Here is a 70,961-nt window from a genome sequence, read left to right as displayed (position 1 = left end):
ATGTGGGAGTAGGGGTCTCTATGTTTGGGAGGATGTGGGTCCCAAGGGTGTTTGCCTGCAGAAGAGCCAGTGTAATCACCTCACCAGAGAGAACATGAATAATGGGCTGCAGAAAATACTGCAGCTGGCTTTCTCTTTGCTGGCAGTACCAGTGCCAGAGCAAAAGATTGTTTCAGTTGGGGTTTGCTGATTGTCTCTCTGTGACAGTGAGGACACAGCTCAGACTGTGAGAGCCACCCAAGGAAGGTGGTGGAAGTTTGTGTAGCTGTCCAGCAGTGAGCCACTGTGGCTGGTCCCTACTGGCACGAGCCTGTTGCAAATAGTCCATGTACCTTCGAGCACCTAACCATGACCAGGGACTGGGTAGGTGAATCCTCCTGCCCCTCACTTGCTCTTCCTTCCAAGTTACAAAAATAAATGGAGAATTTTAGGGAGTGGCAAGGGATTGGGTATGAAAAATGGCATTCCTCTGTGCTTGGCAGGACTTCCAGGCTTACAGCTGTACAGCAGGGGAGGCCAAATGTGTGCCCTCCATGTGCGTGTGCCTCAGCACAGCTGTGGGGAAGCATCACACAGACTGCCAGCCACATGCTGTGCTTTGTTTATGCACACATCTCAGCCAGCACCTCTTATGTGCACACTGCAAACCTGCCTTTGTCAGGAGCCCCAAAACTCCACAACTCTGTCTGCTCCCCTACATGGGCTGGATGCCACTTTCTCACCAGGAGCATGGCTTGAAGGTCTCAGCCTGCCCATGAAGTGATGGAACAGCCTCCTTCCTCTTTGGCAGATGCACCTCCTTCTTCTCCTTTGCCTCCAGGTTTGCCAGGTTGTGTTGCTGATGGGAGTGGACTCCCTGAGTTCATCCTGTAGGCAGTGTTTTATCAGGGGCAGAGCAGCCCTTGGAGGTTTTTTTTTTTACCTCTTGGTGTGTTAATTTTCTGCCAGATCAGCAGATTGAACAAACTCACTCCACCTGTCTGCCAGTTGCTGTCTCTGCAAGGGAAGCACCAAGCAGTGGTGGCAGAGCTGGATCCCTCCTCCACACTGTGTATGGTCACACCAGATTGTGTTTAACACCCAACTGCTGCCTTACCTACTTACTGCCTTCCTTCAGTGTGCCTGCAGATAGAAACTGCTGAGCTTTTCTATGATTATCATTGAGTTCTGAGTGTCATAACACAGCCACAAACAGCAGCTTGGCCTTGAAAAGCTAAACAGTTGTGCACATGAAGTTGTGAATTCGTCGTCAGAGTCTGATCAAGGTCAGCAAGAAGCAGATTAAGGGATCCTAACTCTTCCACACTTGAAGGGGTTTCAGCTCCCAAGTGAGAGATTAGGTCCAGGTGTTTGTGATGATCCTTCCCAAAATGCCTCCTCCCAAAGGGTGGTGTAACAACCTCCTGCCCATCTTTGGGCACTTGGCTCACTCAAGTTCTTGAACTTAATTCCACTCCCTGATCATCCACTGCTGTCATTCTAAGGTAAGGGCATCTGGAACTCAAGGTAATTTGAATTGCCAAAGTCTTCTGTGTTTTGTATACTTGAAATCTAGCTGAGGAGAAGGGTTTGTTCTGCTCCCTGCTGCTGTTGTTTTAAGGTATTGGGTTTGGGGTTTGGAGGATTTTCTTGCTTTGTTTTTAATCCTCACAATAATCTGTTTCTGTGATACAGAAAACCTAGTCCAGAACTCCTGCTGCTCAGAAAAACTAAAGGGATATTTGGGGGGGGGGCAGGGAGGGGGGCACAGGGAAGTGTAGCTGGGTCCAGTTTGTGAAGTTCAGTTCAGAATCCCCAGTCAGGAAGCCCAAATTAGGTAGGAGAAAGCCAAGGTGCACAAGTGACTGATGTCTGCAGGACACCAAGTCTGTCTCAGAGCAGATCTCTGACACTGTTTTTTGCCTCAATTTTTCAAGAATCAGTGTGTTAACACTAGGGGATTTGCAGGTTTAGGCACCTATTCTGCAAAACACAGAGCCATGTGAGCAACTCCACCTCTCCTGGATGGGAGATGTGTGTGTTTACATCATTCTGAGCACAAGAGTAGCCTTGTTAGCTGCTGTGTTTTGAAGCACACATTTAAATGATTTACCAACCCGGGGCCTGCATGCAGATTTGAGCATTAAAAATGAACATTGAGGCATTCAATGCAGATTGTGAAGCTGAAATGCTGCTTTTTCAAGACAGTCTTGGGGATTTAAACAAACACTTTCCATTAAGATTAATGGAAGTTCCATGCCTCAACTCCTGTAGACTGCTTTGGAAAGCATTGATCAGGTGTTAGAGTGTGAAGCCCTAAGTGCCTAGTGTCTTTGCATTGCTGTCTGCAGGCTTTTCAACGTCTCCTGGTCACTGTGTTGCATCTGTCCTTATTACACTGTGTTGCCAACCCCTGCAGTTTTATTTTTAGTTTCATGGTAGGTGGCTTTATCTTAAGAGCACCTTTCCTGGTCCTGATTCACAATGGTACTGTCACAGATTCTGTTCTTATTTCTACCTGGTGTCAGTTGTGAGGGGAGATGGACGTTTGCAGCCTTTAAATTTGTGAAAGAAACACTTCAAATGCTTGTCAGCACTAACCAGAAACACTCAGAATCCCAGAGGGAATATAAAGTTGATAGACTTGTGTGTGTGTGTGTGTGTGTGTTTACACCTCAGTTTTACTGTTGACTGATCAGAGGGATGCCTGTTTCACTGCTGCAGAGCGCTCGATGCCAGCCTCAGCCAGACACGTGTGGATCAGTCCTGCCATGGTTTAGCATGCACCACAGTTGAACAACTCTCCTCCCACCTTTCTGGAAAATACTGACAGCAGTTCCCAGCTCCTCACTGTTCTTGAAGCTCTACTTTCTGTTTAGTGGTGCTTCAGGGATCCCAGAGAGCTGTAGCAAGAGTAATTTCCATGTGCCCTCTGTAGAGCTGCTCTGGTTTTTTTTGCAGGTAAAACCATGTTTTCCTTCAACTCTGCCTTTTGTTCATAGGCATTGGTGCTTGAGGCAGAGCAGTTCATTAAAGATTTATGTAAAGCAGGGGCTGGTCTCTCAGGCAGGAGGATAAGGCTTGCTCCAGAATGCTAATGCAGAGCTGGAGCAGTTGGAGATGTGCATAATGCAGCTCCGGCTGGCGTGACCCAGCACTTCAGCCAGGAGAGGGAAACTTGCACCATCTTTACCACCCCGTAACTCTGAGGTTGTGAGGTTCATTTGTGTTTCAGTTTAGGTGAGAACAGAAACAGCCTGCAGGCCTTGCCAGGCACCCTGAGCGTGCACAGGCTGGGAGGAGAAAGAGGGTTTGGCTCTTGGAGCTGGGGTGGCAGTCAGCAGCCCAGCCTGGAGCCTGCCGGTGTGCTGAGCTGAAGTCGTTGGGAGAAAGCCACAAGCATGTGATTTTTGTTTGCTCTCTCTGTCCTGTCCTTTTTCCAGCTGGCACGAGCAGGATGTGGAGGTGAAGCTCAGCTTGTTTCCTTCACTGAGATCTCCCTGATAACTTCTGCAGTTTCTGAAATGTTGGGAGAATGTGCCTTTTCTCTGTCCCTGTTTCTCCAGTGCTGTCCTGGTAGGATGTTTGGGAATCCAGAGAGTGTGAAACATGCAAACACTTGGGAAAATCCACAAGTGCATCTGGAAGCATTGAAGTAGGTAGTTTCAATGCATACCTGGCTGCAATGCTGCTGGAAACCTCACCTGTGGAAGCGCACTTGTGTTCATACAGAGCTGTGAGCAGGGACTGTCCCAGCCCCTTCCACAGCAGCTTTTCAGAGCTCAGGCAACTTCTGTTAGACAGCAGCTAGGGGAAATCCAGCAGCATATGGAGCTTCCCCTGGGCTTCACAGCTGCATGCAGAAACTTACATGTACCTTCTCAAAGCAGTGGTGGTTGCTTTCTCTGGCAGGTGCAGCTCCTGTTGCCCATGCTGTGGGCAAAGCTCCTTCCTGTAAGGATGCACCCAAGGCTCTCAGGGACTTGCTACCCCTCAGCCATGCATTTCTGTATCACTGAGCTGTTTATTGGAATGTAAAGGCAGGACAGGAAACGGGGCTTGTATTCATGGCAATGTAATTATCTATGTTGTGTAAACTCACTAGTGAAAGTAATTCTGGAGCTCAAAACAGAACAGGATTGGAATGCTTATTAACCGAAACAATGGTGGTTGCTGTTTATTCCTTGGAATAAACAGCTCTCTGTCATATAGGAGAGGCTGTAAGTGCTGTCCCATCCTCTCTATAGCTCTAGCAGCTGGAGGTGACCATCCTGCTGACCCAGCGTAGGAGGCTCTGGCAACCATGGTCTTGAATTGTCTCTGCATTGTGGAGATCCAGGAAGTTAGAGGATAAAAGACTGGAACAGGCTTGCCTACACAGGCGGTACACTTCCAGCTAATCTCCTGAAGATAGGATCTGTGTCCTCCCTTGAAGCCATTCATGGAGAGCCAGGATAATGTGGAAATCTCTTGGACCAACTCCTTCTGCCCAGCAGCTCCAGCTGGGATCAGAGGCCAAGCTGCTGCCCTAAATTTGTGTTTGGGGAATGCTGCTGTAGGACTCCAGGCATGCAGAGGGTGGTGGGTGGCTAACAGCTTCATCAGGGGATGAACAGGATAGGGTTTGATTTGCAAGCTGAAATATCAGCCAGAGCATGTAGCAGCATGAGTGCAGAACAGCTTTCAGTTGGAGGACCCACAGATAGGTGTGCACTGCACATGCTGGTTCTGGTGTGAGCTCCCAGCTTACATCAGCTGTACAAAGCAATTGCACTGCTTACAACTAAGGCATCAGATCCCAGGATTGAATTAGTTTCACTGATTGTGTACCTGAACTAGTAGAGCAGACTGTGACTGACTCTGTCTCATCTTGCAGCATGAAATAAGGCTCTCCAAAAACTGGAACATCCCAGAGTCCTCTTAGCACCAGTCATCTGCTGGAGGATGCCACCCATACATGTGTGTTTTAACAAGCACACACCTGGAGAAACATTTCCAGCTGATTTTTTTTTTCCCCAGTTTGCCAGAGGCAGGTAATGCCAAGCTTGATGGCTTTGTGACAAAGTTCTGAGCAACCTCCAGTTTTTCTGATGCAAGTCAACGTGGTTGCTATAGGAGTAGAGCTATAGAAAAAGATTGGCCAATGCTGTTATCCGAAGCAAGGAGTAGTTCTCTAGTTCTCCTAAACTATGAGTTGAAAAAAATCCAAATCTATTTCTGCACTGGTGTGGTCTCTATTTGTCACAGTGCAAGTGATATATATGTCACTGGGCTTATCTGCTGTGTCTTCAGCAATGAGTGCAGGCAACCATCAGCTTCCAGTTCCTTTCACCAGCCCTGCAAACAAGCACTGGAAATGGCTTTGCTGATGCTGCAGACCATGTCAGATCTAGAAATAACAAGTTGGCAGTGATAAGTGGTTGTTTCCCAGCAGCTTTGGAGGACAGGGTATACTTGAAATAAATCTATCAGGTGGAGTTTCAAACTGACCAGGGCCTGTAACTGAGAGTTTATTGAGCTTATTTATGATGTTGTACCTAGGAAATGAAATGGAGAAATGTCAAATGCTTTCAACACCAGCCAGTACTATTTAATGCCCTTTTCCCCATTGCTTGGAAGCTCTGTCCTGGCTTCATGCCAGAGGCATATTATTGTAATAAAACACATTCATGTTCTAGGTGGTAAATGGAATCTACCCAATAATTAAAACTCCAAATAAATCCATTCATCATCATCATCTTCATTCTCAGAGTGTATGGTATAAAAATGTGCACCTTGAGCTTTTAGCTGTTGATGGCTTAATGACCAGATTCATCTAGGGGAGAGTCCTGGGGAATCTAAGCTGAAGTGAAACCACACAGAAGCCAAATCCCAGCAGTTCCCTTCAGGTCCCTTTCTGGTCTCTTCTGTATTTGGACTTCAGCCTGCTTTGAAGGCCATCTTTCCAGACTGCTGGCTGTTACCATTACCCAAAGACAGAAGAGCCTGGAGTTCCTCAGCTGAGTAACCATCTGTCTGCCTTCCCACACAGACACCTGAAGATGAGGTAATGGTGAGAAGGAAACAAATACTTTAGAGGATTTTAAAGCCCCAAATGCATCTTTCTGCAATCTCAAAAGCTTCCAGGGCATCTTTTTTTCATGTGGATAGACATATTCTTAGGGATGAAGTTTGCTTGGTACATTAAAGTCATGGCTTTCAGTTGGGTAGAGTTCACAGAATCAATAAGGGTGGAAAAGACCTCAGGGATCATCGAGTCCAACCTGTCACCTGAGACCTCATGAGTACTAAACCATGTCAACAAGTGCCACATCCAATCCCCTCTTGAACACCTCCAGGGATGGTGACAGGGATGATGCCCACCTCCTTGGGCAGCACATTCCAATGTCTAACAACTCTCTCCGTGAAGAACTTTCTCCTCACCTTGAGCCTAAACTTCTCCTGGTGCAGCTTGAGACTGTGTCCTCTTGTTCTGGTGCTGCTTGCCTGGGAGAAGAGACCAACCCCCTCCTGGCTACAACCTCCCTTCAGGTAGCTGTAGACAGCAATGAGGTCTCTCCTGAGCCTCCTCTTCTCCAGGCTAAACAGTCCCAGCTCCCTCAGCCTCTCCTCCTAGGGCTTGTGTTTGAGGCCTCTCCCCAGCCTCGTTGCCCTTCTCTGGACACGTTCATCCTGGTGCAAAGAATATTCTTGATGCCTCTGTTACAGCACCTGGCTTGGTGAACCTGGACACACACAAGTGACTATTAGTTGGGTTCTGTCCTGAGGGCCAGCAGCCCTTCTGCAGACCTGGGGCCAAGGATGGGTGACGTGAGGCCTGCAGCCTGTTTTGCAAATCATGGCTCTTGGTGCAGTCTTCCCCAGGAAAGCCTTAGCAAGCAGCCCCCTAATCTGCTGTGAGGCGCACAATTGAACACGGCAGTTGCTTTTCAGAGGAGCCCCTGTGAATGTGAGGATGAACTTACAGAAAACAGACAAATTAAAGACAACTCTGAAGTAAATCCTGAAATGCAGCTAGAGGGATCATGGATTAAAAACTTCTTGCGTGCTGCTTTCTGAACAAACAACTTTCATCCGTGCTGGATTGTGTGCCCCGAGCGTACATAACAAGGCAATTAAGGGACTGCACAGTCAATGGAATAATATTGTATTATCTTTTTTGTTTCACATTAAGTCCTGTATCTCCTTTTCCACTGCCAGTTTGCTGTAAATTGCACCTTGTCATTAATAGGATTACTGATCACACTGCCAAACAGAGCTGCTGCAGAATTTATTGTTTGCTGAAATGCCTCCGTCGTTAAAAACTGTTACTGAGATGCTTTAAACATAAGTCTCCTGCAGTGTTAAGTGCTCTAAGTTGCAGCAAGCAGAGCTCTGTAGATAGCTGAGGCTGGAAAGTCAGGGATACCTGCCTGCTTTGGGCTGCAGTTCCTTGCTCTGTTGGAATTCTTTTCGAGTCTCTAAACTCTTAAAAGTGAATTTGCCTCCTTCCCCACTGGGGCAAATTCAGGGGTAAATTCCACCCTGGACAAATAATTTTCTGCCATGATCTAACATTCTCCAGCTAACTCATACTTAGGCTTTCTCCCTCTCATTCTGCTTGTTTGGAGGCAGCAGCTGTGGTGCAGGTGGCCCCAGGTTGCGCTGCTGGTGATGGCTCTCAGGGGCCCTGCACCTTGGGAGGTGGCTCTCTGGGTGGTTTGCACTGGCCTTGGCCTGAGGAACATGGTGAGACACAGGTTCAAAGTCTGTTGGCTTCTGGGAAGTCAGCTGAAGGACATGGGTTCTCATCCAGCAACAAAAAAGCTGTTCATTGCCTGCCAGCAAGGCTGTCAGTGCTGCAGCTAGCACATCATGCTGTCCCTCAACCTGCACCCAGGAGGAATGCCTGCAGGGCACAGGCTCATTCTGGGCTGGAAGACACCATTGTGGCTGGAACTTTCTCCAAACCACTGTTCTTTGCTGAGTAGCATCACATCACTGAAGTTCAGGTTCATCTGCAGCCAGCTGCTTCCTGGCCCTCTGCTCTCCTGTCCTGTGCAGTGCATCATCTTGGTACCTGCAGTATGACTGTGTGGAGTGAAGGGCAGGTTGTGCTCTGTCTTCTCTGCCCTTTGACAACTTCTCAAATCCTCCCTCCATGTTGTGGTCCTGGAGGTGCTAAGTGGGATTCCCAAGAGGGGCTTGATAGTGAAGGTGCTGTTGCTCATCACTCCTATTTATTAGGACGAGCTTTGCCACAGGGCTGTTCTGGACTTCTTTGTTCCTTGTGGGCTGTGCTGTATTGTTGAAAAGCCTGAAAGACGTGGATGGGTCCAGGGGAATTAAAATCCATGATTCTCTTATCTCTGGTGAGATGCAGAGTTCATCTGTCACTGCTTTTCCAGTCCTGTTTCCAGCTTGAATCCACGTTGTTGTCTACGGCATCAGACTCATTCACAGGCCTGTGGTCATAGGACAAGGGGCAGTGGCTTTAAATTAGAGAAGACTTGGACTTGATGAACTCAAAGGTCTTTTCCAACCTGGGTAATTCTGTAAGAGTGGATTTAGATTGGACATTAGGAGGAAGCTCTTTATCACAGGTTTCCCAAGGTCAGGCTCACCAGGGCTCTGGACAACCTGATGGAGGATGTCTCTGCTCGCTGCAGGGGGACTGAAGTAGATAACCTTTGGAAGTCGCTTCCAACCCAAACTATTCTATGATTCTGCTTCTTGTATGCTCAGTCTCTGTATAGTATTCTCCAGTGCTCAGTCCATCTTGGGCTTAAATAACACAAAGGAGTTTAATTATCTTTTATATTTTTTTAAAAGCTAGAGATAAGTATGTTCTCCTTGCACTATTGAAGCTGGGTTCAGTGACTTTTCTTAACACAGATGTTCAAAGGAAAAATACCAGTGTAAACACATTTGGATGGCACAACCTTGCATGTGTAGGCTCCTAAATATTCATGCAGAATACCCTTGTAGAATTTTTAATTTTTTAAAAAAAAAAAGCCTGTCACTTAGTGGTGTCCCCCAGGGATCAGTGCTGGGCCCCATCCTGTTCAATATCTTTATTGATGATCTGGATGAGGGGATTGAGTCCATCATCAGTAAATTTGCAGATGACACCAAGCTGGGAGCAGGTGTTGATCTGTTAGAAGGTAGAAGGGCTCTGCAGAGGGACCTTGCCAGGCTGGACAGATGGGCAGAGTCCAACAGGATGGCATTCAACAAATCCAAGTGCCGGGTGCTGCACTTCGGCCACAACAACCCCATGCAGAGCTACAGGCTGGGGTCAGAGTGGCTGGAGAGCAGCCAGGCAGAAAGGGACCTGGGGGTACTGGTTGACAGCAGCTGAACATGAGCCAGCAGTGTGCCCAGGTGGCCAAGAGAGCCAATGGCATCCTGGCCTGCATCAGGCATAGTGTGGCCAGCAGGAGCAGGGAGGTCATTGTACCCCTGTACACAGCACTGGTTAGGCCACACCTTGAGTACTGTGTCCAGTTCTGGGCCCCTCAGTTTAGGAAAGATGTTGAATTGCTGGAGCATGTCCAGAGAAGGGCAACGAGGCTGGGGAGAGGCCTTGAGCACAAGCCCTATGAGGAGAGGCTGAGGGAGCTGGGACTGTTTAGCCTGGAGAAGAGGAGGCTCAGGGGTGACCTCATTGCGGTCTACAACTACCTGAAGGGAGGTTGTAGCCAGGAGGGGTTTGGTCTCTTCTCCCAGGCAACCAGCAGCAGAACAAGAGGACACAGTCTCAAGCTGCGCCAGGGGAGGTTTAGGCTGGAGGTGAGGAGAAAGTTCTTCCCAGAGAGAGTGGTTGGCCATTGGAATGGGCTGCCCAGGGAGGTGGTGGAGTCACCATCCCTGGAGGTGTTCAAGAGGGGATTGGACGTGGCACTTGGTGCCATGGTTTAGATAGTCATGAGGTGTAGGGTGACAGGTTGGACTCGATGATCTTTGAGGTCTCTTCCAGCCTTCTTGATTCTATGATTCTATCTGTGAGAGAGAATTTCTTTTTATTTGATGGAGCCATGTGGTATCAGGCTGGAGCTGTAACAAGGCATGAACAGACTTGCTTTGGTACTATCCTGACTCTTCAGCATGGTAACCAAATTCAAGCCAAGCAAGGAGAGCACAGAGCAGTTCCCTGGGCTTTTCATTAGCAGTGTGGTGCTGTTCAGATGTCTTTGATGTCTGGGGCCTGCACAGAGTTAGCTCAGTGGCCACTGCCCATTCTTGCGGCCCCTTCTCAGCCCTTTGGGACAGCCTGCCCAGTCATTTAGGAGATGATTGTTCTCTCAAAGCAGCACTTTGGCAGGCTGTAATTTTAAAACTACATTATGTTTTGCTTGGACTTGGCAGAACTTCTCCTAAGCCTAGGCTTTTAAAATAGTAGCCCAGAAAAGCTCCTTCCTGGTGCAATTAAAAACAAAACCATAAGGAAGAAGGAAGAGCGATTGGAAATGAACTGCTTGGGAGTTTGTTGGTTCGGTTTTTTTAAGAGACTGCTGTCTGAAAGTTTTGGTTCTGCAGATGTATTCCCACGCTGAGTCACATCCAGGGTTCATGCAGCAAAGCCTGGCTGGTGTTTGAGGTCGATATTTGTTGAGTGCTTTAAAGAGGTTGCCGGTGCGCGGCGGCGGCGGCTCGCAGAGGAAGGCTGCAAGCATGCCCTGAGATAAATGGGTTCCAAAGGTAGGCACTGCCTCTCTGCCGCTTGAATTCCTCCCCCTGTGCTCCCTGTGCTGCTGTAATTACAGCACACACTGGGCAGGGGTTACCATCTTGGTGTGGGTGACAAGGACAGATATTTTTGCCCTCAGGGAGACTGAAGGGTTCTCTGTTGTGTCACTGCTGCCTGGGGAGCACGTACCTTCATGTTACCTGTGACAAACACAGCCTTAGAAATGAGCCTGCTATGGGTTAAGAGTTTCTATCTTGAGGTTATGTGGCTGTTATGCTACTAAGTGTCATTTTAACTTCCAGAGTCTCCCTCCAGCCTTATTTTTCAGAGCTGCTTCAGTTGGTGAGTGTCTGCTTTTGTTATTGCTACTCACAGAGTGCATGACTCAGCCTGAGTAAAGACACCCATCTGAAATCATAATATAAACTACGTTAAGCCCCCCCATTAGTTAAGAGTTGGACTGGTTACAAACGAGGGTAATATGCACACTCCATTACTGCATCTGTCTCTTCTCTGTGTGTGTTTAATTTTCTGAACAAAGGGTGGGAAATTAAGAGACACCTCTTTGGTACAATTGCTGCTGTTTTGAGCCAGCCCAGATGTTGGGAGAGCAATTGTGTTTTAATCAGCTGTGTGAGTCACCACAAAAAATACCAGCTCAGGTTTGATTGCCGAGTTCGTCTTGCTGCTGATGTGTGAGACATGGAGTAGAAAGAACACAACGTGGTATTTAGCTGCAAGACTGAGCTCAAGATGCTGACAATTTGAAAAAGCTCAGTTTTGACTTTGCATGCCAAACAAATTTACTGTAGGAAAAACATGTTTGCCACACAGTGATGTCATTTTCATAGAGGCACTTTGCAGATAGTGCAAGCAGAAGGCTTGGTCTGAACACAGAGATCTCTTCAGGATTCTTCTAAGTCTCCTGGTTGGAAGAAAGCCAGTACTGATGTGATAGTGAAATGCATGCAGATAGCAAAACTACTCATCCAGTAACCTTCCTATCTGAACTCACTTGCAAATCAAAAATGTCATTGAACTCTCTATAGAAGGTGGAAATTATTGAGGATTTGTGGATATGAGGGAGAAAAAGAAATCAGAGCAGTCTAGAGTGGATGGAATCATGGTGCTGGACCAAACTCTTTCCTTGTGGGTGGGTTGTTTGGAAACTGGAAGCTTCTGGAAGTAGAAATGGGCATTGAATAATGGTGGACTCCAGAATAACCTCTTGACTCCAGCTTCTCGTGGTGTGAAATGTGACACTGAAGCAGAATGAACAGCAGATGTAACCTGAAAAGGGGTGCTTTAAAGTAGAAGATATGGAGATTTTGGAATGGAGTTCTTACTGAGAAGTGACTTGGCTGATAAAATGGACTTTAGGTCCAGAAACTGTTGGTGAATTGTAGTATATAGAAGATGGAAGGGCTTTGTTTTTTTTTTTTTCCCCAGGCAATTATGTGGCAGCCATCTAAATACTCACTGTGTTAATGAAAATTATGAACAAGAAAGAGATTACATATTTATGAATGACAGGCAGACACTTAAAAATGCCCTGAATAATGAAGAAGAATGTTGGTCATTAGTATGGTAAAAGAGAGATAATGAGCTAAATAATTTCCTACATGTCTCTGGATTTGGCCAACGTGAAGAGTTTCACTGAAATGATCACAAAACAGACCGAGATCATCTTGGCCAATAAGCACCTTTGGACAAAACAGATTCTAATAATAAAATCCTGCCTCAGATTGCTTAGGCCAGTGAAAGGCTTTTAGTAGCCCTTCCTTTTTGTGCTGCTTAATAGGCTGTAGTGATATTGCCAAGCAGTCCAGGGCAGGAAGGGAAGGAGAGTTTTGTGCTGGCCCTGGCAGGAAGGTCAGGGCATGGATCTGGCCGAAGTGTGGTGGCACTTGCAGGGACCAGCTGGAGGGATTAATAAGTGTGCAGAGTGGAGTATCAGGGTGAAGGAAGGGAGGATCTTCACAGATGTCTCTGTTTAGGAGTTAATACTTGGAAGGAAATGCTTATTACAGCATGAGAGGAATTCAGATAGGGTTGAACTCCTTGTATATCCCCCCCAAAGGGCTCTCATTTATGTACTGAGAGGGGCTCTCAGCCCTGCTGAGATACAGGGAGGTCTCCAGGTGAGGCACCTTGTCTAGACACACATTGCTTTTGGGGTGTGCAGAGGAGGTAAATAGCTGTCCCAGCTGTGCTGTTTGGACACTCCAGCTTCTCTGTAGTTTAATCTGTTAAAACTCTAAAGATTCATATACCCAGAGCTCTGTCTAAAGCTGAATTGCATCTTGTCCTGTTCCTGTATCATAATGTGGTGGTTCTGAGCAATCTGAATTGTTGTGGGTTTTTTTCTTCACTGACCATTAAAACCCAGGCAATTCCATCATGTTGTTTCAGAGCTTGAGTATTTTATTTTTGTGGCTATTTCAAGCAGGGATCATTGAAATCCTCCCCCCCACCTCACCCCAAAACCCAGCTTGTTTCTCTGAGTCCCAGGCACGTCTGCTGAGAACACTGTAAATGTCATCAGAAGCGATTTCACTGCACAGGCTGCCCAAAGCAGACATGTTGATGTTATTTAGCCTTCCCTTGCCAAGCTGTTTTCACATGCAGAGAAAGAAGCTCTCAGCATTACAGATAGCCATATTTTCCTAAGCTGCATTTGGCTGTCACACCTTCTCCTGGAGTCTCTTGATATGCAAACGAGTCGCCTTTATATATGCTCCTGGCCTATAAACTGAGATCCCTGAAGAGTTTCCTGATGATCCTTCCATTAACTTTTACTCTCTTCCATCTCCCTCAGGGAGGCAGCAAGTAGTCTTTCCTTCATGATGGGTTTCCAGCTGGTTACTTCCCCAGTTCCCTCCTAAACAGCCTCTCTCAGTAGTTCCATGTGTCACTCAGAAGATACCAGCTGTGACATCTCAGTGCCATCTAAAAGCATAGCAGAGCCTGCTGAAGTGGGGGTGTGACAACCTGAAATGCAGGGAAAGCATCCTGGATCTTCCAGTGCATCCCAAAGAGCAGAACCACCACACCCCACATCTTAAGTATGGTGCCATAGTGCAGCCAGGAGAAGGGACTCTGCTCTTTGCATGTGGCCTTCTAAGTCCTCAGCTGTACTGCTGAAAGCTTTGACAAAGCCTTGTGTGAGTCTCTGCCATTCTTATGCTTTCTGGTCTGGTTAGTATTGTTCACAAACCAACATTCAACCCCACTCCTTGGTTGCACTGAGCACTGCACTGTTCATTATGTTCCTCACTTCCACAGTTTTTTTCCTTATGCTCAGGTTGGGTTTTAATTAGATTCTCATACCCTCTGTCCAGCGTAGCTGTAGCTGGGGACATCCCAGCAAAGCATTCGGCAATGGAATCTTCATCTGTCCAGTCTCCACCCTCCTGCAGGCTCTTGAAGCAGTAAATGTTTGTGTGAGTACAGCCTGAGTCCTGGTTCCAAAGACTGGGTCTGTGCATGGTGTTTTGCACTGGGAACCTCTCTGTGCAGGTTTCGGACACACTGCTGATGTCTTGCCACCTAATCTCTATTACTATTTAAGTTTTAAGTAGTATTAAAATAATCTTTGAAGCTTCTCTCTCCTATCCTATCTCCTATCCTATCTCCTATCCTAAAACACAAAAATGTGTGATTTATATCCAGTTGATATAATATTGTTTTATATCCAGTTGACAATGGGCTGCATGTTTCTTCTAGTTAATGCCTTAAATTGAGCATAAAGCAGCATTTGCTCATTCCCATCAATATTCTTTGTTTGGAAGAGGCTGTGCTGGATCAGCTGCTTCAGAACTATTCAAACTTGCAATGATTGTTTAGCTGAATAAACATTTCCAGACAAGTTGCACATTTCAGGTTTTGGTATTAGCACTCCTAGAAAATTTGCAGCTAGGAGGGACTTCAGTTTCAAAGGTGGTCTCTGACTTTGCTGCTGTATTTACATGAGCAATCAGTTGTATCTGGGGCACAGAGATACCCTTACCCACATGAAGAAGAAGCATATTCTTTGAATAATCACACTGATTTCAAGGTTTTGGTCGAGTTCCTGGCCAGTGGAGAGAAATCAGGTGGTTAGAATGTGGCCCCAGCTGTGTGGGACCTCGTTTGTGCATGTGACTCACTCAGTTTCCCAGGTGGAGTGGCAAGGCAAGGGGTTTTTCTTCAGTTGCATGTATAAATCTACAGGCTTGAGAGATTACAGGTGACATTAGACTCTTCCTTTTGCAAATCCTCCATATTTGCATATCTCTACCTGCATAATTTTACCAGAAATTCCCCTACAGTGTTTAAAGTCCTGTTGTGTACATCTCTGTCTGTGCAGGTCTGGAGTCTTAGAAGATGAAGTAAGGGTGAGACACTTAGCCACAGGGTAACAGCTCTGTGCATTCCAATTTTGTACCAGGTAGTTTGTTAGATTCTTAAAATAGCACAATTTCATAACTATGGGAGTTGCTGCTTCCAAAACCTCCCTGTTGCTCAAGCAATATGCACAGGGAATAAAGACATTTATCTTGAGCCCTATCCACAGACAATAGTTGGGATTTGCACTGTGTTCCTGCATAGCATTTCCTTTTCCAAACCCTGCAGAGGGATGTCTGTGTCCCCATCTGGGCTGCCTAGATGCTAAGCAAGCTGCTGCCCTGCAGCTTTGGTGGTTGGGAGCAAGAAAAACCATGTCTGTTTTTTTGTGGCTTCTCAAAGTATCAGAACAATGAGTTAAAACCTCTGTGTGTTTTCTGACAGGTCACAGATCTTTCTGATCTATAGGATCTGCACCCTTGACACCATCTTTTGAGGAGCACATCCAAAAAGTATGGCATGAATGTAGATTATGTGGGAAATATCTCAGCAGTGTGCTCGCACAGCTGGAGTCAGCACAGTCTCCCACTGTTGGCTGAACACATCCCTTGTGGAAATTGGCTTTTGAACCCACATTTCAACTGCTCAAGAGTTATGAGGTCAGCAAGTGCAGTTCAGAATTTAGATCGTTTTGTGTATATCTTGGACCATATTCATCCCCTGAGTTCTATACCACAAAAATCAGTGGAATGATGCCAAGACAAAAAAAAAAAAAATCATCCCCTAGTACTTAAAGTCAGCTCCTCCAGCAAGAGTATTTGACTCAGCTCCCCACCATAGCTCTAGGAAGGCTTCTGCCTGCTGCTTCCTGATGATTATAATTTTTATATGGATACTGAGAATAACAAAAGCAGATTTGGGATGAATATTAAATCTCATGCTTCAGGGTATGAACCAGTCTCCAACTACTTCAAGAACAGGAAGAGGCTGCCATAATGAGCAGTGCTTTAGCCACTTGCTATGATGAATCCCATGGTGGCCAGCTTGGGAGGCAGGCAGGTGAGCTGGATGGACCATGGGCAGCTCAGCATGGGCAATTCCCATGTTTTTCCAGGAGCACATTGTGATGTTCTGGCTTGGGGCTCAGCATTGCTGGTGCTTTGATGGGAAGCAAAGAACTGATGTCTGCAATCCCTATTAGTGACAGACTTTTAGCAATGATCACAGAATTGTCTCACAGAGCTAATTTTGGCTAATGAGCAATTAGCCAGCTCAGCAGTGACTCCCCCTCTGCCCCTTGCCTGCTGGGGAAGAGTTGGTTGGGGCTGAGCATGATGCTTCTCTGGGGTATTGGATCCCCAGCAGGACCCACATGGGTCCTGCACCCTCACCTCAGTGGTGCTTGGGCTGCAGCTGAATTTTCTTCGTTCTGGAGTCGAGGGATTTATTTTCCAGCTACAGACTTGCTGTGTTATCCTAAATGTCGGCAGAGCCTCTTCTTTTATTTTCTTTTTCTTTTTTTCCTTTTCTTTCTTACCTTTTTTTTTTTCTTTTTCCTTAAATATTTAATGCAGCCAGAGAAAATCTGTCAGCAGAAGACTCCTTCCCTGCCCAAACGAAGGCTGAACTTGTGTGGGCTGAGCATATTCCAACGTGTTAAATTTGGAGACAGCTACAGATGATGCTGCAGCTTTCTCAGCTCGTGTGAGAAGCATGGGGCTGGTGAGTGCCCCAGCAAGGCTGCCTCGGGTCACACCCTGCTAGGACTGGGAGTGGGTGCAGATGGTGCTCCAGAAGGGGAAATCCAGAAGCTCAGGAGCTCTTCTTACTTTTTTTTTTTTTTTAGGGAGACATGTCGATATGCCATCCATAGAGCATGAGAGCCTGCTTGTCAGTCTGGAGCACTCCAGGCATGCTGGGGTGAAATAACCCAAATCTATAGCCAAGACTACAGCGTGGTGCTGGCTGCGTTGGTGTGGCCCCTGTGTTCTGTCCATCTGCTCTGGCAGAGAGTGATGCCCTGTGTTCAGGTGTCATCATCAGTGCCTCTCCAGCCCAGGGCTGAGGGGATATTTGGGATGAATTAGCTAGGGAACCTTCATGGCTGGATCCGGCACTGAGAGGCTCAGCTCTGACCTTGCAGTATCCAGTCCACAATCCTGTGCACAGCTCTGGAAGGCAAGTTGAGGACATGGGTTGTGAGCACCATAAATCAGGTACTTGGCTGTGCATCCCTCAGCTAGGCACTACACCAAAGGACAGAGGTGCTCACCACAAAGGATGCCTTGCAGTGGGACATAAATCTCAGAGATTCTGCAGACCATGGCAATTAGGAGCAAAAATCTAAGAGACATTGTGCATCTGGTAGCTGAGCACTGCTCAGATACAGTATAATTAAGTGGTGACAAATTGACACTGGCGACAGTCAGAGCTTGTGCTGCTCTTCAGAAGGCATTGATGTTTCCTGAGGTAAAGATTAGACCCTCTCCCATTTAATGTTTTAGTGACGTTGGGAGGAAACGAAGTCGAATGAAACGTTGTCCCCACCCAAACTGGAGCAGTGATAAGCAAGTCACTTGAATTCCTGTGTTTAAATACTGGGGGGAGAAGGGGAGGTGTGCACTCATCTAAAAATGTGTGTGCCTGTGTGTAACTGCAGAGAGGGAGATGCAGTGTCCCAAATACCTCCTCATGCATGCCTGTGGAGTCTGGCTGAGGATGGATGGTGTATATATGAAAATATGATTTACAGGACTTGAAACCTACCTGACAGACTGCAGGAGACCGATTTCTAGCTGCGTGCCAAGGCTTCTGCCTAGGAGACAGGTAGCAGTAGGTGTTAATAAATGAAAGAACTGCAAGTGAAATGTTGTGACATGCACCTCTCTGAACAACCTGCGGAGCACTGGCAGAATCATCAAACCGAGCTGAGAGTAATCAGCAGGGACTGATAAAGCTGCTCTTGTAATTATTTGTTTGATATACAGCTTTCCTTCTTCCTCCTGCATAAAGAGCAGAACTGCTTTGCTTAGTGTGGGAGGGTTTGGGGTTGGTTTTTTTTTTTTTTTCATTCCTGTCAGGGCTTGTTCTCACCAAGATGTCAGGAGCAGAGGACTGAGGTCTGCGTTTTCGTTTTATTTGCCGCTTTCCGTTGTCGTTCTGACAGCATGCGGTGGAGACAGCACTCATTTAGCTGGGGAGAGGCCTCCTTGCTCATGTAAAGCTGTTGGTGTGGCAGGGGCCAGGCTCTGCCACGGAGTGATTAAGGTTGGAAAAGACCTCTGAGATCATCAAGCCCAACTGTCGACCCAACACTACATGCTGCTTTTAAGCCGCTCTGATTGCTCTGGCTTTGGCCTGGAAGAAGCTGCTCCTGAGGGGAGGTGGCTGCCGAGGTCTGGAAGCAGTCACAATGTCATGCTCCTGTATTTAGATTTTGAGCAAAACTCCCACTGCAGCTTTCTCCTTTGATGGTGCTGCAGCCCAGACTGTCCTACAAAACTGCACAGCCCTGCTGACTGACAACTGTTAGTTATACTTAAAGAACTTCCTCTCCTCATCACTTCCCCTGCCTAAGCCAGAAAATCCAAGCATTGACTGATTTCCAGGCAGTCACAGTGGTGGCCCATCAGTGACAACTGAACTGAGCCAAAAGGCTCCTGTTGATGTCAGTGGTTTCTGGAAATGCTGCCTGCATGGCTTTTTTTCCTGGGATTTCCCCTCTCTGTCCATGCCTGGCTAGGCTCTGTCTTCACTCAGGGCAAATTCTGCAATTCTGTCTTTTACAAAAGGTGCAGCAATTCATTCCCACTCTAAGCACTCTTGTTTTCCTTGTTCCATTCATGTTCAATCTATCCTTTTCCTTCCTTGAGGGAAAAGAAAACCCTTCTTTTCCTTAAGTAAAGAAAAAGGACACATTTTTCTTTAAAAGAAAGAAAGAAAGAAAAATCCTGTACACTAGGATAGTTTCTATATTGTCTAAGGGTTTTACCAGGAACTCAAGAGGAAGGAGGAAGCGTAAGGGGAGAGAGGCACGTTAGAGCAGAAAATAGATTTCCTAGCCTAAAGTGAGAGGAATCCAGACTGCTGCCTTTAGCATACATTTGAATATTGTCAAGGGTATCTGGAATATATTGGTAGGCATTCTGCTTCTAATAATACTCAAAATCTGATCATGGGGAGGCTCAGAGATGCCCCTGGCCCTGTACTTCACATGCACTCACAGTATTGGCAAAGGGGCTGAGACATCAAAGCCTGCGCTCAGTCTCTTGCCTGGGTCAATGCCAACCTGCTCTTACTCGGGAGAAATACTTCAGACTTGAACCAGATTAATGAAGAGAGAAATTATTCTGAGACTAAGAGAAAAAAATAAAAAGAAAAGAGAAAAAAAGAGAAAAGCTTTACACCCACAGCAGTTGTGTGGGGAGTTGTTCCTGGGTGATTACCCTGAGTCCTTTTGCTGCTTTCTGATGCCAGGCACTGATGGCACTTGGAGATGTTCACAGCTCTGCTTGTTATGGAAGGGCTTTTATGGTTGCTGATGTTACAGGAAAAAGAAAGTTACTCAAAACAAAACACAAAACACAAAACACATGGCACTAACAAATGGAAGCCCCCAGGGAACTCTTGCCTGAATGGGATTTTGATTGGAGTTCAATTTAATTGGCCATAAATCTTCTCGTTTCTGATTGACATTCCGTTCCAGACCAGTCCTTCCAAATTCACCATCAGCAGGTTTCCATTTTTGTCTTTTGAACAAAATACTCCAACATGAGCATAAACAGAAATATTCCTTCAGGAAGGTGACCTTGTTCTTGTTTGTACTGTGCTGGTAATTGATTTAATGCCTCCTTCCCCTATATATTTGGGCCCTTTCTGAGGCATGTCCATCAGATTTCGCAGTAATTGGTTTGTGTAGTTGGTGTTTTCACTGCACTGTTTTGACTGCAAGATATTTCTGAAGCTGCAAGAGTATCTGTGATGATTTTCCCTGACAGGATGGAAAAAATCCATCTGGTAGGTGCACACATGCCCCTGCTGTTGGCTGCCTTGGACTGCAACTATGTGCATAGCTCAGAGAGTAAAAGTTCTTGTTCCAGGCCTGAGTAAACCTGTGAGGTGCTGCAGAGCCCAGTAGTTGCCAGGGGGTTTGAATTGCATTTTTCCTGTCACATGCGATGTCTGCAGGGGGGATGAAGTCATGCTGCAGGTGGTGCAGGTTTGGTTTGCTGTGAAGGAAAGGAGCTGGGATGGTTTCTGCCTGCCATGAATGTTAGCCTTTGCTCTGTGACCTGCTCAAGTGCTAGCAGGGGGAGGATGGAGACCTGAGGGCACCTCTGCATGTTCTGGGGCAAGGTGAATCATAGAATCACCTGGGTTGGAAGGGACATCTAAAGGCCATCTAGTCCAACCCTCTCTGCCCTCATGGTGCAGAACTTGTTCCTAACATCCAATCTAAATCTACTCTTCTCTAATTCCAAACCATTGCCCCTCATCTTATCACTGAAGGCCGTCATAAACAGTTTGGAGGTGCTGGGCCCAGTTTCTGGTCTGAGTCTTTGGAATTACTCATTCAGATCAGAATGCTTTTCCATAAAGAACTTGGAAGCCCATCAAGAATTGCTTGGTGTGGGTGTTTGTCCCTGCTTTTTACAGCAGAGGTCGCTTTGGTTTGAGTTTTTTTTCTTGAAGAACTGGATGAAGAGGGTTTGTGCTTTAGGTGCTTCACCAGTGCCCCATGGGAGCTGTTCTTCGAGCCTATTGTTTTTCCCTGGTCAGAGCTCTCCTGTGCATCCCCTTCCCCACCTGGTGCTGAGGGCTGGGGCTGCACCATGCCCTGTTCCTTCTCCCCAGCAATGGGGATGGGCAGCAGCTCTGTGTGCCACAACCCCTTGTAGAGCTGTGCTCTCTGCCTCTCCTGCTCTTGTCTCCTTTTACCCAAGGTTGCTGTGTGTAGATTCATCAGAGGTTTGCTTCTCCTCCTGATCTGCAACACCCAAAGGAGGTTCCATGCAAGAAGACTGTGGGGGTGAATTCTTTAGAGGAGAGAATTGATTTGGGAGGGGGGATGAGTAAGAGGTGAGGACCAGATGGGATCAAAGGAAACAGAATTGTCATCTAATTCTGGTTAGATACCTAAACCCCTCAAATTCACTTCTGCTCTTGCAGTCTCATTCATGGAGATGTCAGTAAAGTGCCTCAGCTGCTGCAAGGAATGGGCAGAGAAGGGGAAGGGGAGGGGGCCAGCCCACACTGGGATGTATTCCTTGTTACTGAGTTGGAGAATATTGCCGTGAAGTGTTTTTTCCCCAGCTTTTCCATCCCACAGATCCTTCCCCTTGTGATTCTTTTGTGTTTCTAAGTTGTGTGGCTTCATTATATATATTGCTCATTTAACCATTTCCAGCAGCTCTGGGATTGACAGGTTGAGTGTTCTGCAATCTTACAACTTCACAGACTGGAAATTGAATGTTCTGTGGCCTGTTGAAAAGGTGGGGGGAAAAAAGTTACATCTGCTATCGGTTTCCTAACTACAGCAGCAGCAAACACATAATGAGTTTGTTAATAGCAGGTACTCCTGCTGAAAAATCCTCTTACAGCCATGGTCTTGACAACTGGAAGCAATTACTTTGCAGTGGTTTTCCTTTTTGTTTTCTAAACCATTAGAATTCTTTCTCTCCTCTTTCTTCAGCTTTCCTCCCTACAAAAGAAAGAGAGAAAAATCCGAATTTTATCTTCTTATGATTATCTTCTGAAGTGTTTTTGTCTGCAAAGACGAAGAGCTGGAAAATTACTGAATGTAAAGAGAGAGGAGCATCTGTTACTGAAGCTTCTGTGGAGTTCAATGGTATTTAGGGCTGGTATGACAGTGGTGGGCAGGTACTGAGACAAGTGAGACCCACCTGTGTCTCCTGGGTTTGCTCCCCAGGGGATGGGGCAGAAGCTGAGTGTTTCATGGGCAGTGGCTGGATCTGTCCTGACACTCAGGGAGTGTGTGGCAGAGAGGAGAAGCATAAAAGTGTCTTCATGCTAAATAATGCATCTACAAGCAGCTAAATCCTTCTGCCTCCAGCTTGTGTGTTCAGGCTGTCTGAAGTTGTTGATGGGGATGGTTCAAAACACCTTCACTGTGCAGCCTGCTCCACAGCACGTTTTTTTTCTGCTTCTTCAGTCATTATCTACCTGAGTGTCAATTTAGAAGTTGAAGTCCTTTCCAGGCTGTCTAGATGGTAACTCTGGTTATAGCTTGGACCCCAAAGCTCAATGAATAGGATTGGAAGGTGGTTCTTCTCCCACTTGTGGCACTAAGAAGATCATCTTTGGCCCAGTTTCCTATCCCACTGTTTGTCCATCACTGTAGTGACTTTTGTTTGGGGCAGGATTTGCCTGCATGTGAATTAGAATAAGCAGGGCCTTGGTTTTGGTAGGATTGCAGCTAAACATCGAAGGAGAAGAGCTCTGTGTGTCTACTCTGACCTGCAGCTCTATGCAGTCCATGAGATCATTTGGGACAACATCCATCTAGAGAAGATGCTGACTGGTTGTGATTCTTTCTCTTTTCCTGCCATTCCATCCCTTAGATCCTGATGCTTTTGGAGCTGAACAAACCCTTCAGCAAAGCTCCTCCAACGTCACATAGAAAGATTAGTGATAGCTGGATAATAGATTTGGTCATTAAGCTGGCCAAGAATTCTCCAAGATGTTCTGGTATGAACCATCTCCATTTCCTTGAACTCTGGTTTTTGTGAGAGTTTGATCAATAAAGACTTGCAGGGTAGGGGTGGGAGTTGTCTCCCACCTCTGTTTGCAGATGGGAATGAGAACCAGTCCACCTCACTCTCTAGATTGGGTAAGTTTGTTCAAGTCTGTGCCTTGCCAAAGTATGCTTGACCTTGATCTCCTCTACCCTTGATTTCTCTCCTGCTCATGCTCATTCAGCACTGACTTGCATGTCCGCAGCTCTTTTGAAGAAGAGGTCTCTCTCCTGGTCAGGATAGTAAATGAATCTGGAACCTCCTTCATGGATCAGGTGGACACCTCAGCCTCCACACCTTCGCTTCCTATCCTCTCTAGTTCCTGTAATGCTGATTGTCAGAAGCTTGTGCCTTTCATCCCTGAAGTGGGAAGGGTTTTATTTATTTTGTTAATCTGGAAGTTAAGTGGGTGGGAAGAAAGTCTGCAGCCCCACTCCGTTCCTCGCATGCTACCAGCTCTTGATTCCCCTCGAGAGAGGCAGAGCAGATGGAAGGCAGAGATGAAATGAAGATCAAACATAAACAGCAAGATTAAGTTTTTGATAAAGGATAAAACACTTATAACATCAAAGCTGCTGGAAAACAAATTAAATGTTTCCTGAACATTTAGTGTCCACGTAAGCATTAACAGTGCTTTGCCATGGGGATGTTGTTAACAGCAGGCAGTGGAGCTGGGGAGTGCTGGTGAGGTTGTTACCATCATGGCTCTGCTGCAGGTCCCCTGGCTGGCACCAGGGTGGCAGAGCTGGCAGCTGTTAGACATCCTCTAGCACAGTGAAGCTCTTGCTGCAGGCTGGTGGGCCTGTGTTATACGGTTAGGCAATCCTTTCTTTAAGCCAAGTCCTGCTCAGTTTTCCAGGTTTGGGCACTAGTTTTCCAGAGGTTTTAAAGTACTTTCAGGCACTGACAGGTGCAGAGTTTGTGGGTGGCTTTTCTCCCAAGCATTAGTCAGCCTTTGGTTCCATGCTTTGGCTCCTTTACCATGAGGGTGGTGGAACACTGGAACAGGTTGCCCAGGGAGGTGGTTGTGGCCCCATCCCTGGAGATACTCAAGGTGAGGCTCAACAAGACTCTAGATCTAGTGGAGGATGTCCCTGCTGACTGCAGAGGGGGTTGGACTGGATGACCTGCCGAGGTCTCTTCCAACCCAGACCATTCTGTGATTCTATGGTCTGTGTCATCCTGCAAACGTTGGTTGAAATTGTCATCTGATTTCCTTCTGAAATGAGAAGAACAAATGTGGTGTGCTGAACTGGACTGCAGTTCAGGGAAGAGCTTACCTGTGGAATTTTCACATGGAAAACTGGAAAAAAGTTTTTATGCCCAACATGGACTTCTTTACATATATCTAATGAGCTGGACTCAATTTTTACTTGCATGGTATATTAAAAAGCTCAGAAATGGGGCAGTACTGCAGCAGTTTGAGGAAGATGTGTGTTAGAGTCCCAGAGAAGTTAGTCAGAAGGGGCCTTCTTGTGGTCATTCCTCCAGGCTGCTGCTTGAAGGAAGGCTAACTTCAAAGTTTGCTTAGGTTGCTCATGACTCTGTCTAGTTGAGCTTTGAAGATCTCCCAGGATGGAAATTGAACATCTCATCTAGGTCCCTCTTCCAATTTCACATGCTGCTCAGGGGAGGATTTTCTCTTCCATTCAACTGGAGTTTCCCTTCTGGGGATGTTGCCTCTCACCCTGTCACTGTGTACTGCAGGGGAGGGTCTGGCTCTGTCCTACCTTTTACATCACCCAAACCACCATCAGTTTAAGACAACAGATTTCCCTGGGGTTGTTTGCTTGCTTGTTTTCCTTTCTTGGTGCATCTCTTCTTGTTTCTGTGCTCTGGGAGTGATTGACAGCATGCCCTTGTCTCCTGCCTACTGCAGGCAATCACATATTTGGGCTCTTTCAAAGCAAGATCTTGTTTCTATTTACTGCTTTTGAAAAGACTGCTTTGGAAACTGCAGGAACAGCAAAGGTGTTGTGAGCAAAGTCTCTGTCCTAAATTTCTGTCTGCCAAATACTGATGTTAGTTATTATGAAGCTTAGCTTTTTAGTCTCTGTGCAATTGGCCATCATCCTGCTGAGAACATCATGGTATCAGTTAACAGGGAATAAAAAAGGCATCAAGTTAAAGCTTTTAGGTCTTCTTCAGTGGCAAGTAAGGTGGCAATCAGGTACTAGCTCAGATAGGGCAGAGATGTTGCCTGACAACTTGAGATTAGACCAGGAACTTCGTAACATGAAGTCAAATTGAATTTCTTAACCATACCCAAGCTGGGTGTCTCAGTGACAGTTCTACAGCTGTTGGTTTTGTCAGTTCCAAAAAAAAAAAAAATTAAAAAGGCCACTTTTTCTTAAGAAGCATTACTGTGTATTTCAACAAGACTTCTACTGTAACAGGATGCAGAATATCAGGCAGTATCCTCTTTAGATCCATTTCTATTTGATAATAAAAATGGCCTTGACAGTGAGGGATTGCACTGAATAACTCATTACTGGGAGTCCTGTTGCAGGCTGCAGTCAGGACGTGTCCTGGTAAGCTCACAGCTGTCTTAACTTTCTCTTCCCCTCATCTCGACAGCTCAGTGTCCATGAGAGTTATTTCTTGATCTGTATGGACATAGAATCTTTGGGATTATTGCCATAGTAACAAGGCCTAACATAGAGCCTGCTAGAAGGAACAAATGGGATTTGGCAGCCTTCCCCATTTACTACACAGAGGCTGAGCTGTGTACAAAAAGCAGCAATTACTTGCTCTTGGAGCCTTATTAACAGGCACATCTGCACATTCATTAAGCCTAGATACTTCAGCTTCCATTCTGCCTGGGCTGACATTCACATGTTCTGGTCTTTAAACTCAACCAAATCCCTGACAGCTATTTTCTTTTTCAGTCAAGGCAGGAGAATTTGTTGGGTTTGACGTTTTGGTTCCTTTCTGTTTGATTGCAAATCCTGGAGGCAGCCCTGTGTGAGCCTTCCAGGAGGAGATAAGATGTAGTAAGGGAACCACTGGCTCCCAGGGAACAGTCCCTCCTTTGAAGGATGAAGTCACCCAAGTTTTGCTCGTAAAGCCTGATCTCCCACGGTGCTGGGACCCAGCTCCCAGCCTGTCCCAGGGCTTCCCAGCCTGTCCCAGGGCTTCACACCCTTACAGGCACGCTGCCCTTCTCCTCTTTGGCAGTCTAAGGCTGCTCAGAGTTGGCAGCCTGAGCTTGGGGAAGTGGATGGCTTGTGCCAGGCAGAGAGGTGCTTTGGCAGGAGTGGGTACACCTTACTGTGTGTGCAGCTAAAGCTGGGCTGGCTCTGGGTCATGGCACACCTGCTGGCAGTGAGGGAGAAACACAAGCTCAAAGTTTTAAGCCAAATGGGGCAGCTCTTGAAGCTGTATGGGATAGTGAAGAGGCAGAAAAGCAGATGGAAGGGGATACAGAAAAGGGGAAAAAAAGTGTAGTGAAGAGTAAGGCACTTCTGCTGCCTGGTGAGCACTGGCAGGCTGAGGTGGAGCAGCAGTGTCAGCCTGTGGCGCTGTGCCTTCCAACGTGGGAGGTCAGTGCCAGCTCAGCAGGCCCTGGGGTGCTGATCTTGCTCTGCCAGCAGGCTCAGGACACAATTGGAGTCCTGGGAGACTCCAGTTTTGTAGCTGCTCAGGGGAGCAGAGGTCGGCTCTGGGGCTCTTGCGTTCCGTCATTTCTTTTCCGTCCTCCCTCACACCAAGTGGAATCACATTTAGAAGGGAACAGTCAGGTCACAGAGGAGTCCCTTGCTGGAGATGATGCATTTGCTGACCTGTGACTGAGCAGGCACTGTCCTTTCCCAGCCCACATCTTATAATGCTGCCTGTAGTTAGAGCAGAGCAGTTTGTAGGGGAGATTTCAGATGCAGCTGGAGATGCTTTAAAGCTCTCAGGGCAAAAATCTGTCATCTACCTGCATCATTTTAGGAACAAAACAATTTTGCTTAGCAGAAGAAACATGTAAAGCTGATTGTAAACCACAAAATTGAGATGGAGCCTGGAATGCAACCCAAAGAACCCGGAGGGGCAAAATACAGGGAGCTTGAAACTGGGCTATGTGCTCCAAGCTTGCCTGGCCTCCTTTTCAGAGGTGCTGAGGACTCTGCATCTCTAGCAGAGTGCTCAGGATCTTTTTGAAACATTTATTTAGTACCTAAGTATAGATCTAGAGCTGACTAACTTTGGGCTCCAAAAATAGTGCAGGTGTCTGCCTTCTCCCTCTTCCTCATTTCTCTTTTCCTTGCTCTTGAATCTCCTCAGCTCCCACGTTCTCTGTTCCCCCCAACTCCATTTTCTCATCCTCCTCCAGCTGACTTCTGCTCCTGCTTCTACCCTGTCACTCACTCTGGGACTCTGTCCTGTGGGAACCACAGGGCATTTCATAACTCCCTTTTCTCTCCCTGTTTCAACCTAAATTCTCACTGCTTCATTCTCAAGGGACAGAGTTTCAAGCAGACAGCTCTGTTCTGCTCAAGAACCTGCTGAATTCCAGTCCCAGGTATTTTGCCTCTCCTACCTGGGACTGACTGGGGATGGCAGTGAAAAGGGGAATCACCATAGACACCCAGGGTTGGAGTGAGAGCCCAAAGCAGCTGCCATCACTTTCTGGCCCAAAAGCATAAATCAAAATGTCCAATTTTCTTCTGTATTTCCCATTGCAGGCACAATCTGCCAGTGACAAGAGTCAAAGAGGTTATGAAGGGATGGTGATAATTTTGTGAGCAGGAAGCTCTCAGCAGTGTCTTGTGTTTTTCAGGTCAAGCAGAAGACAGATGTGGCTGTGAGTCTGATGGCTCTTGCCCCTGACATGAGTGTCTCTCTGTTGCAGGAAGGCATGCCCCAAACACTGAGTGCTACCACTATGTTTACCCCATGTGGCTTCAGCCCCCATCTACATACTTCAAAAGAAGATGAACAAGGAGGACTGATCTTCCAGGATGGAAATCTTACCTCAGCATCTCTGGATGCTCTAATCCAGCATCTGATACCTACCACTGATTACTACCCTGAAGTAAGCCATTCACAGTGTAATAAACAGTTTAATTTTGATGAATTGGGGCAGCACTTTATGCGAAAGTGCAAATGTGTTAAGTTTTGAATTAAGGGGGTAATTTAAAAGCTGCATACAATTAAAGCTTGCTAAATTGATGCATTGCTTTAAATGCTATTTCACTGCTCTATAATTGTTCCCATGAAAAAGCAGATCCCAAAGTTGATACTGCCTTTAAATAAGAGAAGAGGGGAGCAGGGGAGTGCTGTGGTGGTGATGAATTAGTGATAGAGCAGTCGGAGCACTTCAAAAATAGCAGTGCAGCCCAGAGAGGTTTAGCTGGAGACCGAAGCAAAAAAACCTTCCAAGTCTGAACTGGCATTAAATTAGCTAAATTTCAGTAGCTGCTGAAGTCATCCAGGTTTGTCTGCATGTACAAAGCCTTCCCTTGGTGGAAACAGAGACCTTCCTTCCGAGGGGTTCGTTGTGTTCCTCGGGGGATAGTCACACCAACTTTGGAGTCACTGCACAGTCTAGACCCTACACCTTGCTCCAGCAATGAATATTCAGTGTTCCTTCACCAGCAGTGTGAGGATCTAAACTGCAAGCAGCTTTATGGTCCTGCAAGCTGTTGACTTCACTGGGTTCTGCACACCCTCTGTGGAATTCAGGACAGAGTTGGGCTGGAAGACTTTTAAGTGCTAATATATCTCTATGGGAAGGCTTCTATTTCAAAGCCTAGAGCAGCATTGACTTCTGGGCAGTTGAGAAGAACTATGAAAGTTATCAATGCAGAGCAGGCAGCATGTTTTAAATTACCCACAGCTCAGGTTCTGATCAGCTAAAAATAAGTAATGGAGAAGCATATCAATTAAGGAAAAAAGAACAGCAAGGCAATAAAAAGAGGTGATAGACAGATTAGGCTGTGAGATTTTCATTAAGCAAGGTGTCAGATGGAATATTACACCTGCTGCTCAGGAGCATGGCTGGGTCTGGGGGAAAGAAGATAATTCAGGCACCAAGAGGGGTCAGGATGCAAACAACTGAGGATTCCTGCATATATTTTATGTTCACTGCTGGAACACTTTAAACACTCTAAAGCTTTATCCAGCAGGCCTGCTTCCCACAGCTTTGCAGGTGTGGGACTGCATATGATATGACTTAGCTGAGAGAAAAGAATTTTGGGAAGTTAGTAGGATAAATAAAACATTTCTTAGAACAGGCTGGGTGAGACCTGCAGGGCTATAGCATCTGGGGACACCTGCAGCTCCCAGCCCTGTATGACCTAGAGATGCCTGAGTGTCCATGTGTTCAGCTTCTGCTGTCTCCTGCCACTGGGCTTGCTCCTGCAAAGTGGCCTTCTTGCTGTCTTCACTGGGTGTTTGCATAGGGTTTGGGCAACCAAAAGCTGGAAGGGGATGGTGTGGAGGAAGGAGATGCCACTGCCTCCTGCACCCACTGAAACCAGTTCCATTTTTCAGGGACAGGAACCCTTGTGTCTTTTAGACAATAAAAGGTCTGTCCCAGCGGAAATGCAAACACCACAGAGTTTGGGGCTTTTGTGGTTAATCTTTGTTACCCACTGTGTGGTTGCTTACAGCAGGGCTGTTTGTCTTTCCCCTGCAGAAGGCCTACATCTTCACATTCCTGCTGAGTTCCAGACTCTTCATTGAACCCCATGAGCTTTTGTCCCGAGTTTGTCACAAGTGCATCGAGCAGCAGCGGCTGGATGACCCTGTGCTGGACAAGGTTGGTTTATCATTGCAGCAGAAAACGTGAGGTGTTTTCTGTGGGCAGAGCATTCTGGGGCTCTGCTGTGTGTCTGTCCTTTGCCTGAATGAAACTTTCTCATAAAGGACCATGCTTGCTGCTCAGGTCCTGACATGGAAGCATCACAAAATCACAGAATCAACCAGGCTGAAAAAGACCTCCAAGATCATCCTAACATTCAAGTCTAAGAGCAGTGCTCCAGCCACTAGTCACTTCAAATCTTCTTCTGATTCTCTCTTTCTCCCTGTCTCAGTCTTCCCAGGTGACTTTCCCTCTTCACTTCTCGAAGGCTCTACAGGAGCCTGGGGAATGCAAGCAGCTAGGATGTAAGCCTCATGCTGACAGCTGCAGATGTTGACACACCACTCTCCTTCCCATTTTAATTCTTGCCTCTGCCCTTTTGCTTTCTTGCTTCTGGTACAGTAATATTTCCTCTTGGCCTTAGGTGTCACTTTGAAGACCAGGTAGCAGCATGCAGCCACCCACCCCCCTCCCACTGGTGGCAGTGACAGATCGCCTGCCAGCCGTGCAGCAGAGCTACCTGGCACACCAACACCCAGCTGAAGCAGCAGCCAGGCTGTGACAAGCCAGCAGCGTGAGAAAATCCAAGCTGTCACTGCATCAGCAGCCCTCCTGTTCTGCCCCAGGGACTGTGCAGACTGATCCAGTGTGTAACAAAACATCTGCAGCCTCAGGCAGTCCCATGGAGAGTGCACTGGAGATGGATCCCACCAGATCCTGCTCACTGCTGGATTCCACCCAAGCTCTCCTCAATGTGTTGATGGAGACCTATCCAGTGCAGTATCTGAAGCAGGAGATGCACCTTCAGTGCAGTGGTTGGGGGGAAGGACATACATTAGTGGCAACTTTCCAAACCAACCCCCAAATTCTGCAGTGATTCTGAAGAGCAGCCTTGCCAGCTTTGAAACGGTGTGGTTGGCATCAAATGCTGAATCACCAACATTTGAGCATGTGTGCTTGGTTTTGCCCATGGTTCCATGAGTAACAGGAGTTCTGCCTTCACTCTGCCCATGGCTGGGGAGGGGGGTTGGAACTAGATGATCCTTGAGGTCCCTTTCAACCCTGACAATTCTATGATTCTAGGGAGAGCAATCAGACTGCTGAGAAATCTGCTGTCAGCGTTAACAGAAATGTCTGGATGAGGTCACCATACAAAGCCATTTCTCTAAGGTGTGGTGGGTTTTGTTCTCCAGTTCTATGGCAGCTGCAAGTTTAGGAGGATTTGAATGTGAACATTGCAAAGATCTGATGCTCATTAAACTCTGCAAGAAATGAGAAGCAAGGTCTTACTGTGAAGATCTCTCAATGTGCCTGAAGTGGATCTGTGTTTTGGACTGGACTGGCAGACTTGGTGGGACACCAACTCAGGATCTTGTGTTGGGCTGACTTTAAAACTCTGCCCACAAGCAACCTCCCATCCCCTGTGTCCTGTGACTTGCACAAAGTCCTCTCCTTCAGTTCTAGCAGGAGTTTACACAGGTGGAGCAAACGTCTCCCCAGACCTTTGTAGTTTGCAATAAAGCTTTCCCTTCAGCAGCCACCTGCTGGTCTTTGAGCCTGAGCTTGATGCCAGCTGACAGCAGCTATTTTTAGAGCTGTGGTTCATCGTAACCTGTTGTTGGTGGGAAGCTGAAATATGCATTTTAGCCACCTTGGTTGAAAAGCAGAGAGCTGTGGAGCTCAAGAGTATAATTTTTCCTGATTGCAGGGTACACTTCAGCTGCAGCACGTAGGATGCAGGATGCTGTTTGTTTTGGTCTGTGTTTTCTCTAAATAAAAGTGCAGTTTGGTGTTTAATGCAGTTTCCCTTTCACATGCTCTTGCATAACAGAAGATGAAAGCTTTGGAAGCAGCTGCTCTGGCCATCTTTTGAGATAAAGCTGATGCACCAATTGTGCTGGTCCCCATATTTCCCTCCTTGCACCATATCTTCCTGAGCATTCCCACTACTGCACCTTCAAATAAATCTGCACCAAAACAGGACAAGGAATAATAGATAGAAGCTAGAGCACAGGAGGTTCCACCTCAAAACTTCTTTACTGTGAGGGTGCTGGAGCACTGGAACAGGCTGCCCAGTGAGGCTGTGGAGTCTCCTTCTTTAGAGCCTTTCAAAGCCAACCTGGATGTGTTCCTGTGGTCTGCCTTAGGTGATGCTGCTTTGGCAGGGGGCTTGGATCCAATGATCTCTGGAGGTCCCTTCCAACCCCTAACATTCTGTGATTCTGTAAAAAGCAAAGTGGGCATCAGCTGTGTGTTGTGTGAGGGGATGTCCTTGCTCTATCATGGGCAATGTTTTCAAACTAGAGAGGAGCAGATTTAGACTGGATGTTAGGAACAAGTTCTGCACCATAAGGGTAGTGGAAACCTGGGACAGGTCGCCCAGGGAGGTGGTTGTGGCCCTATCCCTGAAGATATTCAAGGTGATGTTTGACAGGGCTCTGGGCAACCTGATCTAGTGGAGGATGTCCCTGCTGACTGCAGAGGGGGTTGGACTGCGTTCTTCCAACCCAGACCATTCTGATTTGATGACCTTGAGCTCATGTGGGAAGAGGGCAATGCTCTCAGTACCCCAGGTAAGGTTACTGAAGTGCTGGTGGTTTTGCTGTCATCCCTTCCTCATGTTGCATCTGCCACTGGTCACTAAGCATTTCTTTCATACAGCCAGAAAACAAAGCAGCACAGAACACCTCTTTGTAGGTCAAGAACTGCATTCCAATCACTTTTTTTTTTTTCAAGGAAAGATGAGACTGTAGGAGGGTTGTAAGTGCAAAAGGGAAGCACATAAGAGTCAAATGGGCAAACAGAGCAGATTATATTTTTTTCCAAAAAGGTATGAAGGTTGTACCAGCAGAATGTCCATCCAAGCATGTGCAGAATGATTAAATCTGCATGCAAGTGAGGCAGTTGTGCACACACCCAAGTCCTGGAATAGCTTGGGTACCAGAATGTATCAGTTGTGCACCACCCTAGGTATGTGTGTGCAGACTTTGCAGGTACAACCTAAATGCCTTCCTTGAAACTCTGGCCCCATGTTCAGGGGCATTTGCTGGGAGACTTTGATGAGTAACCATGTTCCAACCCCTGTCCATCATTCTGGTTTGTGTTTCAGGCTCGGATCAGGAAATTTGGACCCAAAATCTTGCAGTTGCTGACGGAGTGGACAGAGACATTCCCGTATGACTTCCAGGAGGAGCGGATGATTGGCCACCTGAAAGACATGATTCACCGGATAGCCCCGTGTGATGAGGTGAGGATGTCTGGCCTGGCACGTTGCATGGGGCCCCAAAGTTCTTTTGCCCACCTGGTTCCTCCTTTTGGCACTTTCTGTTCCATCCTCCTACAGTTTTTTCTCTTCCAACTGTCAAAACCTGTAGTGACTTCCCTAGGAGTAACATCTCCCAGCTTAGGTACTCCTGTGGCAGTGACATGGAGACACATCAGAGTAAGCAGTGTAATTAATCTATTGTAGTATCTAGTATGGGCTGGATATTAGAAGAAAGTTCTTCACAGAGAGAGTGATTGCCCATTGGAATGTGCTGCCCAGGGAGGTGGTGGAGTCACTGTCCCTGGAGATGTTCAAGAGAAGCCTGGATGAGGCACTTGGTGCCATGGTCTGGTTGATTGGATAGGGCTGGGGGATAGGTTGGACTGGATGAGCTTGGAGGTCTCTTCCAACCTGGTTGATTCTATGATTCTAGTGCACAGCAAATTTTTTAAGTGTCACAGTATATCAGAGGTTGGAAGGGACCTGAAGACATCATCAGGTCCAACCCCCCTGCCAGAGCAGGATCACTCAGGGTAATCTTCACAGGAATGCATTCAGGTGGGTTTTGAAAGTCTCCAGAGAAGGAGACTCTACAAAGTAATAATATTTTGCAGAGAAAAGGTCTAAAGGCATAGCACAGACCAAATGTGATGGTCACAGTTCAAGTAGTAATAGAGCTGTGGCCTCCCAAGTTACAGTCTAGCAGAGAGCTGAAGTATTATGACCTGAGACCAACCATCCTGGCCAAGCAGTGGCTCAAGGAGTCCTCCAGGATGTTTAATTTAGTAAATGAGGGGTGGAACAGGCAGGCAGTTGTCAGGGAATTGCACTGGAGAATTTAAAAATTTGTTGCTTTGAGGCTACCTCATAAAGGCTTCCTTCATCTCACTGTATTTATGACCCTGCTCTGTCTCATTTCTCCATTTGCTTATCTCATCACTTGTGCCAAAATCTGCTTTGCTTTCCTTACTTTAAATGTCTTCAGGCCGCAATTTTTGTTTAAACAATCTTTGTATTTTTCCCATTTTCCCATCTCTCTCCCTGGTGACTCTAACAGGGATTTGGCTTACTCCTACCTGTCTTGTGTGAAGGAGTTCACAGGCCCCATGCATGAGGTGGTTGATGTTGTAAGGCATGGACCCAGACAGGAGGTGAGCAGGCACAGAGCAGCAGATCCTGGGCACAGCTTGACTAATGTCAGTGGAATCCCCCTCAAAGTTCCCAGGATCTAAGGGCTGAGGTAGCTCCTGATGAGTGCAGCCTGTTTGGCTGATGTGGTGACATTGCAAGGGACAGTTCTTTACCTTTAAGTAAAATACAAACACTTATGGGCATGTAGCTTCTCTGGGAGTATGAAAGGGACAAAAGACAGCAGTGTGTGGCCTGCTGGGAAGAAACTCAGTCTAGAGGACTGTAAATGTGTGAGCCACATGTGTGGTAGAGTAGGACACAGTGAATGGAGTCTGTGGGAGACCTGTTTGCACACTCAGGTGGGTGAAACTCATAAATTAGTTCAGAAACTTTAAAAATACCACAAAGCCCTTGAAAATATAAGGAGCAAATGGCACAGAGAGTCTCTAATTACTTGTAGGTTAACGATGGGATGTGGCAGGCTTCAGTTCTGTTGGCTATATCAGGGTCTGTGTTCAGGACACAGATGGGTGCAATTCAGTAGAAGAAAAAGCACATACTCATGAGGCTGAGAGAGGTAGAGAGAAGAGAAGGAATTAGCAGGGTGGCAGCACAACAGACATGAAGTTGGACCCTCCTACCCACATGAAACAGGAGAGAAATGGAAACAGCTGCTCTTGGGCATCACAGCTGGGGAGGGTGGCATGGATCAGCTGGCTGGGCTGACCAGCCCATGGGAGAGAAGGGGTGATGGGAACAAAGGACTTTCAGAAAGAGCCAAGGTGGCCTCAGTTTCATTGACCAGACCAGGGAATTGTCTCCTGGAAAGGGAAGGAACCATGAACTTGCTCCTGCTAGCCACTAAGTAAGGTATCTTGGAGCCTTTCGGTATCTGAAGTGAGAGAAATCCACCCAGACCCTCCAAAACCATGTCCACTGGAAAGGAGCCAGCCTAAGGGCAGAGGACAATGGCTTTGCTTGTGGTCTTTAAAAGCAGGAGCTGTCCTGGTGAAGAGCCATGGTGCTAAGCATCAACTCTTTGCATACAAAGCAATAGTTTGTTTGCCTAACCCAAGCCAGCACTGCGCACCTCTGCTCTGGAGTCTGCATAGCTGTGCACTAATGCTTACAGGTGCCCCGGGGGGGCTCAGACTACATTAGGTTCAAATCATTGTTTTTCAGATATTCCTAGGGACTGTAATTGCAGGTGATCACAGCTGAGCAAAATCAATAGTTAATTTAAGGAACAGCTCCCACCCCACAAATGCAGATTTCCCTTTTTAAGGGACAGCACAAAGGAGTGGTGGTGCCTGGTGGCTCTTTGGAAAGAAAGTCCTTCCCCTTGTGAGTCACAGAAATGAAAGGCTGAAAGATTTGTGAGGTCAGCTAGTCCATTGAGGTCAGTGCAGGATTTTTCCCTGTCCTTTGTGAAGTCCACTTTGTAAAGGCTCTGTGCTGTGCTTATAAAGGTGGCCATGCTGAGAAGCATTTCCTTTAGTAAGTGCTGTGATTTGCATTTTGAGTTAGAAATTTTAATTAAAATTTGAGCTCCTCAGCCACCTGCTGAGGCCTGCTGTCTTCAGAGGAACTTTCCCAGTTAAGAACGAAACATTTTCTTGAAATATTAAACAGTCATCTGCTGCTTTTTGACTGCTAATGTGACAGTGGAGTGGGATCAGTTGAGAGAGTCCAGCACGCAGCCCAGGGATCGCTCTGTGGCAAGGTAATTACCAACGTGCTGAAGGTAATGAGCAATGCTGTTTGCACTTAGCAAACACAGCTTAAAGAAGGCAGGAAATGCTTTTAAAAGGGCAGGTTTGGGTTTTGTGTTTTTTTTCATTGCTCACCCAACATGCACTGAAAAAGCTTTCTAGGTGAGGGTGCACCTGACGGATTTTCGGAGAGTTTCTTCAAGAGTTCTAATTTTGGATTAGTTTTTATTGTCTCCATTAAGTACCTCTCATTTCACTCTTTATTAGGTGGTTGACCTACCTGAATCTTTGCTATCAAGTTTACTGTTGGCTATACCTATATTCTTGGTGCTGTACCTGTTTATTAGGTGGTTGACCTACCTGAGTCTTTGCTATCAAGTTTACTGTTGGCTGTACCTCTATTTTTGTGCCCTACCTCTATTTTTCCACTGTACTCCCTACAAAACTAGGTGAAACTAGATCCTTTGGTAAGGGTTCATTGAAAGGTTGGCTAATATGCCTGCCTTTCAAGGAATTTTTATGCTGCTTTTTGGCTTTTCATCCAAACATTGAAGGATTTGATCCTGCCCAGAAATGGCTGGTCTGAGATTTCTTATCCCAGCTCCTTTTTTTGAATGAATCCTGGGGTTTCAGCTAAAAGTTTTAGCCAATTGTTTCATGTTGGCCTGGATGGTTTCTCCTCCCTGTCTGGGCTTTTCTGCCTTGCTCAAAACAGAGGCACTTGGTTTTGGGGTTCTCTTCTACTGCTGCCTTAATTCTAGCTGGTGTAATGATGATGTGGAGGAGAAACCCATCTGCTCCAAGTGCCTCCTTCAGGTGGTCATGATGTGTGTGTGTGCAACCACCAGGGGAATCTTAATCTTGATCTTGATCATGAAATGCAAAGTTGGGGATGTGCCCTCCCTGTAGGTGTTCAAGTCCAGGCTGGCTGAGGTCTTGAGCAACCTGGTCTAGTTGAAGATGTCCCAGCCCATAGCAGGGGGAGTTGCAACTAGATGATCTTTAAGGTCCCTTCAACCCCAAACCATTCTATGAATCTGTGTTGAGTAGAAAATTTGGATTTCAGAGCCGTGCCCACCCCCACACCCCCTGAAATTGATTCCCCTGTTTACAAAATAAGTTCACAAAATACCAAATATGTCTTTATTTGAGTTTCCACTGAAAAATAACATTCTGGTAGAGCTTCCTAAGCTGTGCTGAGATTTGCAAACACACCTGGATGTAAAGCAGGGAAATATTTAGATGGTGGTCAGTAGTTTGTATCCAGGACAGGCTTTGTAAACCAGAAGCATGACCATCTGTTTGAGTGAGGATTTCCAGGAACAAGGCTGGTAGTCTATCTTCCTTGGAGCTAACACACATCAGGAACAGATAAAAATTGAAAGGGGGTGGAGGGTTATTTTCTAAAAATTATTTCAAGCATTTCTTTCTACATCTTTCTCACTCCATTTTCACTCCTTCTGTGTGATTTGCTTCCAAGCAGAACATGTGTTGTCATTCGCCAACAGAAGTGCCTGATGCCTTCTAGGGACTTTGAACTTAGCAGCTCTGTTTTGGTAAAAAGCTTGGCTACATCTTGCTGGCCCATGGTCTATCCCAGCTCAAGGGAGTTTCTTTCTTGAGGGAAGTAAGAGGTTCTTCAGCAAGGTGAACCCTTCTGCTAGATAAGCTCTCTGAAAGTTACTAAGTGTTGCAGCAAAAGTTGAAGCACTTGGGATGTTCTAAAGGTTCCCAGCCTCAGCCTGTATTGGGAGCAGGGTAGACGTAAGCTTGTTAGTCTGTACTGTGAAGTAGTTGGAGATGCTACCTCCAGCAGGCAGATGGGATCCTCTGTAGGTGGGAAGAGCACTGCCTGGCTTCTGGTACCTGGAGCACCTAACACAGAAGTGCTGTCAATGCCTAATAGTGAAGTCCATCCACAGTCCACAAAACTCTGAAGAAGATGGAAGGCTGGATCTAAACCATGGGATTGAGGAGTACGTCCCAAGACTTCACTTGGGCTGTGTCCAGCTTGGCGTGTGACACAGGTGTGTGCTGGTCTTTGTGGGAAGGCATATCCAGCCAGGTCCCTGTTGCAATGATGAGGACTTCTTGGAGGGTGCCAGTGTGTACCTCTGCTGTGCAGTGCATGTGTAAGAGGAGAGGGCTCATTGCCAGCTCTGGTTTCCCACTGATAAATTACAAACTGGTATTACTGGCAACTTGACATTACTAAGTTCTGCTTGGATAGGGAGTGAGGAATTGCTCCACTTGTGAGCAGCCAGAGGATTTCTCCTCCGTATGTCTTTGTGCTGGAAGAGGACTTGGCATTAAGCCAGCCTACAAACTGTTTTCCCAAGTGACTGTGCTCTTTGAAATTGAGCAAGCACCCACTGCACCCATGCCTGATGCTCCTTTCCCTGCCTGGGAAAGCCTATGAGGCCATGTTCCTCAGCAGGGCACACCTCATGCTCCCTGTGAGGCTTTTGCCCAAGGACATTTCTGATTCATCCTTGTCTGCAGAGCCCACCCACCAGTTATCTCAGCCTGGTAGTGTCTGCATCTGTCAGTCATGAAGAGTTGAAGGCATTTCTTTCTGCCCATCCTCCATGGCCAGCAGCTCCACTCATTCTCTGTAAAGAGCTGCTCCAGCTCTGAGAACCACCTGAGCAACTTAGTAATGATCATCATGCTGAGCACATGGCTGTGCTTGGAATAAAATATGAGCTGCCTTCAGTAGCAATTAACATTTTGGATCTTAAATACTTAAAGCTCCATGATGCTCAGGCCACTCCAGCTGCATAGCAAGTAGCTGCATGCCTCTGCTGCTTTCAGCTCAGATGTATGGAGAGAAGAGCATCAGAAACGTTTCTGATTCCTAATAAATAGGAGTTGACTGAGCACCACTGAGAGGGAGAGTTCTTGACCAACACATAGCTGACCTAAAGGACAGGTACCAAAGGCTGCTGTGCTCCAGAAAGCTGCAGGCACTCAGGTTGCAGGGTTACCTCTCCTCTGATCCTGCTCTTGGCAGGAATATGGAGCACCGGTGCCAGCCCAACCCCCAAGTCCTGCCTGCCTCTTCTCTTGCCTGCAGTCTGTTTCTGTGGTCCCAAGCACAGAACTGTAATTAAGCCAACTGGTTACTCTGAAATAGGCTTGTTGAGGATAAATTGGTGACCTGTTGCTGGCTTAAGAGTATTTTGCAGAAGGGAACAATTCAGCCCAGACCGACTCCCTTGTTAGGTTTTTGGGTGGTTTATGTTTCTTTCTCTCCCGGTCTCTCCAGGCCTACTGGAAAAAGATGAATCAGCTTTTGCAAACCCTGAATCAGAAGCTTGCAACTCTCAGCCATGGGCAAGAAGGGATTGTCAAGATCAGTGCTGCTGTCTCTGATAAGCTAGTTGCCTTTAAAAGCAAACCTCCCTCAATTCAGAGAGAAATCCTGAGCGTCTGCAGTGACCCTTACACCCTGGCTCAGCAGCTGACACATGTGGAGCTGGTAAGTGGGAATGCTTCCCAAAGCCTGCAGCCAGAGAGAGTATTTTAAGCCCTCAGCTGCTAAGTATTCCAGACAGAACCAAGAACTGTCTGCACTGCTGCAGCACATCCCGTGCTGCATCTGCACTGCAGCAGGAGGCAGGGTTTGACAGGTTAAGAGATGCTTGGGAAGCAAGCTATAGGTCAGGAGTGTTCCTGTGCATCTTGGGGTGGCTCACTCCACTTTTTCACCTTGCCTAGCTGTGAAATGTGAGTCATAGTCCCAGGAAGGTCAAGAGCTTCTCACTCCTGTAAGGTGCTCTGAGCCCCACAGCATGGAGGTGTAACTGAAATGCTGGTGGTTAGCCCTGGTATTGGTTTGGAAGAACTTTTAACAGTTCAACTCTGTTCCTACAGACACATAAAGCATCTGAGCTGTCTGATGTGTTTTTCATTCTTCCCCTTGGGACTTTGTGCATGGGCATACAAGGGGGTGCAAACAGCACCCACAGCAAGACCTGCTTTTTCCTGCATAGCTCTGCAGTCCCTTCTCAGGCAGGGTTGTGGTGGTAACTGCTCCAACTTCAGCACCAAGATGTTGGACAGACTGTTGTGTTGCACACTATCCTCCCAGGGTCAGGTCCTCTGTGTAGACCTCCTAGATGTTCCTAGAAGAACATAAAACATTGCTGCCCTCTGCAGATCTCTTGATGCTGTAATGATTTCCTGCTGCCTGCCCTCCTGCAGACAGTGGTCATCCTTGAGAGGAAGGCTGGAAAAACAAACTGGGAAATGGACTGTGGATTGGAGTGAATATTATGGAATTCCGAAGGTAGTTGATACTCTGTTTGTCAAGAAGTGAACTAGCTCAGAAAATCCAAATTCAGGATCATGTTCTCACCTTAGTTTTCAGAACATGAAGCTTTGGCTCTCTTTGCTTTATAAAGCTTAAGCCAGAGAGCAGAAGTCCTTTTGCCTGGAGTTTTCCCTCTTGCTTTTCCTTTCCTCCACAGTGCAGCTGTCTTCCAAGGGGAGATTCCCTGTAACCAGGGCACTGCTGCACTTCTACAACTGATGCAGCCAAGGGTTCTCCTTCCACTTTATTGTAACCAGTGGCCTCTACATTCTCTTCCACTTACTGCACCTGGTACGCCGGCCACTCTGTGCTAAAACTGCCTGATGCTGCTTTGTTGCAAAGAATTACTTGCTGCTTATTAAATAACAGTTGTTTGGTGGTGAGAGCCCTGTACAGTTATCAGTGGCAAGATGAGAAGCCAAGAGACCCAGCATGGGAGCAGCCACAGCATTTTCACTGAACTCCCACTGACTTTATTGTTGGTTGAGTGTCCTAAGTTTGGGCTACAGGAATTCCCAAATGCCTCCTCTGAAATACCTTTGTGACCTACAACCTACTGAGGAGATTTTTTTTTTCTTTGTTTCTAATAAACATGTTTAAGGGGATTGAAAAGCCTATGAAGAAGGGCAGTGGTGTGGCTGGGGCTGCCAGGTTTGTTCAGGAGCTGGTGGAGATGGCCTGACTGTCTTTTACTGAGCCACTTCTGGATGCTTGGTTTACTCTTGGTCTGGTTAATGCCTGGGACACTCTGCTATGTAAGCAATGCCTTTAATGGAGCACAAGCATCTTCAGTGCCTTCCTTCCCCACTGGCACAAAGCCACCACCCCAGGGCATCACCTGAGCTTCACTGGGTAGGGAGGTAGGGTCAGAGCATTGTTTGTGTGCAGATGAGCAGCAGATTGCTATGGTTACCAGATCACAGCATTGCTGCTGCCTTACCAGCTGGGAAACAAGGCTGTGGAGCACTGCTGGACCACAGCAGCTCTGTGGCAGCACCAAGCCCAGAGCTGAGATCTGCTGGCTCCCAGATGGACCTTTCTGCATCCAGCACCTTTCTCTCTGTGGTGCAGACAGCTCTCACTGTGGCTTGTCAGTGCTGAGACATGTTTATTCTCATTGCCTTCCTTCTGCTGAAATTACTCTCATTGTTCTTTTGAATGTCAATGTCTGGTGATAGCTGGCTGTCTACCAGTTCAGTAACACTAGTCAGAGCTGACACATAATGGGCATGTCTCACCAAGAGAAACAGATTCCAGGGTGCTTTCTTACTTCTTCCTCTCTTTCTTTTTCCTTCCTCTAATAGGAAAGGCTAAGTCACATTGGACCTGAGGAGTTTGTGCAGGCTTTTGTACACAAAGACCCTCTGGATGGCACCAAGGTATGGTTTGTCCACATGCATAGTGTCTCCTGTGGTAAGTGTTTGTTCTAAATGAACCCCTGTGAGGAGAATCCACAAGAGCAGGGCCTGGCTCATGGTGACCATGGCCAGGTCACCTGGTGAGCTGCATTGTCACTGCAAGCATGAGGCCTGCTGGCAGAGCTTGCACTGGCAGGTCATTGCCCTTCCTATGGTCCAGTCTGAGACCACAGGCTCACAGGGTATTAGGGGTTGGAAGGAACCTCCAAAGGTCATTGAGTCCAACCCCCCTGTCAGAGCAGGAGCATAGAATGCAGCACAGGTCACACAGGAACACATCCAGATGGGTTTTGAAAGTCTCCAGAGAAGGAGACTCCACAACCTCCCTGGGCAGCCTGTTCCAGTGTTTTGGGACCCTCACAGTGAGGAAGTTCCTCCTCATGCTGAGGTGGAACCTCCTGTGCTGTGGTTCATATCCATTGCATCTTGTCCTGTCACAGGGTGCAACTGAGCAGAGCCTGTCCCCTCCCTCTTGACCCTCAGCCCTCAGGTATTTATAAACCAGCCAGCATGCTGATGTTCTGCTTTCTGGCTTGTTTCTGCTAACCTGCTTTGACCAGGGCAGATGGCTTGAGGCTGTACACAGCCAGGGAATGTCTGTTCCAAGTGCTGAAGGTTGCAGTGTGATGTAATGCCCATGGTGTGTGTCCACACACCACAGCCATGAGTCAGTGCGTCATGAAGCAACATTCTTTGCTCTGTCTACACAATGGCTTTTAACCCAGAGCACCACAAGGAATGGGGAGTCTGAGCAGGGCTCCAGCCAGTGACTGCTGGAAGCCACTTTTTGGAGTCTTTCCACTCACTCTAGTAGGGGTTTGAAAGAGAATTTCAGTGAGTGCTTCAAAAAAAACCAGAGAGTCTTCTTGGCTGGAGAGGGAGAGTTGGAGATTTCACATACAGCCAGAAAAGAGAGAGAGAGTGGAAAGTTCTTCCCCAGAACTGCCTGTGGGCTCCCACTGGGATTGTACATCAATGGCAGAATGTCATCATTGGATGCTGAACAGAACAGCAAGATCCCTGTTTATACTGCTGCCCACACAGCACTGTCACGAAAGGATGGATGGATGGATGGATGGATGGATAAAAAGTGCAACACTGGTCTCTTTCCTCCTCTCATTGGTGTTACGGAGATTTTGCAGTTGGTTTTGAGGAGAGAGGAGGGAGCAGAGATGGTATTTCAAATATTCTGAGCATCGAGCACATCCTTTAGGAAGGAGGCCCAAGGTAGCAAAGATGTGTCAGAAACATGAAATATCAAACCAGTTAGAGTGAGGTTTCAGCAAGCTGCTGCAGACATGAGGGACAAGGCTGAAACTGAACAGTTGTCATTATCTGCATCAAAGTAAAAAGTAAGAGATCAAACGAGGGCACTGAATTTGAGTGAATTTTGGAAGAGTGGGAGGCAGCAGCGAGTGAAATCTAATTACATCAAGCTATAGAGGAGAAGGGATGTTAGGAGGGAGGGGAAGGGATGTTAAGAGGGAGGAGGAAATGTTAAGAGGGAGGACGAAATGTTCAGTAAAGAACTAATGTATGCAGAACAGCTGGAGCTGTCTAGAATTTCAAATGCAGGGCCAGCACAGAATGCTACAAAGCTGTGAGGAGAAGTTGAGCTTACCAAGCAAAGAGGGAACATCAGCTAAGGTGGACAGGAAGGATCACAACGAGAGGCAGAGGGCCTGAAAATAATGGTTGCAATGGGAAACCTGAGCAAATGATCTTGATGGGCTCTGCCAAGCTATTGGACATGGCTGTTCTTCAAATGCAACTCTGAACACTGGGGTGCTGCCAGTGTTCAGACAGCTGCAGACAGTAACTCCAGTGGAGTGCAACATAACATAACAGGTGCTTGGAGTGCTCCACTGCACTGCCTTTGAATTCCAGGCAACGTCTTCCCCCAGCAGGATCTGCTCAGTTAAAGAAAAGCTGCCCTGACATTTTCACACCAGCATGGCACTAACAAATTCCTGGGCTCCAAGTCAGCTGATGAAGGCAGAGAGAGTCTGGAACTTTTCTCCACCCTTTGCCTGGGTTGATCAGAGGTCCCAAGGATGATTTAGAAGAGCTTTTATGTCACAGTAAGGTACAGTGGAGTGATCCTGTAGGACCTGGCAGAACATTGTACATAGCCATGCAGATGTGGAGTGGACTGACAGGGAGTTACCTTTGGTCTGAATCCCCTCCATCTGGAGATCATTGTGACCTTATTGTGGCTTTCCAGTATCTGAAGGGGGCTACAAGAAAGCTGGGGAAGGACTTTTTAGGCTATCAGGGAGTGACAGGACTGGGGGGAATGGAATAAAGCTGGAAGTGGGGAGATGCAGACTGGACGTGAGGAAGAAGTTCTTCCCCATGAGAGTGGTGAGAGCCTGGAATGGGTTGTCCAGGGAGGTGGTTGAGGTCCCATCCCTGGAGGTGTTTAAGGCCAGGCTGGATGAGGCTCTGGCCAGCCTGATGCAGTGTGAGGTGTCCCTGCCCATGGCAGGGGGGTTGGAACTGGATGATCCTTGTGGTCCCTTCCAACCCTGACTGATTTCTACGATTCTATGATTAAATATCTTTCTGATGCAAGGGCTTTAAAAGGCTTCATTTGTGGATGTTTATCAAGCACTTGGAGTTGCAGATGGAAGATGCTGGGGAGGTGCTAAATATTGTTGCCATTTATAAAGCATAGCCTTTAAAAAGCAGTCTGTTCAGCTTTCACTGGGACACACTTCTCACAGGCCTTGTGCTATCAGCTGTGGTTCTGCTGCCCTGGCACAGGACAGCAGTGTCGAGAGGGGGAATGGCAGACTGAGAACAAAAGCTAGGTTTGGTGTGCTGCTTTGCTCTAACAGGGAACAAGAAATACCACAGGGCAGAAGAAAAGCACTGGCTATGGGCAGGCTGGGGCTGCTCTGGCTTTCCTTTGTGGTGTTTGATATTTACAGGCTGCTTGCTGACATTTGTAGGTTTAGATTGGGTCTCAGGAAGAAGTTCTTCAGTATGAAAGTGGTCAGATTCTGGAATAGTTTGCTCAGGGAGGCTGTGGATGCCTCCTTCCTGGAGGTGTTCAAGGCCAAACTGGATGAGGCAACCTGGACTAGTAGGAGGTGTCCCTGCCTATGGCAGTGGGGTTGGAGTAGATCATAGAATTGTAGAATTGTCAGGGTTGGAAGGGACCTCAAGGCTCAGCCAGTTCCAACCCCCCTGCCATGGGCAGGGACACCTCACACTAGAGCAGGTTGCTCACAGCCACATCCAGCCTGGCTGCAAAAACCTCCAGGGATGAGGCTTCCACCACCTCCCTGGGCAACCTGTGCCAGGGTCTCACCACCCTCATGGGGAAGAATTTCTTCCTAACATCCACTCTGAATCTCCCCATTTCTAGTTTTGCTCCATTCCCCCCAGTCCTATCACTACCTGACATCCTAAAAAGATTTCTGGAATTTCTGGCTGCTTAAGAGGTGCTCCATAGCATGATGCTGTGTTTTGCTCTTTCCAACCATGCCTGTGTACAGAATCACAGGTGAATGCTCTCTCACTTGGGGAATTACCTCATGTACCATGTTAAACTCCATTTCTTAAGAGGCTTTAAGACACTTAGCTTACAAATAATAGGGGTACTCCTATTGAGGTGAATGGATCTGGGTTCATGCACTGTGATTTTCTTCTTAGAGCGATGCATTTATGGTAGCTCTGGGAAATGATCATCTTGACAAGATGAAAAAATCCCTATTCTCTGATACCCTCTAGTGGATGTTAACCAATGTTCAGCTGAGAGCAGGGGCTGCTAAATGGATAGCCTAAGAATTTAGGGCTGGGAAAGGGGATTGAATTTTTACGACCCCAAGCAACATCTTGAGGCTGTGTGGACTGCCCTATCACACTGCTGAAGTCAAATTATCTGCTGATGTCAAAGGAACTGGAAGAGTTCAGCCAAGTATCTGCTCCCACAGCCTGTATCAGTTATGGGAGTGTGCTTCTTGTAATGGCTCTTATCAATGAGGTATCTCTGGCATGTAAGTGACCTGCTCAAGAGCAGACACCAAGACAGAGCAGAGCTGGTCACCAGAGAGCAAATTATCCTGAAAACACAATAAGGGATTTTTTTTTCACCATAAAAAAACAACTGAAACTGTGCTTTTTCATTCTTAACTCTTGCTCAATTCACTAAATTATGGCCTGTCCTCTCCAGAAAAGGGCTGTGGGTGATGGCATTTACTACACTGAAGGAAGTCCTGGAATCAAAGCCAGAATCTGAACATTCAGTGGCAGACTGTACTTGTCCTATTCTGCACAGTCTTGTTGCTGTGTGAGTCCTGCAATGCCCTGGCTGTTAGCATCCCAGCGAAGCAGGGTCAGTGCAGACTGTGTCAGTGCACACTTGCTGCAGGCAAAGTGAGGCCATTTTCTCTTCACTGGTGTGGTTTGTGCAGTGTGACACACTGAGCTAGACCCTGGCACCTGCCAGCCACCCACCTGCCTGCTGACTGAACAGGGCCCTTGCTGCCCAGTCCTCCACATGTGCAAGAGAAACGTGGCCAATAAGTGCCTTTGTGTAAGCTTTGTCTTAGCCCTCAAGCAGCTAACTGAAACACAGTTTTTCTGTGCTTTTTTTTTTTTTCTTTTAACTCCCCAGACTTGTTTCAGTGAGCAGAAGAAGACCAGTAACCTTGAGGCCTATGTGAAATGGTTCAACAGACTCTGCTACCTGGTAGCAACGGAAATTTGCATGGTAAGCGAAAAGTTATGTGGCATGTTTCACCACCTGCTTGAAGTAGCAGTTTGAGATCACACATTAATAAGCAAACCTGGGGGTTTATTTTTTCTGGCCTAGCTAAGCATCTGAGGGTAGCTTTTAGTAAAATTGCACTTGCAGAAGCAACCTGATAAATGACAAACATGTTGCAGAGCAGAGCTGGTGACACACAGGGGATACGCTGTCCTCCTGATGTAGTAGGAGCACAGTGTGCAATAATGAACCCTGCAGGGGAAAAAAGAGAGAGGAAAAAATGCCTTGAATTATCCTATGAGATTTCTGCTGGAAAATATTCTAAGGCAGCAGTGTTTGTTATCTGCCATCCTAGAGCTCTGCTATGTCTGTGAGTTCCCATTGCACCGCTGCCCACTGCTGTAGCTGTGAGCAGTGGGAGTTTAAGTTGGTAGTGGGTTTAGTTTGATTCATTTGGCCCCATCACAATGAAACAAATGTTTTCCCCTTTGAAAAGGGTGTGAAAGGGAGGAATAGGAATAGGAATAGGAATAGGAATAGGAATAGGAATAGGAATAGGAATAGGAATAGGAATAGGAATAGGAAGACCAGCCTAGATAGCTGGTGACTGAAAAGCCATTTTGAAGATCATCTTTGGAAAAGGTGAGGTGATTGCAGTCCAGTTAAAAATGTGTGTTTAAAATGCAGGCTACTGTTTGGTCTGGCCACGTTGCTGAAGGGGACAGAAGAGGGGAATCAAAGTCTTTCTTGGACTAAGATGCTACTGTAAGATGAGTGTGAAATGCTGCCCTTAGGAAAGTCTGTGCTGATGTGCCCCCTGACTGGAGGGAGGCCAGCAGGGAGCTGAGGCACTGTTCAGGGCTGTCTGGGCTGCCTGTTCCAGCACTAAGACATTAACTGAGGCGAGCCTGGGGATTGCCATGGATTTCTTCTGTGTCACTGCAATGAAAGCTTTCATTTTAGAGACTGCCAGTCACCAGCATCCACTAGATTGTTGGAACAGAATTAGAACCAGTGACTGGTAACAGATGGCCCAAGCTGAGCGTGGATCCATGCTATGTACAGAGCAAATGCCTAAGATGCCCTCCAATTCTGCATATGCTTCTTACAGAGATTTGTTTGGTTTAATTTGCAGCCTGCAAAAAAGAAGCAACGAGCACAAGTGATTGAATTCTTCATTGATGTTGCCCGAGAGTGCTTTAACATAGGGAATTTCAATTCACTGATGGCAATCATCTGTAAGTACAGCTTCCACCCAGGTGTCTCTATCAGCTCTCACAGCTGAAAAAGGAAGCCTGACTCTCATCCATGGCTCTCTTCTGTTTCTCACTCCTAGCTGGAATGAACATGAGTCCAGTTTCCAGGCTAAAGAAGACTTGGTCAAAAGTGAAAACAGCCAAATTTTTCATTCTTGAGGTAATGAAAAAAATTTTCTTTCAATTTTTTTAAAGTGCTGCTATGCTGCTGGAGTTGTATGCTGGAGATTTTTGTTTGTGAATTTTCACTTTGTTATCCTGCTAGGAGATGTCTGCAGACATGTTTCACAGGCAGATTCTGGCTGAAGTTTCCCAGGTGGTGAGGAAGGTGTGATGCTGCAGATATGTAGAGGGGAACTGGAGCACTCAAATAAATAGGAAGAGACAAAAACCAGCAAGTCAATATAAATATGAGCCTATGTGCAAGCCACAGGGCTTCCACTAATGCCAGTTTGGTTTGGCCATGGACACAACACTGAGTGTAAAGATCCCAAGCTATACCTTAGACATAGAGTGAACAAGGCCCCAGGTTGTTTTTTGTGTTGAGAACAGGAGGATTTGGCATGTATAAAATCACAGTATCACAGTATAATCAGAAGTTGGAAGGGACTTCAAGAGATCATCAGGTCCAACCCCACTTCTAGAACCCTCTTCTAGAATCATAGAATTGTTAGGGTTGGAAGGGATCCATCAGTTCCAACCCCCTGCCATGGGCAGGGACACCTCACACCAGATCAGGTTGCTCAGAGCCACATCCAGCCTGGCTGCAAAAACCTCCAGGGATGAGGCTTCCACCACACCCCTGGGTATCCTGTTCCAGTGTCTCATCACCCTCATGGGGAAGAACTTCTTCCTAACATCCAATCTGAGTCTATCCACTTCTAGATTTTCTCCATTCCCCCTAGTCCTATCATTACCTGACACCCTAAAACGTCCCTCCCCAGCTTTCTTGTAGCCCTCTTCAGATACTGGAAGGCCAAAATAAGGTCTCCTCAGAGTCTTCTCTTCTCCAGACTGAATAGTCCCAACTCTTTCAGGCTGTCCTCATAAGAGAGGAGCTCCAGCCCTCTGATTTCCTCATGGCCCTTCTCTGGACATGCTCCAGCACATCCAGATCCTTCCTGTAATAGGGGCAATCCTTATTCTTCGCAGTAAGCTGTAATTAGAAGAATGAACAGCCATGATCTGTAGAGCTCTTACTGTACCTGTGATTCATGGGGGTTTGTGTGCATGGGTGTTCTTGAAGATGTAGGCCAGGCTCTCTTTAGGGTTTGCTAAGAGGACTCAGGTCACTACCTAACCAAAGTGTCTTCTTTTGTGTATCCAGCACCAGATGGACCCCACTGGTAATTTCTATAACTACAGAACAGCCTTGCGGGGGGCTGCGCACAGGTCCCTCACCGCACACAGCAACAGGGAGAAGGTAGGTGAGAGCACCCCTGCTTTATCTCCTGAGGCATGGCATGCACTGCTGCTGAGGGTCAGCAGCTCAAAGGCTTGATGGAAATGCTGTCCTCCCTTCCATGGGTCACCAGTGCAAGGCTGGCACACTGCTAATTCACAGAGAATCATAGAAGGGGGCTGGAAGGGACCTTGAAAGATCATAGAATCCAACCCCCCTGCCAGGGCAGGATCACCTAGAGTAGGTCACACAGGAATGCATCCAGGTGGGGTTTGAAAGTCTCCAGAGAAGGAGACTCCACAACCTCTCTGGGCAGCCTGCTCCACGGCTTCATCACCCTCACAGTGAAAAAGTTTTTCCTTATGTTCAGGAGGAACCTCCTCTGCTCCAGCCTGTACTCATTGCCTCCTGTCCTATCACTGGACATCACTGAGCAGAGCCTGGCTCCATCCTCCTCCTGACACTCACCCTTCACATCTTTATAAACATGATTGAGGAAATGCAATTGGAAATGTAAATCTGTGGCTGAAAGGAGTCTCAAATGGATCACAGGGCTTTTGTGGAGTTGCTCTGAGACACTAGGAAGCTAAAGAGGGCAGGACACAGGGCATGGAGGGCTTTGTTAGAAGCATCTCTATATGCTTGGGAAAGTCTCATTGTTTTGATTGTTAAGCCCAATGGAACAGGTGTTAGAGACTAAAATGACTCTTGTTTCAGTATGGAGCATCAGCCTGGCAGGCCCAGGTGGAACTGAGCTTTGTTACAACCATGCCAGCCAGGCTTCTGTGCAGAGCAGCCCCTATTTTCTGGTGTGTGATTTGAGATGGAGAGCAAAGGGCACAGCATGCAGAGATGAGGTGGCTCTCCATTTGCATTAGGGAGAGATGACATACCACAAGTCCTGCAAAGAAGTCTGGTCTGAATCCATTGGAGCAAACTTGGAGTGAAATCCTGTCCTAATGAATCTTCATTTCATTTGGTTGCTGCTGCCATCTCAGTGAGCAAGAACTGAAGTATTTGATCAGTGTTGGTGGCAGATATGTACCTTCCTGGGATGTCACTGATGCTGCAAAAAATCAGATTGACAAGATGTTAGTGCAGCAGCCTCCTGGTTTGTGCCCCAGTGGGTTTCCTGTTAATTTTCTTATTTCTCCACTCAATTCTCTTTTGTTTTATGAAAGAGGGTTTGTTTTTAACACTGCAATTGCACATAGGCATAAATAGGTAATCTCTGTGCAGAGCATGGCTAAAGCAAAGTGGATACTGCATGAACAAGCATAATATAGGATTTAGCATTCAGTCACTAGAGGAGCCAGTGCAGATGCTAATCTCACACCCCTGTAAATTTGATGTAAATCTGCTGAAGCTAATGGAATCTCACAGCACTTACAGCGAAATGAGATCAGCATCTGGGCTCAGGCTGACTCAGCTGCAGTGTGGGTAAGCTGAGCTGTTCCAAAGAGCACTTCTTTGTGCAAAGAAAAGAAGATGATGGCTTTGGATGTTTGTGACTGGCAGAGAAGTTCTTTTTACTCTCACAAAGCACAGCAAGGATGTGACCATCTGAGATGTTCTGCAGTTTAGTTCTTCCGCAGCCATCAAAGCAGTTCCTTTGTTGTTTGACTTATTTTCCTGTGGAAGCCAGCAACCTGTGTCATATCTCTGCCCCTAGCTGGTTAAGACTGAGGGCACAGAGGTTACTGAATTGAAAGGAATCCATTTTCCCTAAGTAAAAGCCCATATTCTGTTTCCCTTCTGCAGATAACACTAGTTCAAGCAAATGCTCAAGCATCTGATCTGGTAGCTACTCCCAGTGGGTGTTTTGCAGTGTCAGATAAGGCAGATCGTGTAATTCTTGCTGTAGGAGTTAAGGAATTGTGTTGCTTTTTGTAAGCAAGAGTATCAGTTCTTTGTTTTCATGAGTTTGAGTAAAATGGAAAGAACAAGATCACTCTTTTCCACCAAAAACGTTGTTTCTTGGCAACATTGTAGTGAAGCTCACTCCGAAGAAAGTGTTCATCTTCAGACTCACTTACAAGGATGTGAATTCCCAGTCCCCTCCACCCCTCTGCTTGACAAGTGGCCCCCCAGAGGCACAGATGGAGGCTTCAGGCCACAGTCCATCTGTCTGAGAGGGAAGGTGCCCTGGAGGAAGCACTCTTGTTGCAGGCTAGCAGACTAAGCAGTGGGTTATGTCTGGCAGGAAGGAAAACTGCCTGCAGGCTCAGGGGAGTTAAGGTTTAACTGGCAGACTCACCAGAAAAGTGACTTTCTTCTCAGGACTGGTGTCTTGACTGCTGGATTTTGCACAACACTTGAACAGAAGCACAGCTCAGGGGCTAAACTATGTCCTAAGAGGGGGACAGGGTGAGGCAGTGACCTAGGACACCCTCCCTCCTTCTCTCTGCAAACATCTTACCCCAATCCTCCAAGTGGCACTGGCCTTCTGCACAAAGAGCACTGCTGGTTTCACTACCCAGCCCATCCTCATCTTTGGGTGCTCATGCAGGGCTGCAGCACAGGTTGTAGGAGAAGGATCTCAAGACACCCATGGCAGGGGGGTTGGCCTGCATGATCTTTCAAGGTCCCTTCCAACCCCAAACGTTCTGTGCTTCTGTGTGATTCCCTGACTTCAGTCTGCACTGCTGTGATCCAGCCCTTCTCTCAGTGTGTAAACAGCAGACTTAGAACTGCTGGTTACTGGTTCAGGAGCAGGCTTGTGGAAAGGCACAGGCGAGGCAGCTCTCAGGGCTGAGAGCAGCAGCAGCAAGAAACCTGCCAAAGTGCATGGTGAGAGAACTGGTAATGAAGAAGGGCTGATGTTTCATGCAGAATTCAGAGGGGGTGTATTCACTAGGAACTAGGTCTGGTTTTATCTGTGCAGTCATCTGACCCATGCTACCTCCAAAATGAAGTGGTTCCTCTGAGAAAGCCTGCATTGTGCTGATAGTATGTCTCTGGCTTTGAAATGATGGCAGTGTGTGGAGTGCAGTACTGTGTGCTGTTGCTGCCTGACACTATGGAGGAGAACACTTCTGATCTCATTAGCTGTCTTCTTTCTGCAGGAGGCAATTGTCCTTCAGCATGTGGGTGGGTTGGATGGCATGGGGAGGGGGAATCAAAAGGGAGTGAAATATGAATTTGTGGCTCTAACCCAGCTTTTATGCTGGCAAAGTGCCTGGATTGAAGCCAACATTAGAGTGTAGCTATATCCACTTCTGGTGCTCTTCCTACAGACATTTGGACACCCAAACATAGAGGATAACATATTTTTATTGGGGAAATAACCAGTGACTCAAAGACAGAAGTCCCTTGGGAATGTATAGAGAATTGGTATCCTAGGGTATGTCCTAGAGGCCTTTTGGATGCAGACAAGAGCAAGCTCTGCCCATGCTCTGAGCTGCCTCTGCTGTGTTAGCATGGCACAGAGCCCACATTCATGCACCTTCCCCTCTCAGCAAGGCTTTTCATTTGTGTTTAGTACCACTAATGATGGTGACCTCGCTCCCAGGCAGCGTGAAGCCGGGCACAATAAGCTCACATCTACCAGCAGAAGATGTGTAGACAGAACCTGGCAGTAATTTCTAGCTGAGGATCAGTGCCTGGCTCCAGCTCTCTGTGTCTTCCCACTTTCTAAGACCAGGCTGATTAGAGAGAGATCATCAGTTTTGGTAGAAAACAAACTGAATTGTAATCTTTACCTCAGGTTGATTGGTTTAGTTTGGATGACATAAAAATGAATCCTGAAACACACTTAGCTCGCTTTGCCTAGAAGTTGTTCCACCTCACCTTGATAAGAGGGCTCAGGATTTTGAGGGGTTAGGCTGTGCTTTGTTTCCATTCCTGTACTGTGTCAGTGGGATGTGTCAGGATGATGCCAGTGGCTCTTGGAGAGTGTCAGTGCAGGCATTTTATGGCTATTGCATTGACCTGACAGAGTTTGTCTATGGCTGTCCCATAAAAAAGCAGAGATGTAGACCTTTAGCCATTTACTGCAGTGGTATTTCAGCTGAAACAGAAATTGGCTTCCATTTTCACAGCAAGGGTTGGTAGTGGCTTGTAGACTCCTGGCCTCAGCGTTTTAGTGTCTATGACTTGCACTCACTGTTGCATCATGAAGGCTGTAGACTGTAAAATAACAGCTGCCAGTCATCTTCTAGGTTCATTTTCAGCTGATGGACAGCATGAGATGCAATAACAGAGCAGCATTCAATACTTCACTAAAGGACTGCTCCCTTGGCTGGTCTTGCAAGCCACGAAGGCACTTTAAATTTGGTGCACACTTAAGCTACAGTTCAGCTAATTTAGAACAGGAAAACATTTGGACACTGCCATGCAATGTGCTTTCCTTTAAGTTCATGGTGATCAAGTTTGTATTTGGTGGCTTAGAGGACAGATGTTGCTGCCACAGGAAAAATGCTCCCAGAGGTGGCTGCCGACCTTACAGCTCAAACCCTCTGAGTGGCCTTTTTCCGTCAAAGTGCCAGTGCTGCAGAGGTGGAAGGACTCAGCCCAGGGGTAGCAGCTTTGTCATGGACTGGTCCTTTGTGTTATTGTTCTTTCCCCTTTGAGTTGTGACACAAAAGGACATGGAGGGAATCTGCTACGCTTTGGGTCTCTGTTGGAGCGCTGGGGATGTGCTTCAGCAGCGCTGTTGCTGCTTTCTGCAGTAGAAAATCTGGCATCAAATTTATCCCTGCTGTAATTCCATTAATTCCATGAGTCTTACTTAGAAGTAGGCATTTGCTATAGCAAATTATGACCTGACTGATGGGTTAGAGAGATGGCTTGGATCCCTGCTTATATGCCACTTTGCCCAGGGCTTATTTTGAGCTATATATGATCTCTCTGGCCACTGTTGGCAGTTTTCTGTCAACTAATTTCATAGTTTTAATCCTACTGTCTGCAAGTTAATTTGGAGAAGCAGGTTGTACTATTCAGGCACCAGGAAGGAAATTGCCTGCTTCAAGAGTTAGCCATGCACAGAGCTGCTGAAAACAAAACTGCTTGTAGACAAGCCCTTGGTCACCACATTTTATTCTGTCTTTCCATGTCACCATAGTGGTTCTTTGGTTCCCAGCTTCCTTTAAAGATTTGTATATTGAACATCTTTGCTTACAAAGACCCAACAGAGGAGGGAAGAGTTCTGCTGCTTTGCCCTTTGCTGTCTGATCTTGTCATCAAACGGTGCTGCTGTTGCTAATAACCTGGGTTATTAGTGTGGTCGTGGTGATGTTGTTCTGCTCAGTGAACCTTGTGTTCAGGTCATACTAATTTCAGCATATGTTGTCCTGCTGGCTGAAGGTGTCTCTCTACCCTGCTGCCCTTTTGCTTGCCTGTCACTTTTTAAGTGCATAGCACACTGAAAAGTTAATATTTCTTTTTTTTTTTTTCCTCCTCTCTTCTGATTGAGTTTTTCCTTCATGCGGAGAAAATCCCACGCTGGAAAGATAATAGCAATGCCATTTCTCTTCACAGATTGTGATCCCCTTCTTCAGCCTATTGATCAAGGACATTTATTTTTTGAATGAAGGGTGTGCTAATCGCCTTCCAAATGGACATGTCAACTTTGAGGTAAGAGCTGAAATATATTTTGTATCTATTCCATTCAGGTAGCACCATCTGAGACCCCTTGCCTGCAATTTCAGTGCAGAATGGGAGATCTCAAGCGACTGTGTGAGGGTTACACCAATCCCAAAATGTTTTTTGGTTTTTAAAAGAATTAATATGTGTATTTTATCCAAACAACACAAGCAGATCATCCTGACTTGCTTGATGTTGGTTGGCTGCTAGAAGTACAGTGTCAGCAGTAGGAATGATTCTACTTATGGCTTGGAGGGGAAAATGGCTTTTTCAGAACACATGGAGACCTGTTTTTCCTACATACACACAGAAGCAAGGCTGTATAAAATGCTTTGTACTTTTATCTGTCCTTTTAGCCCTTTCCCATTTTTAATCAAGAGGTTTGGGAAAGTAAGGCTTGTGGTCATTTAAGAGAAATTAGAATACAAGCAGAATTACATACAGAGTACAGAGTCACTGTGTCTGTGAGGTAAATGTCAAGCCACTGAGATAAGGATCTGCATGTGTTACCTCCTGCCTGTGGGATTTGCACAGCAGAATGTCTATTAAAGGCAGCAGAAGGATTTATGTTCCCCCAGCCCTGGCTCTAGGTAGTATTAGTCACATATCCTGAGTATCCCAGGGTCTGTGCTGGGGTGGGTGGCTTTACACTAGCACAACTTGCTAGTGGCAGTGGAGGCACCCAGGTGTTCTTGTGTTCCAGTAGAGGAGCAGAGATGAGATGCTTCTGAAAGAACTGCCCAGTGTCAGTAAGAAAACAGTTCCTGAGCTGTCATTTCTCCAGCATCACTTTGGTTCCATTAAATTTCTCCTTCAGTTATTGGCATTGTGAGGTTGTGAGTAATGCACAGAACACTGAGCCTGACATTGCCTTGAATTATATCTGAAATGTTAGAAGGCCTAAAGGGTGTTGGAGTCACTCCACTTTATGTAGTTTAGATCTAATTCTTCTCCCTCCTGTTCCATCAAAGTTTATGTCCTCTATTCAGAAGTACATATGTGTAACCTATACCTTTGCTCATGAATACATTTTCCTTTAAGTACAGACTGTAATGGCTCACAAGAAGAAATGTAGGAAATGTAGAGCAGCCTTTTCTCTCCCTTTCCCTTGACAAGGCTCTGTGAAAATATACCCACCTGAAACATACAAGGTCCCGTTTTCCCAGCGTCCTTGTGCTTGGCATGAGGGGTCCTGGATCCTGGTCTCCTGCTTGGATGTGGTTGGTCTGGTGAGATAATCTTGCTGTGTCTGAGTGCAATGGTTTTATGTTTACAGAAATTTCTGGAACTGGCTAAGCAAGTAGGAGAGTTTATAACATGGAAGCAGGTGGAATGTCCCTTTGAGCAAGACCCTAACATCATCCACTACTTGCACACTGCTCCCATTTTCACTGAAGATGGTAAGACTCTGTACAGTCTCTCATCCCTGAAAATCTCTCTCTTTATCACTACTAATATCCTCCTGATCCATGCTTTGGTGCTGTCTTTCACTGACCAGTCGCTATTCTTTCCTAGCTTCCCTGCTTGCTTGTCCCCAGTCTCTCAAGGTGTTTTTGCAGACACAACCTTCTAGCTCATGAAGCTGCTGCCTGGTTGCTTTTCCCTTGCCCACCAGGCACTTACTCTCTCTCTAGGAAGCTGCCATTGTGGCCCTATTTTTGTAATCATGAAAAGAGGCCACACAAGCATGTCATAGACAGCTCTGAATGTCAGCTGTCCCTTAGCCACCCATTCTGTGATTGATGGAGCCAGAACTAATCTTTTCCATACACCAAGGCTGTCATCTCTTCAGTGAACACAGCCCAGGGCCATGGCAGCCCAGCTGCCCTCCTCCACTGCAGCAGACCTTATCTACAGAGAAGAATTCTGAAGAAAATATTTTCCAGTAATTAATTTAAGCTGTAGCTATGAAAGTCCCCTTCCAAAATTATTTCTCTGACTGTCTTTTTGTACTTTTTGTCCTTTTCAGTTTGGTACTCCAGCATGTCAGACCGTGTCATTTCATACTGGCTCATGTCACTTGCCTCTTGGTACATTTTCACGCACAGATTTGTCTATAGCTCTGTTCCCATAAGCTACACTGGGGTTATTTTCTCTTGCTTCTATAGGCAGTTTTCTGTGCTAATCCAAGTTAATCAGACCAGACAGCTTTTATTTCCCAGACTACTTCAGAACACAAAATACTGCTTCAGAAATCCTGCCTAAATCCTCAGCATGACTGCCAAAATAGAACAATTAATGTAATTAAAGTCATACATATCGAAAGGAGACAAAATGGATGCATTTGTGCTGGTTTTAGGGTGGAAAAGGGGACAGAAAGTGACCATCAGGGATAAAAATGCACTTTTCAGCCTGGTGGACCAAATTGGGTGATCTCAAGCCACTAACTGTGGGTAGATTCTTCTCTCTCGTGATGTCCCCTATATTCATACTGCTTTGTGGAAGCCACAGCGAGCCTTCCCTGTTAGCCAGGGGAAGCACACAGCAGAAAGATCTGCCCTGAATAAAAAGTGGGAGAATCTTTGGAGAGGGGCAGGAGCAGAAGCTCAGCTGTGCTGTGGTTGCTGCAGTGTGGTGCAATAGTGAGCCATCACTGGAATATTAAAATGCACCAGAATTTTAGCACAGAGTTGAACGCTGAGATGGTTCCAGCATTAAAATACAAAGCATCGCTCTGCAGTCAGGTGAGGAAATGTGTGTGAACACAAATCACAGCCTACCTAAAAACCTGTGAAGGCAGTGAGATATCAATGCACCACCAGCCTTTGCAGAGGAGACTCTACTGCCCAGACACACTTTGGTTTCACAACATGCATCCTAGAGTGCAGTTTTGCAGGAGAAAAAGGGCTTTTTATTTTCTCCCACTGAGTTCCCTCTCTGGTGTGTGTAATTCGTTCTTACCCTGAGGCTGCTTTGTATCCATTTAAGATACCACGTCCTCACAAGCTTTACAAAGATTGAGGGAGACAAAGTTGTGTTAGGTGATGGAAATGCCCTTCATTTTAAACAGCGTATTTGTTTAGCTGCCAGCTCTCCCTGTCTCTCTTGGGTTTTGTGTTGGTAGAGCACTTTGGTAGCAGTGCTGTGATGGAGTAAACAGGCCCAGATCTCAAAGCCAAGTTTCTCTTGCTGTCTGGTACAACATAGGACACACAAGAATGCAGAGAGATAGAGGGTTGGGGTTGCTGTTGGAATAAAACATATTTACCTTTTCCAGGTTTGTATCTGGCTTCCTATGAAAGTGAAAGTCCGGAAAACCAGACAGAAAAAGACAGGTGGAAATCCTTAAGGTAACCATTCCTTTTATCAGCTCATTTCTAAAGGACCTCCAAACTGCTCCACTGATAGTCAAAGCTTGTGAAGTGCTGGCATTTAAGACATGACCTCTGAAGGAGGTCTTTTCTGTTTAAGACTAATACACAGAGCTGAGGGTGCGCTGATAAGAGCTAATTGTAATCTCAAGTTATCCACTATTTAAAGAATAGCCTCCACTTGTGTGTTTCTACAGTGCTGTAACCCATGCAAAAGAGGCCTGGTGTGGGTGGAAAATGCCCTGGGTGGTTAACTGCATCTTCCTACAGTTCATATATCTTATGAGAGCTGTGTAATGGTTTGGTGTGAGAACCTGAAGAAAGGGATTTTTTTTTTTTTTTTTAAAGAAACACCACCACACAACCCCATCCTCCTTTATATTTTCTTTTTTTTTTTTTTCTCTTTTTTTTTCATTATTCCTGTGTTTTAAATTTACAGATCCACTATTTTAGGAAAGACTTGAAGACTGAGAGGTTATTGCAGTAGGTCAAGGAAAAGAAATCTGCAAACATTTTGCACTACTGATTCCAAAGATGCCTGTTTGGGATTTAGACACTTTTGTTTGTTTGTTTGTTTTGTTTGTTTGAGTTTTTCTGTTGGGTTTTTTTTGACTGCCTAACGTGATGGATGAACTGGATTCATCCACTGAAATCAACAGAACTGTGTGCACAATGATGTTTTTCTAATGAGAGACAGACGAAGGAAGGACAAACAGACTATTTGAGGCTGTGCCCAAACTGCATCAGGATCACTGTAACTTCTGCCTCTGAAGGAGAAGATAAGAAAATCAGGAGCATGGAGAACCATGGTACTGCAGAAGAAAATAGACAAGCATGTAAAAAGGAAAGCGAAAAGACAGAGGTGAATATTTCAGAAGCAGGTGCTTCAGACAGCAGCTCTTGAAACCCTCTGGGGATTGTAAAATTAAATCAAACACAGACAGAGCAGCAATCTGGCTAATTGCTGAATGAAGAAAGAAGGACTTAATCTTCCATTAGCAGTCCCCCAGCCTTGTTGAACAAAGCACTGACTGCTACAGGTATAAGCTTCCAGCGGCTGAGAACTGACACCGCTCGCTCCCGCGTGTGCAGGTCTGTCACGCACAGACCACATCAGCATGGGGCACTCCTACAATCCCCATGCCTTCTGGTGACTCTTGCTTAGTTATCCTTCCCACCACTGCTGTTGCTTTTCTTACTGTGAATCTTGGCAGATCTGAGGAGGACACAGTGTGCAGCTACTCCCACCCCACCCATTTAAAGTTGAACTGAAGAAGCAGATGGCTCTGGACTCAGCTTACCTCTACTTAATGTGCGTAGTGTGTTCCCCAATTTCCTTGCATCTTATGGAGGGTTTTGTCACACTGAAAGGAAAAAGATGCTGCATTACTACCTGAAAAAAAAAAACACTAGATTCCAATTAACACAGTTACTTTGCAACATGATCCTAATAGGACAGGAAGAGGGGAGTCATTGCTCTGAATTTGGGAACTACATAGTATGCTTTAAAAAGACAAAGGCTTTCAGTCTCGCATGAATACACTAAAGAACTGGTCATTCAGCAGCAAATAACCAGGGTTTTTTTGTTCACCATTTTCTTACGCATAAAATGAAGTAGGGACTGTGTCTTGTCTTTAAAGCTGTACAATAATCAAGGTGCTACTGTAATGCTTCTGTTAAATTACAATGAACTCAATGGATATTAGATTTAAAACTGAGCCCTAACAGTAGACTAATTGTTTGTGTGTGGAAGGAATGTTCCTACCTGCCCCAGAGCATCAAAAAGCTTAAGTGAAACCTAAGTGCCAGATGATAGTGAACCTTGCATTTCATTACTGACTTGGTGCTGGCCTTTTCAGATGTTGTCTTTCTCTGTCTACAGCAGCAGGATGTAACCCTTGCTTTGAGGTCACTAATAGTTTCATTTCAGTCACTGAGCAGAGTGCTTCCAAGTGGCTGCAGCGTTTTGAAAAATTAGGCTCATCACCAAACCTGGCTGTGCTTGCCTGTGCATTTAGCCAGGGAACTGGAACTGTTCCTGCCCTCTGCCAGGGCTCCAAAGTGATCTGTGCCTGAGTGAGTTGTTGAAATGTGAGGTGTTGGGGAGCTGGTGTTGGAGGGCAGCTCTCAGAGTGGAGCTGATGGGGAGCGTGGCAGCTTGAGACGTGCTCTGTGTGATGGGCTGAAGATTTGTGGTGTCTGCAGTGCAGTTTTTACGTTGGGTTTGGGTCTGTGAGAAGCTGTGCAGTCTGGATCATGGCCATCTGGAATTCACTGCTCTTGCAGTTGCTGAAGTGAGCAGGACAGGCTCTTCTGGATTCATATATGCAGGGGCTTGAGGCAGAACTTCTGTCCTTCTCTTTGAATTCCAGCAGAGGGAACATAAAAATGTCATGTTTATTCAAGCTTTGTATGGAAGAACTAAGTGTAAGGATTGTACAACATCATTCCAGGCAGGGAATGATCACTGTTCTGGTGATACTGTTAACAGGCTGGTTGTTAATTTTTGTACATGAGCTGAGAGCTAAATATGCACACAAAGCCATTCCTCCTAGCAGAACCATTTCCAAAATGATGCCATTAAAAGCCTGTTAAATCCCAACCAAATCCAGAGCAATAACCATAAAGAGAGCTACAAGGATGATAATGCTGAGGCATGTTTGCTAAATGGTCGTTATTTTCTGAATGTCTGCAGCTTTTTAACAGGCACAGTGTGGCTTGATAGTGGAAATGTGTTTTATTTTTATTTTAGTCTGAAACCCAGTGCAGGTGTATGGGCCCTTTCTGAAAACCTACTTCTTCAAATGCAAATCCTCACTCCTTTTCTAATGAGCCAATAGAGGCTGCTTCAGCTGAGATTGTAAGCCCCTGAAGATGAATCAAAATGTGATTTCTCATGATGATGCTTTATATTCTTGGGCACCTTCCATGAATTCAGTCAATTTTCTAAGTGTGAGTTAAATTAAGTCTCATAACATTTATCACTGTTGCAAACTAAACTGCTTTCATAGTCCAAAATTTTCAAACCTTAAAGTGGAGAAGCATAAAGGTCAAATTTAGGTGGGTATTCAGGGCTTAGTGGGACTGTCAGAAGCACTAAATTATCTTTAAGCCTTTATGTAGTCACTCATTTGAAAGGTCTTTTTTTCAGAGGTGCTAAACATCCTCATCTCTTGGTGAACACTGAGGCAATTGCTGCTTGATAGCAGTGTGTGGGAGACTGATCCATAGTACCCCATCTGCAGAAATGCAAAACAACTGGGAGGTGAGAAAAATTTCAAATGAGAAGACAGCACAGTTAAAAAGCTGACTTTAGGAACCACAGCTTGCTTGTCTTCACATCATTTCATAGCCAAAATCAAACAGAAACAATGTAAAGCCTTAAGTTACAGCTGTCAGTGGCATTTGTATTTCATATTTGAGTGTATAACAACAGACAGGAGAGTGGTTAGAGCCTTGCTTCACCCTCAGGCTGTGCAAAGCATTGAGTACAACTGAAAGCAGAGGATGATGATTTGGGCAATAGATTGCTTCCAAAAATGGATAAACATTACACAAAAATAAGAAAAAAGCACCTCCAATAATTAATGTTTTCTTCACATCAGTGTGTAAAGAACTTTCACCATGCTGAAAAGAATGTGGTGTTGCTTCATACCCAGCACTGAGTGACTGTAAGGCATTTAGTCATTAGACTAATGTCTACACAGGTATGAGTACAAGGTACATCTACAAGGTATGAGTAGTAATGTCTTGGCTTTTCATTCTGCTTTTTACAGTGGATTTGGCTCCCTGACAGCTGCTTGAACTAATGCTGCACAGAGAACAGAGCAAAACTAGACCTGTAGGTCTGTAGTCTTAGTATCAAACCCTTAAGCTAGTGAGATGTATGTGATACAGAGTCTGTCAGAAGCACTGACTTAGCTTCTGTGCATACAGCAATATTTTAAAAGACCCAACTATAATGAAATCACTTCTGCACCTCTTCCAGTGTAGTCAGAGTGGTAGCAAAAGTCCTGGGTTTTCATTTCTGCAGTGCAGGGCTGGACAAACAACCCAGTGAAAAACAATGAGGGAACTGTGTGCCTTCAGCTTGTGTTGAAGTCAGTAGATGAACTCCCTCAATGCCCTTGGAAAGACACCTAATCATACAATCTTGCCCTTAATTTCACAGCAGCAGCAATCACATTACCAAATTAAGGTGGCTGGATGTAGGTCTGCTAGATGTGACTGAATGCTGAAGGCAAAAACCTCCTGAAATGAGTCTAGCACAGGAGAAGTCTGAGCACGAGTAGCCTGAGTTTAGCATGAGGCAGTTAGCACAGTCCTGTTCCACAGCTGGCTGGAAGCTTCCCTTATGGGTGCAGGACATGCAGCTCTGGAAGCAAACTGTGACCCCAGCCACTGCTGAGATGGCACTTTAGCAAAGTGTGGACACAGCTGCTAAAGCACTTCAAATAAGAAACAATTTGAGCGTGGGGATATTTTTCTCAGCTTGAAAATACTTTATGATGTGGTCAGTGATGGATGATAAGATAATCTCTCACTTAAAGTCAAGCCAGTCTCTTACTGATACCTTGGTTACTTTGTCATGTTCTGTTGCAATAGTTTTATGCACCTTTTATTAAAGCACATAAGCACTGGTTTGCAGGTGGCTGTAGACCCAGTTTAGAGCAGAGCCCAGATTACTGAATCAGTAATTGGAGTTATCAAAAAGAAGGCATATTAGTAGAAAAGAGATTGTTCTGTATATCAGTGTCAAAATGTTACCCAGTTCACACTGTCTGGCCTGACAATGACTAGTTGCCATAGAATGAGACTGATCCCAAGCACAGCAGTGTGCCAGAGGAAAAACTCCAAGTGATTTTGATGGGCTTTGGAACAGTCCTGCAGTTATTTACTGTTGTATAGTTTTAAGTTATTCATAAAGATTAAATTGCATTGACAACTGGGATAGTCCCTGGCCTTTCTTTAGAGCCAGGTCTAACTCACAGGTGGGCAGGTTGCACTTAACAGGATGAAAATCCAGCCTTAGCAAAAGTTCTTTTGACATTGTTGAAGTTTCAGCAGCAAATTCAAGGACTAAATCAGAACCAATCAATTAATTGATGTCTGAGAGCAAAACTTGACTTTCTGGCTTTTAGAATCTCTTTTTTTTTTTCCTTTCTTTTTTAGACTGGTAGAAACAAACCTTACTCTCTTGGGTGTCTCATTGGAAATCAAAACCCCTTTGAGTGTGAACCGGTGATTCCATTGTTGGAATTGCAGAAAGGGATTAGAGAGTGACAAGGAAACAGGGAAAATCTCACTGCTTAGAGGCTCAGCTGGCTCCACAAGGCTCTGGGCCTTGGAGGATGTCCCTGCTTACTGCACGGGGGTTGGACTAGATGACCTTTGGAGGTCCCTTCCAACCCAAACCATTCTATGATTCTCTTTTGTCCTTTTTAACTGTCTGTTGAGTGAAATTACCCCAGTAGTCAGTGCAGGGCATTACTGAACATTACTGTGCTGGGGAACAGCACACACATATCTAATGTCCATATGGCAGCACTCAGGTGAATAGAGGGATGCAGAGGTGATGAGGTGATCCTGTACAAAGCTGAAGTTCAAATTCATACCTGAGCCTGCACTCTTAGGTTTGTGATGCTGGGACACATCCCTTTTGAAAGGTAAGAAGTTCTTGGAAGCTCAGCTGGAGCAAAGCCTGCTTCCTTACCCAAAGGAATAATTGCAAGAAAATTTTTTGAACCAAGAGGTTCCTCCAGAGGACTTGAAACAATGAAGAGCTGATTCCTTAGTTGACAGAGATTTTGATCTTAAAATCTCTGTCAACTAAGGAACAAATGGGGAAATGGAAAAATAAATACTTAAAGTTGTGAGAGAGACCTTGATGGTTAACTTTCATATTTAACAGCATGGCAGCAGAGTGGAACAAGGTATCTGTGCATATCTTCCTATTAGTATCAGTGGCAGCTGGGCAGGCTAAGGCAGGAGGGAATACAGCACAGTCCTGCTGCAGCTGATGCAGAAAGCTGTACCAATACTTTTGTCTCAGTGTTGGCTATGTTGGAAAGAAAGCACACTGCCTTAGAGCATGTCCCTTTTCCTGACACCACTCTTAAGTGCTCTCTGAATCAGCTAAGCTCTGAGCTAAGCAAAGGAGGCAGCAAACAAATTCTCTTTTTTTGGTGGAACAGATTTGGAGGTTAACCTGGTTTGTATTAATTTCTTTTCTCATTCTTTTTTGCATGTTTCCAGATATGCAAAAAATATTAAATGCATTCAGCTAATGCTCATGCAAGGCATCACATCCTGCATTTGTACATTATGCAAGATGTAGATAAGAAACTAGTAGCTTGTGTGGATGGTGTCTCATAAACTCTGCATGGGTGCAAGACACTGAAACTCAGGCTATAACCTCAGCTACAGGAAAAAGCCAAGTATGAGTAATCCCTGTCTAAGTCCCCTGCCTTCCCCTGTGGCCAGTCACAGACTGTGATGCTGTAAATTCAGAGTGGCTCAGACTGCTTGCTCTTCCCTTGATGCCTTTCCCTCCACAAAAATGAGATCTTGTTCCATAAACAGCTCTTGCAAAATGCTATAGGAGCATTTTTCTTGTTCTCTGCCATATGAAGGCTCTGCAGTCATACTCCAGAGCTGTCAGAATAGGAGTCCTTCTCCTTTTATCCCTGTGGCCCAACCCAGACAGCAATGTTCCCAGGCCACCTTGAAAGCAGAAAAGTTAGAGTTTGTGAGTGCTATAAGTTAAATATCTCTACAGGAAACTTCATTCTATAATGTAAAAAGCCCATTTGTACACTGAAAATGTACAATGAAAAATCCTGACCAGAAAATTCCATAGCCCAGCTACCTTTCCAAGAAATATGACTTCCTCAGTGAGCTGTTATTGGTCAGTACTACATCACTGGTGTAATTATTTCATTATGCTTCTGAAATCCCAGTTTTTTTAAAACAGCTAAACATATGAGGGGTTCTTGATGTTTGGCCTGTGGGTAAAGAGAGTAAACAGGGGCTGTAGTCAGGACAGTTGGCATCATAGGTATTTGAGTAACAGCCCCAGCTGGATTATCACTTACAGTCTGTCCTTACCTTGAGGAGGAATTGTTCCAGTAGAATTCTCCTCATTATTAAAGCTTAGTGAAAGATGCATACACAGAGCTACTCAATTCAGGTGCTTCAAGATACAGTTCTTAGAGAAGTGCAAATACTTCCCTTAAGAGTCTGTCTGTAGAAAGGCCATTGTTAGTACACAACACAGATGAGAAAGAAATTATCCTCTTAGCAAGTGCTCATCAACTTATAAAGGTGAGAAATCAGAGTTTAAGATATTTTCTTTTTTAGTGACAGTAGTGGCTGTCTTACACATGAACTCCAGGGACATAGGATTCTAAAACATTTAATCCCACACCTGAAAGCACAGAGTGAAAATGGGTGAGCAGAACTTGTACTTCTTTTCAGATTGAGAAATTCAAAGGTTCAGTGACACACCCAGGGACACCTGGGAAGCATATCCTTTCCAAAAAGAAAAAAATCATCCCATAAAGATAACCAAATTTTAGTGTTGGACTTCTGCTGGCCTAACTCATTTTTACAGCAGTGCTTAGGGAAATGGGAACCAAATTACCAGCTTTGTTTTTAAACAGACTCAAGTCAGGAACTAAATGTGGATTAAAAGACTGGTATCTAGTGATCTTGTGAGCTATAGTAATGAGAAGCTGTGCTTTTCCTGTGTCTTTTTTCTTTAAATTAAGCAACCTCATGTTCTGATTAGCATTTTTCCAGTCAAAACTGAAGATCCCTCCTACCATTCATAGTACTCAAAACCCATGTAGCTTTGTTAGAAGTCTTCAGAACAAATACTGACCCTTTAATGAATTGCACAGAGCAGGAACCAGGAAGGTTCCTTGAAAGTGGCTGTTCTGATTTTTTTTTTTTTTGTTTGGTTTGGGTTTGGTTTTTTTTGTGACTGTACATAGATCTTGCAAAATGTTAATGGTAATAATGCCTCCTGTACCCCACATGGACACTGAGAGGTTAGCATGGTCATTGTTACGCTCTATAGCTGTCGTGGAAAATGTCTTACCCTGCATTCATGATCCTAGTGCCCATCCTGTTCCCAAGGCCTCTTTGTTTCTTTTCTACAGTTGTGCTAAGATTGTTCTGAAATCCTTTTGTCAGTCATGTTTGAGCTAACTTACCTATGTATAGAATTTATATATTAAACCCCCTAATTTATACTGTGTTTTAACAGTTTGCCTGAACTGTCTATGGTTTCTAAATTTTGTAATGTGAGTGTCAAATAATAATAATAATAATAAAATAATTTAAAAAAAGAAAAGGCTAAGCTGTGTGGAGTTTGTTCTTTGGTTTTATTTACAGCACAGATTTCAACAGCTACAGATCTATATTGAGAGAGGTGATCCTGCCACTTTACTCTGCTCTGGTGAGACCTCATTTGGAGTATTGCACCCAGGTCTGGAGCCCTCAATACAGGAAGGACATGGACCTGATGGAGCAGGTCCAGAGGAGGGCCACAACAATGATCAGGGGGTTGGAACACCTCTGGTGTGAGGACAGGCTGAGGGAGCTGGGGGTGTTCAGCCTGGAGAAGAGAAGGCTCCAGGGAAACCTAATAGCCACCATCCAGTCCCTGAAGGGGTCCTGCAAGAAGGCTGCAGAGAGACTGTTTACAAAGGCCTGAAGTCCCTGGAAGGCTCAGTTGTGCCCCGGAGTCAGAAAAGTCGAAGTTTCAAAGTTTCAGCCATCCCTGTGAGCCTTGCAATGAAAAGGAAGAGATCAGGTCAGCTCAGCCTAGCCTGAGGTGGTCCCAGCTGGGCAGTCAAACTGTAAATTACCAAAGCAAAAACCAGTTTAAATACTGGAGAGAAAACACCTTGCTTGAGTGGCAAACTGCCAGCTCTTTGAGGCACAGTTTTTTCATTTTCCTTAACACAATGGATGAGCATGCTGAGGGCACTGTAGGCAATTCTGCCACTGGTCACAGCTCAGAGAGAACCATTATTTGGCCACAGCTTTTCACCAGTGCACATGTGAATGAACACAAGTGCCCACACCCACACAAACCTTCTGGGTCACTGCTCTTCAAGAAAGTTTCTAACAACTCATTAACAAGGAAAATGTGTCCCTGAGCCACAACCAGATCTTGTTCTTTTTGACCTGGCTGAATATTTGCATTGTTCTATTCTACTATTATAAAATGATTCTATTAAAAAATAAACACAGTATGGAAGCACTTCTGTCAGTGGCTTCTTGCTTTGCCTTTTTGCTGACTGACCCCTCCAAGCTCCTGCTACCTCACTGAATTCACATATACCACAACAATCTAAGATACTGGCTCCCTTGATCAGTAGTTACAGTGGTTTGGGAAATGAATGATATATTTTGGGTTGGGAAATGATTGATATATTTTCCCTCACATATCTTAGAAACTACCCTGATAGGTTTTCACCCCTGTTCAGTTCAGTATTGTTGTTACTCTGCCCCTGAGCTCCCAAGCAAAGCTACAGCTGATGCCACCTAGTTGAGGGGATCTGTGAAATTCTCTCCATCAGTAGCAAACCCAAAGCATGGAACTACAGAAATCCATGACCAGCTAAAGGCAAAGCACAATTGCTATTCAACCACTCTCTGACACTAACCAGAGGGTTGGGAGGGAAACAAAACCAATACATCTTTAAGAGAAAGCAAGCACAGCACTGGAAGTACTGAAAGCCAGGGATTTTTGGCTCTTTTGTGGAGTCTTTCTGAGGCTTTGGGCAAGGCAGACAACTGATGCTTTAAATTTTGTATCTGAACAACGTGAAAACTAAATGAGATTTACCTCTCCTGAGTAGCTGCTGTGAGGATGGATCACCTACTGTGGTAAAGTGGCTGAACACAGATGACAAATATGTCCCATGGGGACAGTCACACTGAATTGTAACAGATTCTGCTGTGCAAAGCCATCTCAAACGTGGCTGTGTTGTGTGTTACTCTCTCCTCAAGTTCTGCATACATTTGGTGGTGTAAAGTCTAATTAAACAAGGCAATATCTCATATAGACAACAGTAAATACTGTAAGGGTTGACAGCAGTAGCTGTAAGTACACTCAGATGGGTTTCCTTCCCAGTTTTGTGAAGACTAAACTTCTCTAATTTGCTTCTTCACTGTTAGACTGTTCCTTTCTTAAAAATGGCCATTCCTAGAGGGGCTGCTGCTTTGTTGGCACTGCATAACCCAGCAAATTTCCCCTGACCTTACCCTTCTCTGAGATAAGCACTGAAATTGCAGCTGATGGCTCACTACTGCTGGGTCTCCACTGCCACCTCCTGAACAGGGAGGAAAATGAACTGCTTTCAGTACTGCTTTTCTTCTGAAAGTCTGCAGAGGTGTTTTTCCTTTGTTCAGCACAAAGAGCTGAAACCACTTTGCAATCTGTCTAGAGAGGCTACTTTCCACATAATCTCTTGTCAGGGTTTTGCTTTAGAGTGAAATTCCTTTAGTTCACTTTATGTATATTTGATATGAAGGCTGTCCAACCTTTCTGTAACATTTTTCTTCTCCAGAAAGGTTCAAAACAAAAAGCTAATTATTCTTATTAGTAGATTCATTCCCATTTCAATTGTCAGCCAAAATCCTCTGACTGAAACAAATAAATTTTTACTAGCTCCCTTGCATTGCATTTTCATAATGAACAGTAGTTCCTTCTGTTCCAGGTTGATCCTTCTTCCCAACAGGAGAGAACCGAAATACTCCAGGATCCAAAACTTTCCTGCTTTAGTGCAGCCAATTCTGACAGTCTTTTCAGCACGACGTTTTTTCTTCCCATCAAATAGGACTGCCCCAAATCGTCCTTGAGCTGGTGTACCAGCTGGGGAGAAATAACAGCAGGCACCAGTACAGGTTAGGGGCTGCCCTGCTGGAAAGCAGCTCCACAGAGAAAGACCTTGGAGTGCTGGTGGGCAGCAAGTTCTGCATGGAACAACAATGTGCTCTTGTGGCCAAGAGAGCCAGTGGGATCCTGGGATGTATCAAGGAAGCTGTGTCCAGCAGGTCAAGGGAAGTTCTTCTACCTCTGTACTCTGCCCTGCTGAGACCACAGCTGCAATCCTGTGTCCAGTTTGGGGCTCCCCAGTTCAAGAGAGACAGAGACCTGCTGGAGAGAGTCCCAACGGAGAGCCATGAGGATGCTTAGGGGACTTGAGCATCTCCCTTGTGAAGAGAGACTGAGAGCCCTGGGGCTGTTTAGGCTGGAGAAGGGAAGACTGAGAGGGGATCTGATCAATGTCTATAAATATCTGAGGGGTGGGTGTCAGGAGGAGGGGGCCAGGCTCTTTTCAGTGGTTCACAGTGAAAGGACAAGGAACAATGGGTTCAAACTAGAACATAAAAGATTTCATCTCAACATGAGGAGAAACTGTCACTTCTCTCTCTGTCACTTCTGTCCCTTCTGAGGGTGACAGAGCCCTGGAACAAGCTGCCCAGGGGGGGTGTGGAGTCTCCTTTTCTAGAGGCTTTCAAAATCTACCTGGATGAATTCCTGTGCAGACTATCCTAGGTGATCCTGCTTTGGCAGGGGGGTTGGACTCAATGATCTCTTGAGGTCCCTTCCAACCTCTGATATACTGTGTAATACTGTGTTAATACCCTGTTGGGGCCTGTATTATACAGGGAGACAAAAATCAGCAAAGGTGAGACCTAGTAAAACCCTAGAAGAGGCAGCAAGGCAAGGCAGGCAGATCCTGTCACATCTCATCTTCTCTGCCCTGTCAAGGATACCAAACCACTGGTTTGCCATCAGCTTTTCAGCAACAATTTTCCACAAAACCCAGACACCCTTCCTCTTGGAATAAGAAATCAGTGAGAAACTGTAATTATCTGCTAGATTTGGCTAGTGTCAGGTCAATGGATATTTTCTGCATGTTCACAACACTTCTGCATGCACAGCCACACGTACTTGCTTGCTCTCTGTATATATAATTTTATCCCTCTATCTTTTTTTCTGCTGCTTGTGGTCTGGAAGAATTCCTCAGATAGAGGCTCTATCAGTGTTGGGAAAACTCTTAGCACTTTGCAGATGTTGTTGCTAGCTTTATAAATCACAATTTACATGCTAAACGAGAACATTAAACCACTGGCACCAAAGCCCTATTTGGCATTGACAGATTTGGTATATGACAAGCACTAGGAGGTTAAAAGGTTGGGGTTTTTAAAACCACATGGCAACAAACAATGCTCCACAGCTCACTTTCTCTTAAAAACAAAACAAAACAAAACAAACCAGCAAAACAAAACAAATAACCCCAAACACAACAAAATAAGAGAAACAGGATTTTTCATTCTAGCATTGACATTTAAATACTTGTCTCAAGCTCACTGGCAAGCAAATCTTTATGCAAACTTTAAACCCACAAAACCCAAGGTATGTCTTAATTTTAGTACTATTTCCTGATGCTTTGGGGAATTGACACCAGCGTTGTTCAATAAAAAGTATCCTGCACCTCAGGTACTCTGGGGTTTGCTTCATTTGCAAAATCTTGCTGCATTAGAGATAAAACTTTGCTAAAGTTTTATCTTGCACGTGCCTTGTGAGGAGAGGCTGAGAGCCCTGAGGCTTTTTAGTCTGGAAAAAAGAAGACTGAGAGGGGATTTAATAAATGTCTATAAATACCTGAGGGCTGGGGGTCAAGAGGGAGGGGACAGGCTCTGCTCAGCTGCACCCTGTGACAGGACAAGATGCAATGGACGGAAACTCCAGCACAGGAGGTTCCACCTCAACACGAGGAGGAACTCCTTCACTGTGAGGGTCACAGAGCACTGGAACAGGCTGCCTGGAGAGGTTGTGGAGTCTCCTTCTCTGGAGACTTTCAAAACTCATCTGGATGTGTTCCTGTGCAACCTGCGCTGGATTCTATGCTCCTGCTCTGACAGGAGGGTTGGACTCAATGATCTCCAGAGGTCCCTCCCAACCCTAACATTCTGTAAGCTTGTGATCCAGTAAAGTTTTTCTGGGACTCTCTTGACTTGCACCAGGGGAGGTTTAGATTGGAAATTAGGAAAGATCTATTCACTGGGAGGGTTCTCAAGCACTGAAACGGGCTCCCCAGGAGGTTGAATCCTGCCTCGCTGGAGATGTTTAAACGGCACAGAGATGTGGTGCTGAGGGACAGATTTGGTACAGTTAGAGAATGGTTAGACGCGATCGTATGAAAGGTCTTTTCCAGCCGAAACGATTCCATGGTTCCATGACGCTATGATTCTATGCCCTCATGATTCCATGACTATGACTGTGTGGTTGCACGACTCTGCGTCGCCT

General features: G+C 45.8%; 1 protein-coding gene across 1 annotated transcript; it reads left to right on the top strand.

The window, feature by feature from the left end:
* The first annotated feature begins 27,571 nt into the window (after positions 1-27,571).
* On the top strand, positions 27,572-58,092 carry RASGEF1C (RasGEF domain family member 1C). The gene is made up of 13 exons (XM_054389125.1): positions 27,572-27,748; positions 29,354-29,476; positions 32,628-32,765; positions 38,895-39,107; positions 41,246-41,320; positions 45,984-46,079; positions 47,212-47,314; positions 47,413-47,492; positions 48,660-48,755; positions 54,213-54,308; positions 55,594-55,717; positions 57,535-57,607; positions 58,068-58,092. The coding sequence occupies exons 1-13, from the start codon at positions 27,572-27,574 to the stop codon at positions 58,090-58,092; spliced, it is 1,419 nt and encodes a 472-aa protein (XP_054245100.1).
* The last annotated feature ends 12,869 nt before the right edge of the window (positions 58,093-70,961 follow it).

Source organism: Indicator indicator, chromosome 18 (assembly GCF_027791375.1).
Source record: "Indicator indicator isolate 239-I01 chromosome 18, UM_Iind_1.1, whole genome shotgun sequence".
Lineage (NCBI taxonomy): Eukaryota > Metazoa > Chordata > Aves > Piciformes > Indicatoridae > Indicator > Indicator indicator.
The sequence above is the reverse complement of the archived record's forward strand: the minus strand, read 5'-3'. Positions and strand labels throughout refer to the sequence as shown.

What these genes read in the sequence shown, in the direction of transcription:
- RASGEF1C (XM_054389125.1), top strand. Translation starts at nt 27,572, where the DNA reads ATGCCCCAAACACTGAGTGCTACCACTATGTTTACCCCATGTGGCTTC. An exon ending in ACCCTCTGGATGGCACCAAG is followed by an intron (nt 41,321 to 45,983) that starts GTATGGTTTGTC and finishes TTAACTCCCCAG; the next exon opens with ACTTGTTTCAGTGAGCAGAA. An exon ending in CCAAATTTTTCATTCTTGAG is followed by an intron (nt 47,493 to 48,659) that starts GTAATGAAAAAA and finishes TTGTGTATCCAG; the next exon opens with CACCAGATGGACCCCACTGG.